This window comes from Rutidosis leptorrhynchoides, chromosome 2 (genome assembly GCF_046630445.1).
Source record: "Rutidosis leptorrhynchoides isolate AG116_Rl617_1_P2 chromosome 2, CSIRO_AGI_Rlap_v1, whole genome shotgun sequence".
Taxonomy (NCBI): domain Eukaryota; kingdom Viridiplantae; phylum Streptophyta; class Magnoliopsida; order Asterales; family Asteraceae; genus Rutidosis; species Rutidosis leptorrhynchoides.
In genome coordinates, this window is record NC_092334.1 from 44,547,055 (window position 1) to 44,619,143 (window position 72,089).

At 34.2% G+C, this 72,089-nt stretch overlaps 2 protein-coding genes across 2 annotated transcripts; one reads left to right on the forward strand and one right to left on the reverse strand.

Annotated features, from left to right (window-relative positions):
* The first annotated feature begins 18,226 nt into the window (after positions 1 to 18,226).
* Positions 18,227 to 19,677, forward strand: LOC139890798 (pentatricopeptide repeat-containing protein At1g09190). The gene has a single exon (XM_071873713.1). The coding sequence runs from the start codon at positions 18,227 to 18,229 to the stop codon at positions 19,673 to 19,675; it is 1,449 nt and encodes a 482-aa protein (XP_071729814.1). The 3' UTR covers positions 19,676 to 19,677.
* Positions 19,678 to 20,843: 1,166 nt separating this feature from the next.
* LOC139890799 (small COPII coat GTPase SAR1A-like) lies at positions 20,844 to 24,022 on the reverse strand. The gene is made up of 3 exons (XM_071873714.1): positions 23,735 to 24,022; positions 23,493 to 23,624; positions 20,844 to 21,416 (listed from the first exon to the last, which is right to left on the reverse strand). Exons 1-3 carry the CDS (start codon positions 23,861 to 23,863, stop codon positions 21,096 to 21,098), a joined length of 582 nt encoding a protein of 193 aa, XP_071729815.1. The 5' UTR covers positions 23,864 to 24,022; the 3' UTR covers positions 20,844 to 21,095.
* Positions 24,023 to 72,089: the final 48,067 nt, after the last annotated feature.

Below are 72,089 nucleotides of genomic sequence, written 5' to 3' on the forward strand. Positions count from 1 at the left end.
AGCTTAGTACGAAAAGATTCATGATGGTTTTAAAATTTATATATATAAGATATACATATAAATTCTTTAGATGAATTGAGTTATTACTTCATAACTCATTGATACAATATACTCGTTGTTGACTCATAATGATGTCCACGGTGCTTTCTTGAACTGACGGAGCTTGTGATGTTAGAGGTGCTGCTGATTCTGACGATGTTGACAGCACTGACTGTGCTGGTGAGGCTAAGGGTACTGTTGATGCTGTTGGTAAAACAAAGTCTAGCTTGTATCTTACACCATTCGTATAAGGGTTTCTACTCTATCTGATTTAGGGTTAAGGCTAGAATAGATAATCTCTAAACTTTAGAAATTACATAATCCCCATAGAATGTTTCTCCGATGAAGTTATGAATCTATACTTCATCGTTTGTCGTTGCTGGTACTTCTTGGTACCTATGGTGCGTATGATGTTGATATCCGAGGTACAGATTGTGATGTTGAGGCGTGTGATGCGGATGTGGTTGTTGGTGGTGGTAATGATCCTGTTGGTGTGGATGATGGTGGTACCGGTTATGCTGCGGGTGCTGCTGCTGGTGTTCGTAACCCTTGTACCATATTCTCCAAAGCCACTACTCGAGCACGAAGCACGTTGACTTCTTCTATTATAGCGGGATGATGGGTGGTTTGGATGATAGGATAAATAATATTTATAATATGGGATAGTATATAATCATGATGAGATACTCTGGAAATGAGAGAGAAAATAGTATTACGAATAGGTTCGCCGGTAAGTGCTTCAGGTTCTTCGCCAAGAGGTGAATGTGGTGGATGGAAGGGATCGCCTTCTTCTTGTATCTAATGATTAAGTAGGCTATGAACCCATCCCCAATTCATCCAGAATAGGTGATGGCTGATTGGTTGATCCATTCTGGTTACACTTTCTTTAGAGTTCAGGTGAATATCCATATCAGAATAGCTGTCGGAATTTAAGAAATTTGAACTAGATACGGGATCCATCTTGTATAATTAGAGAGATGATTTTTGATATGAAATAGATTATAGAATTTAGATTGGTACTCTTCAATACATAATTTACATATGTATATATAATACCAAAATCCCGTAAATTGCGGAGAAATTTTCGGAAGATGGCAGTCAAAGTTTACTATAATAGATATGCCAAGATATGAATTTTGTCTATACACTATCTATGCAATCAATGCAATAAGACGCGTTTAGACTTAAGATGATAGACATGTAATTTCTGACAAGAAATGATAAGCAAAACTTTTGATATGCAGACACAGTCGAAGTCCAGACTTACTAATGCATCCTAACAACTATCAGTTAGACACACTTATGCAAGACCTAGTTCACTAGGACCAACGCTCTGATACCAACTGTGACGATCGCTCCAAATCCATATGGATGAACACGTCATTCATTGATTTCATTGCGAGGTATTTGACTTCTATATGATACGTTTTGTAAACATTGCATTCTTTTCAATAGGTACACAATAAATGAATATCAATTTCTAAGGTTTTCAACGTTTGATGATTTCTACATATAGACAATCGCCATAAATATTGACAATGAAGTCAAAATAAGATACACGGTGATGATTTTGTGAATGCAAAGTTTTCTTGAATAAAGCATGTATGACTCCATGCACATAGCTTGTATCACATATAAGCAAACAGTGGAAGACTTCTAGAAACCTGAGAATAAACATGCTTAAAAGTGTCAACACAAAGGTTGGTGAGTTCATAGTTTTAATGTTGTGCATAATCTGTATATAAAGGTGAATCACAAGTTTTCAGTTGTTTCATCTAGAAACGTTTATCAAAATATTCTACGAAATTGAGCACCCTGGTAACTAAACTTAATGTATATATAATTTATACCCTTTGTATAATCATCTTAATAATACACGCAAACCAACGTGTATGCTTCTCAAATAGCATACGTCCGTTAAAAGGCTAGTGCTCTAGCTCGGACGGGGTTATCAAGCCCTATGGATCCATATACTACTACTCGCGCCCACCAGTTCTTATAACCGGCAGTTACTAGTTACCAAAGCTAAGGGATTTTCGGTTCAAACTCGGTGTAGAATTTAGTATGTACTTGTATCCATTGCATTTAAAATAAAGTGCATGAATTCTCAGCCTAAAAATATATATTTCAAAAGCAATTAAAAAGGGAGCAAATGAAACTCACCTTAGCAGCACATAAGGTCATTCATCAAAAAGTGACCGTAACTCGGAATGCAAGATTAACCGTAGATCTCAACCTAGAGAACATATGTTGGTCAATACATGTCTAATAAACTAGGTTGGGTTATTGTGTATCACAATCCTAATGCTCGAGATCGACATACAAAAGTTATCAAAAGTCATTTCAAAAAGTCAATTTTGACAATTGTTCAACAAAACGAGACGTGCCCTATATAAGGATTCATTTACTTGGCTAGTAGTATTTTATCAATCTCATAAACAGGTTGTTTAAATATTAATTGCAGATTCAAAAGCAATTCCAATTAACACCAATTATAATTCAGTTGACCATATCTTTTGATTCGTTCATCGAAATTACGCGATTTCTAAATGAAAAGTTATTGATTTTTCGCCAGCTTTCCGAAAACATGTATATCATATACCTTTTACCAGTAATATATGTATTTAATTCGTGATTCATTATAAACTGTTTAACGACTAAATTTAGCATACAAGCATGTATAAATATATACTCGAGCACTAGACATGTATACACTATTAATATATAAAAGATAAGATATGAATGCTCACGTATCAATATTGAGATTCAATATGCAGGAAAGTACGTAGACGCAACAGAGATGATAAATACTAGGTTTAACTTGCGAACAATACCCATGAACATTACCCATAACCTCCATAGCTATAACCCATAATTTTCTTAGTTCTATCCCGTTTGAAGCTTGTTTTGAAAGTGACACGCTCATGACCTCATCGTAATATTTTATGTATAATATTACTAAAAATATTAAGATTAATAATAATAATAATAATCTTAATAATATAATAATAATAATAATAATAATAATAATAATTATTATTATTATTATTATTATTATGATTATTATTATTATAATAATTATAATTATAATAAATATGTGTACAAAAACTCGAGCAGAAACCTGGTATTTATAGCCATAATTCTTGATTCTGATGCCCATGCGAGTGCATGGGATTTTAGTGCAAATCTCATGCACTCGCATGAGCTCATGCACTCGCATGGGTTTTATGCCTATTTCCCATGCGATCACATGGCCGTCAGATCCAGCTCACATATTTTTTGTTTTCTTGTTTGTCGACATAATTAAATATAATATATATAATTTAAATAATTAATTATATATTATATTAAATTCATGTGCATAGTTGACTGGTAATTTTCGTTCCAGTGACTCGTACGTTGTCACTCGACTTATGTCCCGGTTTCGGTTTCTCGAACGCATTTTCGTACGCTTAGAAAACTCGCAATTTACATTTTGTGACTCGTACCTTTGTCAAAATATAGTCTTAAATTATCAATAAACTATATCATTCAAAGTGTATCTTAAACTTTCGAGTGTTTTGGTCATTTACTTCTATAAATCATTGTCTCGCTATTTGTTGATATATATATAATAACAAATCGTTTTATGACCAACTTAATATATATTTTCAACATTCATAAACACGTTTTAAATATACGTCGCAAGTTATTCATACAATTAATATTCTAACTTATCATATATGTTCAAATAAATATTTAAACCAATAAGTTTAATGTACGGTATTAAACAATTAATACATTGTTACGTTTTCAAGTTATAGTATATATATATGTATCTATATACATATAATTGTTCGCGAATTGTCGAGAACAACCGAAAGGTATTTGAATAGTTCAAAAATTTTGAGATTCTGTTTTACAGACTTTGCTTATCGTGTCGGAAATGTTAATCATACAAAGATTAAGTTTAAATTTGGTCAGAAATTTCCGGATCATCACAACAGTTTATCGATCAATATCAAAGGAAATGTTACATCGTCCAAACTGAATACGATGCAGGAAGCCATGACAATGGCACACCAACTCATGGACCAGATCACAGAGAGTTCGATTAAGGCACAAATTACTGAAGTTGAGACAACTGAAGGAAAGAGGAAATGGGAAGACTATAAGGGCAAAAGTACTCAACTGAAGAAACAAGAAACTTTTAAAGGTAAACAAGATGGGGCAACTGCTAGTCCAAACTATAAGGGACCCCATCCGTTTTGCAAAAGATGTTACGCACATCATGCAGGTTATTGCCAAGTGGTCTGTAATAAGTGCAACAAGAAAGGACAGGTGGCGAAAGATTGTTATGCCACCGTTTCTGAAGTAAAGACAAAACCGACCGATGTCAAGAAATGTTTTCGATGCGAGAAGTCTGGTCACTTTATAAATCAATGCCCTGATAAGGAGAAGAACAAAGAACCCGCACGTGGAAGGGCATTTAATGTTAGTACCAGTGAAGCACGTAAGGATCCTAATCTTGTCACGGGTACGTTTACCCTTAATAATCAACTAGCTTCTATTATGTTTGATACGGGTGCTAATAGAAGTTATATGTGTAAAGACTTTAGTTCTAAACTAAAATGTGCATCATTGCCTCTAGACGATAAATATACTATTGAATTAGCTAATGGTAAACTGATAAAAGCCGATAAAATTTGACATGGTTGCGAAATAAATCTCGCTGGTGAAACCTTCAAAATCAATTTGATACCCGTAGAATTAGGAAGTTTTGATGTAATCGTTGGCATGGACTGGATGTCCAAAACAAGAGCGGAAGTTGTTTGTGCTGAGAAAGCAATCCGCATCCCTCGTAAGGATAAAACATCATTAATGATTTATGGGGAGAAGAGCAATTCAAAGCTAAACTTTATCAGCTGTATGAAGGCCCAGAAACTTATAAGAAAAGGTTGTTATGCTATTCTGACACACGTAAAGAAGATCGATACTGAAGAAAGAAGCATTGATGACATGCCGGTTGTAAGAGAATATCCCAGAGTATTTCCAGAAGAATTACCGGGGCTACCTCCACACAGATGTGTAGAATTCCAGATTGATCTCATACCAAGAGCTGCTCCTGTAGCCCGATCTCCATATAGACTTGCACCTTCAGAAATGCAAGAATTACAAGAAAAGTTGCAAGAATTATCGGACCGTGGATTTATTCGTCCCAGTTTTTCACCTTGGGGTGCTCCTATTCTGTTCGTCAAGAAGAAGGATGGATCTATGAGAATGTGCATAGATTACCGAGAATTAAACAAATTAACGATCAAGAATCGGTACCCATTACCGAGGATTGATGATTTGTTTGATCAATTGCAAGGATCAAGTGTTTATTCCAAGATTGATCTACGCTCCGGATATCATCAGCTGAGAGTGAAGGAAGAAGATGTTCCTAAAACCGCGTTCAGAACCCGTTACAGTCACTATGAGTTTCTAGTCATGCCTTTTGGATTCAACTAATGCTCCAGCAGTATTCATGGATCTAATGAATCGCATTTGTAGACCGTATTTAGACAAATTTGTCATTGTTTTTATCGACGACATATTGATTTACTCGAAGAACAAGGAAAAATATGAGCAACACTTAAGACTGGTACTAGAGATACTCAAGAAAGAAAAATTGTACGCAAAATTTTCGAAGTGTGATTTCTGGTTACAAGAAGTACAATTTTTGGGCCATGTTGTCAGTAAACAGGGAATTAAAGTTGACCCTGCCAAGATCGAAGCCATTAGTAAATGGGAAACACCGAAGACTCCAACATAAATCCGCCAATTCTTATGTCTTGCTGGTTACTACCGAAGATTCATTCAAGATTTATCTAGAATCACCAAACCCTTAACTGCATTGACTCAAAAGGGAAAGAAGTATGATTGGTCCACGGAACAGGAATCCTCATTCCAGTTATTAAAGAAGAAGTTAACGTCTGCACCCATTTTGTCATTACCAGAAGGAAATGATGATTTCGTGATCTATTGTGACGCTTCGCGCCAAGGTTTAGGATGTGTATTAATGCAATGCACAAAAGTTATCGCATATGCCTCACGACAACTAAAAATTCATGAAAAGAACTATACGACGCACGATTTGGAACTTGGAGCAGTAGTTTTTGCACTCAAAATATGGAGACACTATCTATATGGCACCAAATGTACAGTGTACATTAACCATAAGAGTCTTCAGCATATTTTTGATCAAAAACAACTCAATATGAGACAATGTCGCTGGGTAGAGTTGTTAAACGATTACGATTTTGAAATCCGTTACCACCCCGGAAAGGCTAATGTTGTAGCTGATGCCCTAAGTCGAAAAGAAAGAGTAAAACCTATTAGGGTCTGAGCTTTGAATATTACAATTCGTACTGATCTCACAAAGCAAATTCAAGCAGCACAGTTAGAAGCTTTAAAAGAAGAAAACGAAAAAGGCGAAATGAGCAAAGGGTTAGAAAAACAACTTAAAGTAAAAGCCGATGGAACCCTGTATTTTGCTGGTAGGATATGGGAACCAAGACATGGTAACCTAAGGCAACTAGTACTAGATGAAGCACATAAAACGAGGTACTCAATTCATCCAGGAAACGGGAAAATGTACCACGATCTCAAGAAGTTCTATTGGTGGCCTAATATGAAGACAGAAATTGCTACTTATGTTAGCAAATGTTTGACGTGTGCAAAGGTCAAAGCTGAGCATCAAAAGCCGTCAGGATTACTGCAACAACCAGAAATTCTGCAGTGGAAATGGGAAAGAAAAATCATGGATTTCATTACGAAATTTCCAAGTACTGCAAGTAGTCATGATACTATTTGGGTGATAGTTGATCGTCTAACTAAATCAGCTCACTTTCTACCAATAAATGAGACAGACAGTATGGAGATATTAGCACGCCTATATTTGAAGGAAGTAGTTTCCAGACATGGTGTACCTATCTCTATCATATCTGATCGCGACACCCGATTCACATCACGTTTTTGGCAGTCATTACAAAAAGCATTGGGAACTCGATTAGATATGAGCACCGCTTATCACCCACAGATAGATGGTCAAAGTGAAAGAACAATACAAACATTGGAAGACATGTTACGGGCATGCGTGATTGACTTTGGAACAAGTTGGGATCGACACTTACCATTGGCAGAATTTTCATACAATAACAGCTATCATACGAGCATCAACGCAGCGCCATTTGAAGCACTTTACGGTAGAAAGTGCAGATCTCCTATCTATTGGAGTGAAGTAGGAGAAAGACAACTTACTGGACCAGAAATTATTCATGAAACCACCGAAAAGATCATTCAAATACAACAGTGATTGAAAATGGCGATGAGTCGTCAAAAGAGTTATGCTGATGTAAGAAGAAAACTGCTAGAATTTCAAGTGGGCGTCAAAGTCATGTTGAAAGTGTCACCCTAGAAAGGCGTTGTACGATTCGGTAAATGAGGAAAGCTAAGTCCTAGGTACGTAGGACCCTTTGAAATCACCGAAAGAATTGGAGCAGTTGCTTATCGATTAAAGCTACCGCAAGAACTTAGTAGTGTTCACGACATATTTCACGTGTCAAATTTGAAGAAATGTTTAGCTGAAGAGGATGTCGTAATTCCTCTTGACGAAATACGAATCAATGATAAACTCCATTTTGTCGAAGAACCTGTTGAAATCATAGACCGTGAGGTCAAACAACTAAAACAAAGTAAAATACCGATAGTTAGGGTTCGTTGGAACGCTAGACGAGGAGCCGAGTTTACTTGGGAACGTGAGGATCAAATGAAGCAAAAGTATCCACATTTGTTCACTGATATCGCTCATGAAACAGGTACTACTCAAAATTTCGGGACGAAATTTTCTTTAACGGGGAGGTACGGTAATGACCTGGAAAATTTCGACTTATTTAAACCAATTCTCTATATGATTTAATATTTAATATTATGTAAATATACATATATATATATATATATATATATATATATATATATATATATATATATATATATATATATATATATATATATATATTATAAGATGTACAAGTAAAACACTAATTGCTACTGTAAAAACGACTTTGCTACAGTAAAACACTATTTGCTACAGTAAAAAACCGTATTTTGCTACAGTACTACAGTGAAAATGACTATTTGCTACAGTAAACACTATTTGCTACAGTAAACACTATTTGCTACAGTACACTATTTGATGTCGACGAACTAGAAAACAAGCAGAAATGAGCTATTCAGCCTAGCCATGCGATCGCATGGCAAAAGCACTGAAAACCCATGCGATCGCATGGGGACCAAAAACACTATTTGCTACAGTAAATATTATGTCGACGAACTAGCAAACAAAACGCCATGCGATCGCATGGCAAAAGCACTGAAAACCCATGCGATCGCATGGGGACCAAAATCAGGAAACATGCCTATAAAAGGCAGTTTACTCGACGAAGTATTTACTTAATTTTTTTTCTTCTCTCAAAATTTATATTTATATTATAATTATAATTTTAAATTTAAGTTTAATAATAATAAGCTATATACGAGGGTGTTTTTAATTCGGGTTTCAAACCGTTTTAAAATAAGGAAATATTGGGTATTATTCTTGAATCCAAGGCCAACCATACAGTCGTCTACCATCATTACGTCTACGCAATTTGCCTACAATATTGAGTCTCAATATTGAACCGTGAGTTTATAGTCTCCCTTTTTAAATACTTTAAATATTTTTGGGCTGAGAATACATGCAATTTATTTTAAACGCAATAAGACACAAGTACATACTAAATTCTACACTGAGTTAAACCGAAAATCCCTTAGCTTTGGTAACTAGTAGCTGCCAGTACATAGGATATGGATTGGTGGACACGAATAATTGTATATGGATCCATAGGGCTTGACATCCCCGTCCGAGCTAGAGCGCTAGCCTTTTAACGGACGTATGTTATTTGAGTTTATGACACGTTGGTTTGCGTGTATTAAAACGAATGGGGTAATTATCCTTATAGCGTTAAGTTTAGTTACCAGGGTGCTCTGTTACGTAGAATCTATTGATAAACTTTTGATGAAATCTTGTGGTCTATCTTTATATATGTTTATGACTCGAGCAATTAAACCTATAACTCACCAACATTCGTGTTGACTTTTTAGCATGTTTTATTCTCAGGTCCTTAGACTGCTTCCGCTGTGATGTGCTTGTTGCCTGCATGGAGTCTCTCATGTTTTGTACAAAGTTTATTGCATTCAAAATAAAACTGCGTTGTGTAATAAATAATTGGACTGTGATGTCAACCTGTAAATTAAAGACTTATGTATTTTGGGGTCTTGCTTATACTTAAGCACTCGCCAACATGTTTATAACTTTCTATGTTTTGAAAGTCACTTATTTTAATGAATGCAATATTTTATCAAAACGTATCATATAGAGGTCAAAACCTCACTGTGGAATCAATGATTAACGTGCCGCGTCAATAGCGATTTTGACGGGTCGTTACAGATGTAGCTGTTCTAACAAAAGTTCTGTACTCAGGAAGAATGATATTAAAAAAATGTTGGATACGAGACGCTTCGTCTGGCACCCATTGTTGTACAAACCTGAGTTTATCCATAAACTTCTCTACTACCTCATCGATCATCATTTGAGGTGTCATCTTCATTTCAAGAAACTCAGTCTTGATTCGGTTCATATCAAACGGATTACAATACTGTTCACACACCTTCCCATAAAACTGCTCCCATGTAATCATACTCACTTGCTCTTTCAGTATACTGGATATCAAAGAATCCCACCAAATCATAGCCCTACCTTTCAACAGTCTACTAGCATATGTTACCTTCAGCTCGGGTTCACACTGACACGCTTCAAATACCCTTTCAACTTCTCGCAACCAATTGAGAGTTACAGTCGGATCAGTACTTCCAGAGAACTCGGAGGGTTTGCAATCACGAAAATTTTTATAAGTACACCTTTTGGATAGTTGCATGTAAGGTTGTTGGAACATTTGCATTTGGTATGGATTCATCATCATGGGATTTTGGTAAGTAAAGGTGTTTTGTGGTGGCATATAATATTGGTTAGGTATTTGATTCTGAAACTGGTTCTGGGGCACATTAGGTATCGTTTGGGATTGCGCGGTTGGGAATCCAGGTGGTGTATCATCATTTCCAGAATGCCTAGCCAATTCAAGCTCATTAATTTTGTCCTCAACCTCTTTTAGCTTGCTTTCTAACTGAAGAATTTAACTACTCTGATCATCATCCGATTCAACACCCTCTTCTGGTGCTCTGAATGTTCCAGGGTTGGAGGGGCCAGTTGCGTTTCTATCAGCCATACCTGTGCTACAAAACATCTCACACAAAAGCTTAGTGGATAACAGTTAGTTCAATCACAACTAACACACGTATATCCTATTTTCCACTTAGCCCCCACTCCCACAGACATGTTTGACTTGCCTCAGGGTTTGGGAACAAAATACGCGCACGTATTTGCTGCCAAACCATGCTCTGATACCAACTTGTAACACCGGTAATTTTTTTTTTTTAAACACAGCGGAAGACTTTATTAACAAACACACTATAAGTCGCGTCATTACATTAATCTGAGTAATTAAGTTTAAGTTTACACAACGGTGTTACATTATTACAAAACATAATTTAAACAAAAGTCCACATCAGAATAGGGTTGTCAAACATGTCTTCTGCATAAGCACCCATCCCGACTAGCAGTACCTAAACCTGCAAGGGGTAATTATGTGGGGGATTAGCGCACCGCTAAGTGAATGGAATCTATCTAACAGATATAGCTTAAGTCACACACAAGCTATATACTAACAACAACACATGCTAACTACCAACTAGCATACAATAAGACAATACGAGGATCGGCGGCTTGTACGAGCACATGACTCCTAGCTGATCGGACTTGAGTCTACCGATAGTCCCTGCTACTCAATTCACAGTATAGTTATCCAGATGCAGGGGATGCATCGTTCACACTATAATCCACAATCAGTAGCCTATGGACCCAACCTCCTCTAGGCACGGTTGACCTCATACGGACTCTAACTTCTCCTAGGCACGGTCTTGAGTCCCCAGTCTCCCTAAGCCCGACTGGTGCCATTCACACAGTGTACACATAAATCACATACAACATCGGGCATACTATATTATTCTAACATGGCAATTTATACACTATGCATGGTAAAAGAGTCAACCACAGTAGCATGATATGCTACTTAAACTCTATCCGGAGATAGACCCACTCACCAATTACCAGCAACTGCTCAGTTATTATTTCTGAGTTTCCTCCTTGTCCTTATAACCTGAGAACAACACAAACAAAGTTAATATACATATCCAATAAATAATATAATCATTTCATACGATTAACTAGGTCATAACACCATATATTCATAATTTTATGAGTCTACATCATGACTCCACTCAATAATGCCATACAGGTGCGTGCAAAACACGACATACACACTAAAACTCCTTTTCCGGCCCAAAAACAGTTTGATCTAGTTTCTTAAAAGTTCACCATTGAAAAGTATTCTTTATTACGATTCTAACGATAGTTTATTCATCAAAAACGGAGTTACGTTTTGAAAGTTACGCCCGTTTCAATTTCATAAAAGGTACTGTAGCAAAATAGCGGCACTGTAGCAACTCGGTACCGTAGCAAATAGTGGCACTGTAGCAACACGGTACTGTAGCAAATAGTGACACTGTAGCAACTTGGTACTGTAGCAAATAGTGACACTGTAGCAACTCGGTACTGTAGCAAATAGTGACACTGTAGCAACTCGGTACTGTAGCAAAATACTGTAGCAACTGGTTTCGAATAACTTCGCTGATTTCGAACATTTTTTGCCCAAAACTCAATTTTTGAGCGATTTTGATCAAATTTTAAGCACATGTAAGTTACTAAACATATATACAACCTATTTCTAACATCAATTAAGCATAACAAACACAAAACATGAAGATTCAAGCTCAAAAATGCCTAAAACCCATTTTACACCTCAAACCCAATATCTAGGAATTAAGCCACGAATCTAAGCAAACAAACCTGGATTAATGATCACGAAGATGATATGAATCAATCCTTAAAGCCTCTTGATTCAATTTCTAGCTTAGATCAATTAGGGTTTGAGATGAGATGAAGTTTGGTACGTACTTGTTTGAGAAAAGTCTAAAAATGAGAAGATAGAAGCAGTTTGCACTCTTAGGTGGGTATTAAAACCCATACCCCACAACACACGGGTATTTACCAGTTATCTTATCTGATAACCTTTCGTATCTCCTTAGGCGGTCCTAACGGAGTCTAAATTAAATAAACCAACCTGTTCTGGGACCCTTGTCACAAACTGGTCACAACACAATTATAATAAAACACTAATAAAATAATTAAAATAAAAGCACTTAAGACTAAGCACAAATCCTACGGGTAAAATAGGAAACTTACAACTAGCCCGGGTTTCAGTCTGTTACAACTTTTGAGGTGTTTGAGCCCGATGCAGGGTGGTTTTGATGAAATGACTGCAAAATACAGTTCGATGTTCTTTGTGTTAGTTTTGAATGCGAACTTTAATTTTTCTCAACTTATTTTTGATGGAATGTTGTTGAACGTGAAAAGGAAAGTTCATCTGGTGTTTTCGAGATTCCTGCAGATAATGTTGGAAAAGCAAGTTCAAGGTTTAGTGAAAATTCCCCAGGATATGCTGGAACAAAATCATTGGAATAATCAATTGTTTAATAGGTTTATGCAGAATAGGATTGGTTCTGTTGAAATCTCTGAAAAGAGGCTGATTGGTCATCTGGCCAATGAAAACTATGTGTGCCCAGAGGGTTTGAGCTGTGGTCATGAAAACAGCACTTCGGGTGATGAGACTGATATTACTATAGCTGGAGAAGAAAAGGTGAATCAGCCACCACCGAAGCAAACAGGTTCTCAGTTAGTTGATGAGGATGATGTGACTGCTCTTGATGACAGTCAAGTTAATTTGATAAAGAGGAAGTTAATTGAAGCTCTAAAGGTGTCTACCAAATAGAGACAGAAGCGCTTGAGGATTTTGGTCAAAGATGGAAGTTCGTCTTCAATTACAAAGTCTCAACCGAAGGTCACCCCAACTACTCAACCTATTGCTGATGTTGGTGGTTCTACTCAACTTCCACCCACTCAAAAACAACAAACACCACCTACTCAACAAGTTCAATCTTCTCTGCGACCTGAGGGTGTTACTGGTGACTTGACTGGTATAGTTAATCGACAACTTATTCAGTTGACATCGGATTTTGCAAAATTCCAAAAGGCTGCTGAGGAGGATTGACAAAGAAGGGAAACAGAAATGTCTGCTTTGAGAGAATTGGTTGATAGACAGCAGATAAGAATAGATGAACTTGAGAAGAATGTGGGGAGTCAAGATGGAGAGATTTTGGCTCTACAAACTCAGAATCAAGATTTGACTGAGAGGTTAAATGAGTGGGAAAAGAAAATTGTGATTGAAGAAGAGGAGGAAGGGCCAGATCCTTTTGGTACTCTAGATAATGAGGAGGATAGAGCACTTGAGGTTGCAAAAGGTTACACGGAGGATAACCCACTGTACGTAACTCCACTTCAAGTTATAACTGTATCTGAGTTTTTAGCTATGCAGGATCGACTTAATCACTCTGCTGTTTATGATGATTTAGAAGAAGGGGATATCCCTCCGGATCTAACCGAGACTGAACAGGAATTGATGGAGCGTCTAGAGCGAGAAGCTAAGAAATCTGTTGACGCTGCATCAAAAGCCTCGACTTCAGGGGCTCATAAGTTTGATGAGGATTTAAGTGATTTTGATGCTGTTGATGAGAGTGATAACAGTTTTGATGAGGTAATAATTGAGGATGAGCCGACAGAGCCATATCCACGTTATGAAGGGTTCGCTGATGATAATCTTCCAACTTTTGCTGATTATTTTCAAATGAACGATGAGCTTTTGAATAGAAAATGCGAAGAGAAAGAACAAGAAAGTGTGTTGCCGGGAGGGATTTTGCCGGTGAAGATTAATAAAGAAAATGTATAAGTACTGGAAGAAGAATGGAAGATTTCAATGCAAATTCGTAAGTATGTGATGAAACCTGAGGTAGAGCCTCAATTTTTGAAGTTCATTGAGAATTGCGAGAGTTTGCGTGCTAAAGGAAAGATAATTGCTTGGGCCTACATCAAAGAGTTCGATATTTACGCGATAAAGAAAGAATCTGGAGTGGATTACATCAGATATTCACACGAGTTCACTTCGTTACCATATTTTGAATTCATGCAGGTTGCTAGGCTTAAGAAGTTGTATCAGGATTATGCTGGTACTCTTGACCTTTTGGTTCGTATGATAAGGAGATCATTTCGGTCACCTAACTTCGTTGGTTTTCGACCACAATTTACAAAGATCTCCTACAGGACGAACAAGAAAACGGGCATAAGAAGGAAGATAGTCAAGTATCGACTGGTGAAGTATATACGAAAGGTTCCTTTGAGGAAAATGCCGCAGTACTTCAGCCCTCGTTTTTTGTTGGTGGTATTATGATGAACGCTCGGAGGAAGCGGTTATTGTGTTAGATAAGGATGGAGGAGATGTCAATGATAGTATCAGGGTCCTCGATCCAATTTGGTTGACAAATTGCTGTGAAGAGGATATGTTTACCCTATACTACAACAAGATGCTCTATCGCCCAGAAAATCGTGTACAGGCTGAACAGTATTGCAGGGTTATGAAACTCTGTTACTTGAAGAATTGGGTGACTGATCCTTTTACTAATTGATAGTTGACTTTTTGTAATACGGCTAGGTCTTAGGGGGAGTTTGTTGGTGCATGAATCCCCAGCCGTGGTTTACGTTATCGATTTAATACATTCAACTATGTAATAACGTTATTGTATGTCTATTGAATACATTAGTGTTTGTGTGTGCTTAATTATATAATATTCAATATGTTAATCTGCATACACAGTCGATCGAGTGTGTTCACACACTCGACCGACTGTGTGACTCAGTCGATCGACTGAGTGACTCAGTCGACCGACTGTGTCTGGTATGCAGTATATATACGGGTTAAAGCCTCTTTTGTGAGGTTACACATTCCATTAACCCTAGTCGACTAGTTTTCGTCTCCATTGATCCCTAACACCGATTACCACCAAAATTAATCGTTTAGGCTTCGTTCTAATCTAGATTCATCTCTAGGTTTGACCGATACGAACCCAATACGACCCAAATCTCGGTTTAAGTCGTCTCTGGTGTTTTTTGCCTCTAGATACGATCCAAGCGACCTAAGATCCGTCCAATAATCGTCTACACTTTCGCTATTTATCCGTACTTTCTCCCTTCCTTTCATTCTCATTTGTTTTCTCTTTCTCCATCTTCCCTGTTTTGGGCATTTTTATTGAGATCTAGCTTTAGTTTCTCTTTCTAACGACGATTATCATAGGGCGATTACATATGTACTCACTAGGTAGTTATATGTTCGTTGGTTCTTTAGCTTTCTTTATGTTCACAAGTGATGTCTTCTTTTTTGTTTTTCGATCGTATAAGTTTTTCCTTGGTCGTCTACTTCCTTCCATAAGAAGGAAAGGCTTTCATTCACCTTGCTTTGAGAGCTAATTAGTCCCTTTTCTGTCTGGTCCTGAAGATCACATGGCCACATGCAACGAGTATGGCGGCTTCCATATACTTTGTGGTCGTTTTGTCATGTGTAGGGGCGAAGCTAGAAATTACACTTGAGGGTGACATAATTTTTACATGTCAATAACACTATACACACACACGCGCGCGCGCGCGCACACACACACACACACACACATATATATATATATATATATATATATATATATATATATAAATTCAAATTTTAGATTATCTTATGTTATGTTTTTATAATTTTTTTAAAGACCGATATTTATTATATACAAATATAATGTACAGTTTTGTTTACAAGCTATACATTTGCTCAAGGACTTAAATAAAGAAGTGGAGAAAGTCTTTCTCCTTTCTAACAACTCACTTGCAACTTAGACATCAAAACAGAGTTTAATCTGTTTTTCTTAATTAACTTGATATTTCATCATCCACGACTAAAAATTCATCTGTTAAACACAATTAGAAGTCAAGTATACAGACAGTTGAGGGTGGCAAAGCATCCCTTGGCCACCCTACTAGCTCCGCCCCTGGTCATGTGAGTGGCTTATTAGAGGACATCAACAACTTCTAATTTAGTTGAACAAGTATTGTCACATATTTAAATGTTTCGAGACTCAAATTAAAATTTGAGATAGGATTACAAAAATTTTGTACACATAGGTACTTAATTATTTTTGGTAAACAACATAAATAGAAATAAACATATGTATATCAGAGTCTCAGATTCTTTAAATGTACCCTAGAATTTATTAGGAGTATTATGATTACAACAACATTTTGTACACGTTGCAGGTTCTTGGTAGATGTACACTTTCGTTAGGACACCATATGATATTGAATTACCAAAAACATACATCGTAATGTAAGAACGACGCACGATGACATGATGTACGTATCATAATTGAGAATTCCTTTTAAAAAACTTGTACATAAAAATTATTTTCTCATGTCCCAACGTTGCATTATGTAAGAGCTTTATATAAAGTTATTAACATAACTTTTTCGTTTTCATATCAGAGTAATGGACTTAATTAAATACTTCTGTGCGATATCGATAAACACAAAGTTTCGTTGAATAATATCAATTAAGTCCAGATTTTATTGAGTTTATGAACGCGAGCTACTACCTCTCTTCAGTATTGTACCTAAACGACATAATAACTTAAACAAATCGTTTTAATATCTTTTATATAGTTTTGATAAAGACGAGTTTTCAAGGACGTGAAAGTCTGAAATATTACTTATGTAAATACAACTTTTGATTACGTCAATTTTGATCGATTTACCGACTTTTGACCGATTGTAATCGACTTTTAAACTTTTGACCGGCGTTAACCAGACTTTTTTCGCATTCGACCCGACTATTTACCGTTGACCAACTTATTAGAAGAAGTGACGGCGTCGAGACGGGCTAGTCATCAAAACACAGCAACCGGCGTCGCAACGAACGTCATTTACAACGCTCCATCAAAATAAATAAGTTTCGGAGTAATAAGTAATCTAGTTGTAAATGACTTTTTTTTCCAACAAAAACTTTAGTTGTTGGTATAAAAAGCAAAAAAGGCAATAGTACAAACTGGAACTATGATTTTCTTGAATTAAGTTTGTGGAAATAAATTACACTTTTTATATTAGCAAGGGGCGATTTAAAAAAGTAAACTAAACTTTCTAAATTAATTTGGACTTTTAACGTATCTCATTCACTAATCTCCACCTCATGTAACTTTATTAAAGAGAATCCAGAACTTTATACTTTTTACTCGCAATATAAAAGACATTTATTTATAATCCAAGTGAAATATAATTCAAGGGGCAATGGTTATTTTTCTGAGCTGAAAGTTCAACTCAAAGTGTAAAAATTTACCTTGAAATTTTTTTGGACTATCGGGGGCAATTGACCCCTCTTCACCCTCTTAAATCCGAACTTGCATATTATGTCATACGAATTTGATTGGGTTACAAAATTATTTTGATGTTGACGATTTAAAAACAAAATAAAAAATTATGGTGACTCAAGATGTATAATCTCTTTAATTAATTTTAAATTTAGCAACGACAGCCCTTAGGGCTATCGTTAAGATGCATAAAAAGCTTGTACGTGACGGTTACATTTGACTTTAAATCGGCGGTTATTGAATTATACAAGCTTTTTTATGAATCTTAACGACAACTTTAAGAGTTGTCGTTAGCATTTCCATAAATAAATTTAATTATTTTTTCAGTTGATTTTACTAGTTGATTTATGTTCTTTCATTGTCCATATAAACCAACTTGGATCTTATCAGCGAGATTTTGGGTTTCTAGTAATGGGCCATATGCTCTTTTAAACTGGGCTTCAAATTAAGCCCATTAAGTAAATCTGGCGCCATTTTAAATTGTTAAAAACCAGCTGCATCAACGGTAAACCATCCGATTTTTAAAAATAATTCATCTATCAACTGTCAACTGTCAACTGTTTACGACATAAAAGAAAAATTAATTTAAAAAATGAGTAGCAGATGCATGAGTATGAAACAGATTGAACGCAGAATCCTTCACAATCTTCATGGCCACCATACACGAATGAATCTCACTCAAATCCACGCTCAAATAATCCGTCATAACCTTCATCAATCCAATCACATTCTTTCTCACTTCATTTCTGTTTGTGGGTCCCTTCATAAATTCAAATATGCTCATCTCATTTTTCTACAAACCCAATATCCAAATATACTTCTCTACAATTCAATCATCAAAGCTTACTCTTTATCACCTCATTCTCAAACCTCACTTCAATTGTTTCACGCCATGAAAAATAACAGAATTTGGCCTGATGAGTTTACTTTTGTGCCTGTGCTTAAGTGTTGTTCGAATGTTTGTGATGTCAAGTTTGGGAAAACGGTTCATGGCGAGATTGTTTCACTTGGGTTTTGTTGTTTTAGTGGTGTTAGAATTGGGTTAGTTGAATTGTATGTGAATTGTGGGAAGATGGATGATGCGCAGAAGGTGTTTGATGAAATGCCTAAACGAGATGTGATTGTTTGGAATTTAATGATTCGTGGGTTTTGTAAGATAGGGAAAGTGGACCTGGGATTTGGTCTTTTTAAGGATATGAGAGAAAGAAGTGTTGTTACATGGAATACAATGTTATCATGTTTGTCAAAAAGTGGGAGAGATGATGAAGCATTGAGCCTTTTTCGTGAGATGTTGGATGATGGGTGTGAAGCCGATGAAGCGACGATTGTTACTATGTTGCCTGTTTGTGCGCGTTTGGGAGAAGATATTATCGGGGAACGGATTCATACATATGCTAAATCGAGCGGACTTTATAAAAAACATGTTTCCGTAGGCAATTCACTCGTCGATTTCTACTGCAAGCGTGGACTTCTAGATGCCGCTTTTATGGTGTTTGACGATATGCAGTTAAAAAATGTTGTTTCTTGGAATGTAATGATTTCAGGTTTGGCTTTCAATGGCAATGGCGAAAAGGGGTTAGCTTTGTTTGATAAGATGATCAAGAGCAGATTAAAACCTAATGAGTCCACTTTTGTTGGGGTGTTAACATGTTGTGTACATTCAGGATCCATACAAAGAGGCAAAGATTTATTTTCTTCAATGGTTTTAGATCATAACATTGAGCCAAAGCTCGAGCATTATGGATGTGTGGTTGATCTTCTTGGGCGTGGTGGATTGATTAAAGAAGCGTACGATATAGTAAAATCTATGCCAATGAAGCCAAATGCTGCATTATGGGGTGCATTACTAAGCTCTTGTCGTAATTATGGTGATATGGAGATTGCAGAAGTAGTGGTTAAGGAGCTTATAGTTCTGGAGCCATGGAATTCGGGGAATTATGTGTTGTTGTCGAATATATATGCAGAAAGAGGGAAATGGGATGAAGTTGAGAAGGTTAGAGTGATGATGATGGAGAGTAACATTAAGAAGGCATCAGGACAAAGCATGATTAGTTAATTTAACCAAAGAAGTTGTGATGGGCATAGTCGAAACGGGAGATGATCGCAATGGGTGGTAAAGTCCCCCTCGGGTGATCCCAATCGCTGTTCAAAAAAAAAAAAAAAAAAAAAAAAACAAAAAAACTATGTAGTCATTTTGGCGAAATGTTAATTGTAAATATGAGGTCATTGTAATGTTTAACTTATGAATTATGTGAAAATGCAGTGTATTGATCCCCGTATAAACGAGCGGTCACATCCCCTTGGAGCATTTGTTACAATGGTGTAGGTGAGTTTGTGGTGTGGGTTTTTTTTTTTTTTTTTTTTTACACTTTTTTAGTGACTAGAGAGTATGAGTTTTTAATATGAAGTTATGATAATGTGGGTTAAAAGCTAGAATGGTGAGATTTAATATTTATTTTTTATGTTATATTAATATTTTCTATATTATATACATGTAAAAAAAAACTTAAAAATAGAAAATGTAACATGCATAAGACTTGATAAAAGACAGTTAATTAATACCTTTAAAAAAACATAATTAAATCAAAAAAACATAAAAAATATATAATTTTTTGTGTGAAAATTGTTGAATATATTAAATAAATATATATAGGAAAATAATATTGGGTTAAATTTTTCTTTTTTTATATCAAGTCAAACTCAAACGGTCAATTTTTTGGAACCAATCCTCACTCGCTACATGTAGCCAACGCCGGCAATTCTCTCCACGGGATAGCAACCCACGCCCTTGTCCACGAGCAAAACCACTCCTTGTTACCCCATTTGGGGGCGTGGGATTCGGTCCAACTCAGCAGCCACGACGTGAGTTTGGAACTCTAACGTATGGTCTTAATGATACGTTCAAACATCACTATTTTGTTTCGTTACTGACTTAATATTTTGAGATCCAATCACCATGGAAAGTTCTGGAGATGGTGATTATCAGTAATCATGATTCATGAGATACCAACTCTTTCATCCATGGATGAATATTTTCTCTTCATCATGTTCTAAACAAGTAGTATCTGCTTGTGCTTCCAGAATTTCTTAGTTGCTTTTAGCAAGTTACAAACTAATCTTCAAGTACATATATCAAACAAAAATGATCCAATTAACTAGAGCAAAATCTCCATAGTAATAAAATCTCGGAAATACGAAAACTTGGGACATTTCACAGAGTCTAATTGAGCAATGCTAAAGATACATAAATTCAAGTCTAACCCATTCACCATTTGACACAAAAGTAAAAATAAAAAAATTACAGCGACAAGAAAAATATATATAAACAGTATTGGAATTCAAACACTCAATTCTTCAACTCAAATCCAGACATTAAAACTGAATCTCTAACCTTTAAGACAAATTCCAAACATTCAAATCAAATTTCTTACTTTTCTACTCAGAAAGTTTGGTTCTTTTTTCTCATCTGTCGTCTCCTACTTGATGTACTGAGAGACCCACTTGAAGCCATCACCATAACCCATTTTGCGGACAATGCTACACATGAACACCTCCAAAGGACGGACACCTGAATTTTCCAAATTAACCTTACCCTTGCCAGTAGTTAGACCAGTAAGTCCCATGTGGTAACGCAACTCATCTTCTGACGCAGCATAAGGAATGTCAATTTTGTTGCCCAGTATCAAAAAAGGTACAGTAGCCAATGACTCATCTGACAGCAGGGCGTCTAGTTCTTTTTTTGACTCTGCAAATCGTTCTTTGTCATATGCATCCACAAGGTACACCACAGCATCGACCTTCAAACCACAAAAAATAATTCGAGTGTAACGTCAATTTGTCAATGAACTTTAGTGTATGAGATTTATGAAGTAAGCAAACACAAGCATAAAAACATATACAAACATATAACCAACAACTACACCCAACCTTTTGTATATATGCATGCAAAATATAGATATATACACAAGCACAAACACATATACATACATAGTGTGTATATATGCATCCACAAGGTACACCACAGCATCGACCTTCAAACCACAAAAAATAATTCGAGTGTAACGTCAATTTGTCAATGAACTTTAGTGTATGAGATTTATGAAGTAAGCAAACACAAGCACAAAAACATATACAAACATATAACCAACAACTACACCCAACCTTTTGTATATATGCATGCAAAATATAGATATATACACAAGCACAAACACATATACATACATAGTGTGTATAAAAGAATTTACTTCAATTTCAGAGAAACTTTTAGAGTCCTATAAACTTAAATGTTATATTATAGATTTATGCCAAGTGATATTATGCAACTATACACACTTAAATGTGAGTTGTGGCAAAACGGAAGCCATTTGATGCTACCAGTGTGAATAAATCTCATCACAAGTACAAAACCTAGTTTGGTAAAGTTAAAAAACACGCAAAACCCTAACGGCGATATTGTATCGTATCCTTGAACATTAAACCTAAACACAAATGAAATCTTATCTAAAACTACAACAATTCCTTCGTATAAATTATAGAGTTGCTGTTAAATTATACAATTGCTGTAAAAGAAAATCCATCAATTAAATACAGAATGGCTAAAAAAGTAAGCACATTTTCATTACCACATTTTGGCAAATTAATTGATCGCCAAAAACCAACAACAGATTATGATACAATAAACCATCACAAGGTAGCCCAGTGTTGGGGCCCTGAGTTCCTTGCAAGAGGTCTCAGGTTCGAATCTTGTCTATTGTGGTGGCAAGGGAAGAGTTGGAAACAGCAACGTTAGTACATCACAGTATGGGGTCGGATTACTCGCGCCCAAACATGAAAAACTTTTACCTTTTACTTTTTAAATTATGATGCAATAACCTAAAAGTACTCAAAACACATAACACCACAAGCAAATAAAACAACAACAACAACAACAACAACAATACCCAATCCCACACTTGTAGGGTATGGGGGAGGTGAGACGTAGACAATCCTACCTCTACCCTAGGACAAAGAGAAGTCATTTCACCACCCCGAGTGAAACACTCACAAGGGTAGGGAAAGTCCTCCCTCTCTATGTTCGACGGATAAAGAGATTGCTTGCAACGGACCTCCGGCCAAAAAAAAAAAAAAAAAAAAAAAAAAAAAAAAAAAAAAAAAAAAAAAAATGCCAACGCCATGAAAATGGTGGAACGAATTTCCATGGGTTTTAAAATGTTGCCTGGAATTCGATTTAGGCTCTAAGCGACAGTCAAGTCGCCAATAATTAGACGCTTGCTGATGGCTCCCGAAACAGCGCCGTAAAAAAGAAAAAAGAAAAACGTACCTTAGAGTGTACTGCGGAGCACAGGACGAATAAAAATAAAACTGAACGCAAAAGGAAAAAAACAGTAGATATCCCATATAACCTAAACATCTTTCAACTTTTGTATACTAGAAGAATAATACACAACACAACTAGCAAATCAGGCATCTCTTTCTACCAAACATTAAAAGGTTTTGCCATCTAAAACCAATATCACTGAAAATAAATTTTGCATTTTTTAGTATAAGTCAAAAAAGGATCATAACAAACAAAGTTCCCTAATTGAGGAAAGATAACCCAATCCCTAGGTAATAAGCAACAAACTTTTCTTCTCCAAACATCAATTTTTATTTCCCAATCAGGTAATTTTCCCAATATATTACCTTTCTCCTGAAATTTAATACTAAGTTCCATTAAATTGATCTTTTTTTTGTTAAACATAAGTTTAGTTGCCCATATTCCAATTTATAAGAATTATATTACCTTCTACTAAAGTGACCCTGTTTATTAGTAGTAATTAAAATGATAAAATCCAATTCAACAACACAAAATAATATAAAAAAAAACAGCATACCTTTGCATAATAATCCTTCCAAACTCTACGAGCAATCTGATGACCTCCTAAATCAAAAGCTTTAAACTTTATCTGCCCAATACTCAGTTCTTCTGAAGTAGGATACTGCGTTGGCTGATGCTGCACCAATCTCTAAACCAACACAATAACAACTTTTAAAATTTTCAATTACATAAATAAATATTTTAATATAATATAATAAATTTAGAATAATAATGATAATCAAAATCAATTAAACTAACCTCATCTTTCAACATATGAAGCAAAGTAGTTTTACCGGCATTATCAAGCCCTAAAAACAAGATCTTAGCCTCTTTTTGCCATAAACCTAACGATGCCAATACTCCGTAAAACCAATCCAATAAAAACATGATTGATTACAGTAACAACAACAAAATAACAAAAACTCGATTTTTACTATCTTAACAGGTTTCTGATCAATTCATTCGATTTAACGAAAACGAATATATGGTGGATTTTAGAATGGAAGGATTTAGCGTACTGTGATTATATAGTAAACCCTTGAACAAGAAAAGTAGAATTATTGATGTGTATTTTGGGCGTTTTTGGGTATTATATATATGTGTGTGTAGGGGAGGGCGTGCGATATGATGTGGTGAAATATCAGCCGTTGGATGGATTATGATTTAAGACCGGTTGATCATAAAGAGGAAGTGTGATTTGTGACCAATAAGATTCGAGAGAAATATAATTATTGAGTCATCAAGTGAATCTCCGTTAGAATGATTTTTATTAAGATGAGATGTACTTCAAGAGAAGTAATTTTTTTTTTCTTTCTTTTTTCTTGACAAAATAACTAAAACTCGTAAAAAAAAAAAGGAAAACGGTGACTATTTGAACGAAAACTATTTATAAACGTGTTTTTAAGATTACCATTAAAAAGTGCAATTTGACTGTAACTAGGCAGAGTCAGAATTTGACACTCATTAACTCAAAATGTCAACGTTTTGTGTCAAATTTCAGTAGGGACAACGTCTTTTGTATTTTAACATTTTATTATTTAAATTTAATACATTATCTAATAAACATAAATGTAATATTCATAAAATAAAAAAGTACATTTGGAATATAAAAAAACAGAAACAGTTGATTTGGATGGTAGTTGAGAGGGTAATAGTTGAGAGGGTTTTCGAAATGGTTTGGGTTGGGTGGTGGTTGATTTAGATCCGACATATTTTTTTGTTTTATAAGAATTGATGAAGATTGAAGAAGAAAAGAATGAGAAAGAGGAGTATGAATGGAAGGAGTATAAATAATATAAATAAATAAATTTCGGAGTAAATAGAAATTCAAACGGTCATATAGCTTTAACGGGAAACATCCAATCAGAACACGCCACATGGCATTTGACGTTTTTTTTCCTCTGTCGACTGACGCCCCTGAGACGATTGATGTGATGTCGCGTTACAGGTGTCAGAGGGCGTGAGCGAGTCTGACGGGACTCCTCCGACTGAGACGACCCGACCCAATCCATAGGGACGAATACAATAACATATGATAACATTGCGAGGTACATGACCTCTATATGATACATTTTACAAACGTTGCATTTATTCTTAAAAGGCAAACTATCATTACATCAATATTTGACATTTTCGTCTAACATTTCATAATATCCAAATGACCTAATCTGTCATTTACTTATTAATATTCTCTATTGAACTCCAATGACTCGAATGCAACGTCTTTGTATCATGGCTTAAAAGGTCCCAAGTAGTATCCTTAACATGAGCTAATGCACAGCGGAAGACTTAATTCATACCTGAGAATAACATGCTTTAAAACGTCAACATAAAGTTGGTGAGATATATAGGTTTGATGCTAGCAGCGTTATAACAATGGAACACAAGATTTCATATATAAACATTTTAATAAAAATATTCTAAGTGGTTGAGCATTTGGTAACCATACTTAACATTTAATCACGTCGCATATTCCCTTTATTATGAAATCTTACTACACCGTACCAAGTGTAGTCACGAAATGAAGTACTGTGCAACCGTTGAATACTGGTCGTCCAGTCCGGTTGGGGTTGTCAGGACCGATAGATCTATCAACAGGATTCGCGTTTACAATACCGCTGTAAATAACAGTTACCAAGCTACAGGGAAGTATGCCAGTGGTACAACTCAACGTAGAATATATTTTTCAGTTACTTGTGTCCATAACGTAAAACATAAAATACATGTATTCTCATCCCGAAATATTTAGAGTTTAAAAGTGGGACTATATACTCACTTTTGTCTTGAAGATATGTAATTTCGACTTGGTCTCCGATTGATATCACGAACCTATCCATATATAATATATCAATACTTTTTCTTTTTAAAACAATCGTCACATATATATATACTTATAATACTTTTAATACTTTTAATAATTCCTTAGTCCGTAGTTAGCAGTCCGATGTTAGTAATTCAATTTTAATGGTTCATTTTTAGGTGTTTAATAAACCCCCAATGAAATCAATAAAACCCCCATCGTATATGTATTGGTCGAGATTAATCTTGACCCACGGTACCGGTGTTGTCAAATGACGTGTTGCGTACATAAAGTACCGGTGTTGTCAAATGACGTGTTGCGTACAATCATGGGATCTTATGATTAATCTTCTCGTATTGTTTACGGGTGATCCTGAACCATATAAAATTAAATTATGAGTACATATATATAAAATATCATGTTATTTTAGAAAGATGTGATTTATTTAATTTTTCTCCAATTATTTTCGTGGCTAAACTAGTCTTGGATATCCGATTTTGTTTTGGTCATAGTTTCTTCGTTACAACTCCGTTTTCGTTGGTTCAACTTGCCACTTCCTTGGTTCGAGTCCCTCTTTAAGAATATGAACTGTAAATACCTTAGTTTGTATTCGAAATCATAGGTCATAGGTCAAATTTTGGTGAAACTTATGAAGTTAATCATTTTTGTTACAAAAACATCATTTAATGACCATTTTTCTAAAAATACTTATACTATGAATTAAATCATGAAATTTTTATGTGTTAACATATTCATAAGAAATATCATTTTTCCAGAATATAAACCTCCAATTCAAAGTTCAAGATGGTTTTTAATTATCCAACCCAAAACAGCCCCCGGTTGCACTCCGACGTCATAAAAACAGTTTTTTAAGGTATTCTTTGAAAAACCAAGTTATACCTTGTTAAATTAGCATATATTTAAGTTATATTACAGGTCTTGAAGTATTTTAAAAGTTAAGTTAGAAGGATCTTGATGTCGTACGAGGTGTATACAAAATAGCTTATATTTTACTAGGAAAAACTATTAAATACGATACAATTTTACACAAGATATTTATTTATTTATAGAATGGATATACTTAAACCTTGCTACAACACTTATAGGCAGTGTACCTAATCGTACAGTAGTGTAGTTTTTAGTAAGTCCGGTTCGTTCCACAGGGAAATCTTTAAACAAAGCTCAACGCTATATTAGTTTACTTTTATAAAAATACAAACATATATATAAGTAATATTATTATTATAAAGGGGGGTTTTTACCGTTTAATGACCGGTTTGTCGATTTTAAGACTTTAGTCGCAGTTAAAACCTAATGTAAAATATAAAATAAATACAAGACTTAAATTAAAGCGTAAAGTAAATAACAATAATGAAATTGCGAATAATAAAAGTGCGATAAAATAAAATTGCGATAATTAAAAAGTACGATAATTAAAAGTGCGATTAAATAACAATAAATAAAAGTGCGATAATTAGAAGTGCAATTAAATATAAAATAAAGGAAATTAAATATGAAATAAAAGAATTATGCTTATTTAAACTTCCGTAATCATGATGTTCGACGTGTTGATTTTAGTTTTATGCCCATGGGTTAATTGTCCTTTGTCCTGGATTATTCAATATATCCATCTGGTTTTTGTCCATAACAGTCCATCAGTCATAAATATAAAGTGCGAGTGTCCTCGTCAAATTATTATTATACCCGAAGTTAAATATTCCAACTAATTGGGGATTCGAATTGTAACAAGGTTTTAATACTTTGTTTAATGAATACACCAGGTTATCGACTGCGTGTAAACCAAGGTTTTACTACTTTGTTAACAATTACACCAATTACCCTTGAATGTAATTTCACCCCTGTTTTAATTATTCTAGTGGCTATAAATCCATTCCCGTGTCCGGTTAAATGAACGATTATTCGTACATATAAATACCCCGCCCATCGTGTCCGATCGAGTGTATATGGTAATTTATAGGGACGCCCAATTGTAAATCTTTATATTAACATTAACAAACTTTCATTTAGTTAAACAAATATAAAGCCTATTAATAGCCCATAGTCTAATTTCTACAAGTGTCGTTCTTTTGTCCAAACCCCAATTATGGTACAAAGCCCAATTACCCAATTTTAGTAATTAGCCCAACATCATGATTACTTCGTTTTAAATAAGCATAATAATAACTTAGCTACGAGACATTAATATAAAAAGGTTGAACATAACTTACAATGATTAAAAATAGCGTAGCGTTACACGGACAGAATTTCGACTTACACCCTTACAACATTCGCTAACATACCCTTATTATTAGGATTTAAAATTAAAATTAAAATTAAAATATAAATTATATATATATATTACGTATATATTGAGAGAGAGATTGATATTAGGTGTTTAAAACTCGGAAGAAAACTGGCTTTATATAGGACCTGACCAGCATTTTCACTCCATGCGACTCGCATGGATTTTGTGCTTCTGGCCATGCGAGTCGCATGGCCACCCTGGATCCAGCCAAATTGCTTTGTTTTCTTCTTGCCGACGTAATATAATAATAATATATAATATATAATATATAATTATATATAATTATATATATATTATATTATATTCTTGTGCATAGTAGACTAGATATTTTTGGTCCGTTGCGTCGGGCGTTTCTTCTAGGCTCAGGTCCCGGTTCCGGATTTTCGGACGTCCTCGCGTATTATTTTAAATCGCGTACTTTGCGTCTTTGTAACTTGTACTCTTGTTATTTTGAGACGTTCCTCATCAATATTTTGAACCTTTTTGATTGTCTTTTGTACTTTTGAGCTTTTTGGTCGTTTGCGTCTTCAATTCGTCGAATCTGTCTTTTGTCTTCACCTTTTATTATTTAAACGAATATCACTTGTAAATAGAACAATTGCAACTAAAAGCTTGTCTTTCTTGAGGAATAATGCTATGAAATATATGTTCGTTTTTAGCATTATCAAATATTCCCACACTTGAGCGTTGCTTGTCCTCAAGCAATATTGTCTTGAAATACTAGAATCACTTCTTTATTCTTCACACTTTGTACATCAGTGATTTCTATACGGCGGTATAAACAATGGAAGTAACGATATGGTTTACAGTCCCACATGACTATAAAAATTTAGATCCATTAAGGAAATTGGATCTTTATGAAAACATTTGATCTTTTGAAATCTAGTTTTTACCCTAGATAAGTTTTCCGGAATAACCCTTTACCGGTGTTTGCAAAATATTTTTGTGGGTTTGGTGGGTTTTAGATTTGAAAATTTTAGCTCAAAACTTGCTGTTTTGTGTCACCCACTTGCTAACCTTGTATTTGGAAAGCAACACGTCCAGTTTACTTGTTCCGTATATTACCTTTCGGCAAACTACCGTCCGGTTGTAAAGGAAAGCGTTGAACAAGCAACTGTTAAGGCAATGTCCCGTGACATGCTTTTGATTATGGTCTATAACGTGTCGGACGCAATTACTATCCTTGGTAGGAGCAATAGTAAAGCTCACCCTTATAATTTTTCGGTCTGGCACAAGGTCCTGTCTTTGACCACTATGCAACCACCGTTCTTACGGTTGACACCCGATTTAGTTCAGGTGACCTAATGAATTCCAGGTGAATTCCTAGGATTTTACGTTCAATGGTAATGAACGCATTGAAAATAGGGTTTTCAGAAAACAAATCGGTTTGTAATTTTGATCAAAATATTTTCTCGTTTAAGTTCGAGTTTAGATATCATCGAATTCCATGAGTTTGTAATTCTCAATCTTTAAGGTCAATCTCTAGGATTGAGTAATATCAGTCTTAAATGCTGATTTTTAATCTTTAAGGAGATTATCCTTTCTGGGGATCTGATTCATTAGTCTTATCAAGCTAATTTGCACGGTGCCCCCCATTGTACGAGATAAATCCTTCTCATGGTTAGGATAAATCTGACCACATGGCGACCCTGTTTAATGCTGAGGTCCGTGGATTTCCTGCTGATTTTAGTGATGACTTTTCTAGATTTTTTGTCAACCTACAGCTGGTCTGGACGACAACTTCATGACCTAAATCAAGAAGCGCGTTTCTTTTTCGGAAGACTTTACTTCCTTTTAATGATGGAATTGATTCATCGTGTAGATCCATCTCTTCTTTTCTTTCATCGGGTAAAACAGTTTAGTTTAGTCCAAAGCAAAAGTATTTTCAGTTATTTGTTACAGATATATGTGACATATGTTTAAAATAACTTGGTAAATTTTCCCACACTTGGCTTTTTATTTTTCTTTTTATCGTCCTCTATTCCATTTTAAATGAATTTTAACATTTTAGTTTGTTTCTCAATTTATGTCCTTTCCGAGGTAACAATAATTTCGGTGTTAAAACCTAGTTTTATCGTTCATAAATATGTATAAACATGATTTTGAATTCATTTAATTGAAAATTTTGAAAAATTTTACTAGAATTGGGTAGTCAGTATATAAGACTAGGGCTGTTCTTTTTTATCAGAGAGCACTAGATTCTAATACAACTACTGCTTTACTAGTATTTTTAATGGTAACCAAGTGTTTAATATAAAAATTTTTAAAATCCGAAAGAATTTAACCCCTTCCCACACTTAAGATCTTGCAATGCCCTCATTTGCAAGAAATCAGTAACAATTTAAATTATTGAGGGTGATTAGTGTGAAAATGATTAAATTTTTACCAAAGTTTCCAAATATATTGGCGTTTGTTTGCTGAATGATAAATGGTGCACGTCATTTGTTCATTCCGTCTTGTTGTTATTTCACATATATTTTGCATCTTGTCGTCAAAATTACTTGCTTTTGCTGAACTTAATGCCAGTCTTTGAAAACGCGTTGTTTTATCCTGTTTTGTGCATAACATAAAATACATACAATACAAATATAATCATACATGTAATTTGAAATGGAACTTTGGCATCCCACTTTCAAATTATAAGAAAAATATTAGTACACAATAATAATAGAAATATCAAACATTACATAAATGTAATTAAAATGTTAAGTGTTTAAAATAATAAAAATATAAATTACCAACTTATCTCTACTGATCAGGAGGTGGGTTAGGAGGAAAATTAGGATATGGATCCCAATTCATGTTCGCGTCCGGGTTCCATGGCTGTTGATAGGTGAACTGGTATGCTGCGTCATAATCATATAAATCATAGGGTGGTCTCATTTCTGGCTGATGTGCAGGATAGTATGCGGGTCGGGTCGGATAATACATCTCGCCAGGCTGCAACTGGCTTATAATTTGGCGCTGATGATAATCCCATCGGCCATGCTCTCGTTGCCGGGAATGCTCGTAGTCATTCCTACGTTGCCATGCCTCGTACTGCATATGCCTATCATAGTTCGTCATGTATTCATCCTCCATACGAACGCCTAAATCAAGAGCAGTCTCCCGAACAACTCCTATAATGTTGTTCGCCTCTTCCATTTCGTCATCCGAACCTATCTCTACCTGTCGCTGAGGTCCCTCGTATCGATATACCCGACCACGTCTCATCAATAATACCCTTGCACCGTGATAAAGGTTTGAACTTATACTTTCACCTTCGTCCTCTATTTCGTTCATTGGACCTCCTTGGTGCTTATCCACACCTAAATACTCTCCAATGAGAGTAATGAAAATACCACCACCTATAATACTCCCCGATTTCATCCCCGAAACTACATTAGCGAGATAATAACCAACACAATAGGGAATGTTAACGAAACTCCTCGGGTCTCTAATACACTTGAGGTAGAACAAATCGTTTACGGTCAATTTCTCCTTATTCTTACCCCTTTGTGTAATTGTGTTTGCTAAGAATCTATGAATCACCCGGAGTTCAGCTCTGTCTATATCTAAGTATGTATGATTTCTACTGGCGTGAAATTCATTAAAGTGGGACATACGCCTCCAGACGGCGTTAATATCAAATTCCCTATCTATCCTTTCTCCTTGGGCAATCAGGCTATTACAGTCGGGGCTCAAAAGTTCAGCAGGGGTGTAAATCTGTAAGGCCCTGGCTAAATCTATCATGGACATTCTGTACATGCGTCCACCTAACAGAAATCTAATAAAGCTTCTATCATCTATCCTCCTAACATCACTGTTTAACTTAATAGTACTAAGTAATTCTATACACCATTCCCTATATATGGTTCTACGAATGGAAAATAGGCGCATCCAATCGTTAAACTGAGAATTACCATACCTTTGCACCAATAATTCCCGAATCGGTTCGGCAAGGTCAACTGTTTCCAAAGGTACCCAGTCAATTGCCCTTGGCATTTCAACAACCTTAAAGTAGAGAATGTGCATGTTCTTTTGATAATCTGGATACTCTATCCAACATCGATCAAATCTCAGATTTGGGTGTAACTGATCTTCATTAATGTCTAAGCTCAGAATCATTTGATGTGGAGCGAATTGACGAAACTGATTCATGAATAATTGATCTTGATCGTGATATGGAATATGTTGATCCTCATGTTGTTCTTCTTCTTGTTGCATATGTTGTTCTTGTTCATAAAACATTTCTGGTTCGGGCTCTGGTTGTCTGGACGATGATGCACCGTCCGTATCTGTATTTCTCTGCAAAACACATTAAACACAAAATTTGTGCATCCAAATATGCATTAGTGTTAGCAAAATAATAACTTGAAACAATTATGATGACATGTTCAATTCATAACACATTTTATACACATTTTCTTAACAATAACAATTCTACACTTTTACATACGAAAATGTGTACAATGTTTTATCACATTTAAACTCTTAAACATGTCAACAATAATCATTATAGCAATTAAACACTTGTTACATGGCATTCAAATCAAACTAGTGCTCATTTTCATATTTTTGTCAAGTCTACACTTTGTCAAATAAGCATATACGAAAAATGTACATCAATTTCATAAGCATTTATCTCAAATAACATGCCAAAATAATCACTACTAGCAATGAAACAAGTTTCAAATGGCCTTTATATCAATTTAACCTAGTTCATGAATTTTTAGACTTAAAAAGTCTACTTTAATTCTCAAAATCATGTTTAGGCTCAAAGTTTGGATCAATTAACTACCTAAACATGTTACACTACTTAATTTAGCAACAATTCATGACAAAAATCGGCCATAACCTGTTTATATCAAAAAGCCCCAAATTGCTCAAGAACACAAACCCTAGATTCTTAAAAATTTGAAGTTTTTAGCTTCAATTCATGTTAAATAGCTTCTATCTAGGATATACATGCATAATATAACAACAATTTAGCTCTAATTACACCTAAATTTAACAAAATCAAAATATAAAATTTTTAGCTCAAGAACACAAAAATTCGAATTTAAAGAGATTAGGGGTGAAATCTTTACCTTTCTCCTGAAGGAGTTGAGACTACTGAATCTAGGCATGATTGTTGTGAAGTCTTGCAAGAAATTTGGTGAAAAATGGCGGATTTTTGAGAGGATTTGAGAGTAAGTTCGTGTATGTGTGTGTATTTGTGAGAGACAGAAGCAGCGACTGAATAAATTGATCCTGTCCAGTTTTTTGTAGCCATGCGAGTCGCATGGTTTCCTGCCCATTCCCATGCGACTCGCATGGGGGTATTTTCCAGGTATTTTTATTTTTTTTTATTTTTTTTTATTTTTTTTTTAAAAAGTTATACTTTTAAAACATAAAATTTAATAAAATTTAAAAATTTTGTTTCTTTTTAAGACGAGGTCGTTTCGGGAAGATGCCCTAGTCCGTCCCTCGACAAAATTTTAAAATTTTGTCATTTTCAAGCGATTGTTTTAAAAGCTTGGCTTTTTGGATTTTTTAATGTTTTTGGCATACTCTAATTCAATAAGATTAAAAATAATGATAATAAAAGTTCTCGTCCCTCCTTCGGGTAAAGCAATTTCGGTTCAAAGACCTAGTCTTCAACTTACGACGAATTTTAAAAATCATATTCTTAACTTAATGAGATAAAGTAAATTTTTGTTTTTAAATTCACACAACTTAAATATAAAATTCAAAATTAATATTAAAAATTCACACCAAACTTAAAATTTGAAATGCATAAAATTAAAAATTAATATTTTAAAAATTAAAAATTCATACCAAACTTAATTTAAAAATTCATATTATAAATTCACACCAAACTTATATTAATTTTTCAAATATTTACAATTTTAAATATATTGTTTTTACAATATTAATTTAAGATTTAAATATTAATTTTAAAAATATGGTAAAAATCAAATTAAAAATCTTTTTGTCTTTTTATCCCACTTTAATCAATCAAATATTATCAAAAATATGCGCCCCTCTTTTCGGTAAAGTAATTTCGGTTCCAAGACCTAATTTAACTCATGACGAATTTTTGAAATATTTTGGGTTGATTGTTTAAAGATATTTATACCTTAAGAATAAACGTTAAATTTCGCGGTGATGTAATAAATTTTTGAATGATATCAATAATTTCGGTCGCCAAACCTAATTTTATTCAATACCAATTTAATACTTTTTAGCGAACAAATTAGCGTTTATTATCAAAAGGTTAAAAATAAAAATAAAAATAAAAACTGTACAGACATACCTGTGGAATAGATTTCTTAGTTATATGATCTATTCCATTCATAAGATAGTCGGTTTAATTGATTTTCCATGGCTGCATAGGCGTAACCTCGAGCATTCAGTGTCTTTTCTTCTAAACATATGAACGGTCCGTCTCTGCATAAAGTAACAAATTCGGTATTTGAATAGGTTTGATTATTGGAACATTTACCTCCATGTGACCATTTTCCGCATTTGTGACATCGTTCTAGGTGTCGTGCTCTTCTTTTCCCTGCGGATTTTGATTTTCCTTTACCAAATTGTAACTTATTATCTTCGCATCTGGATTCTTTTCTAACTACGTCCATTCTTTCTCTGATTACTGATACTAATTCACTCGGTAGTATGTCATTATTTCTTTTAGTGATCAAAGCGTGTAGCATTAGACCATGGTTTAGTTCACAGGCAGTCTTCATTTCGTAAAAACCTAAAAAAAATAAAAATTCAGAATGGGGGGAGAAGACTAGTTCTTTAGGGTCTGCTAGGGAAAGACCATACGTGTTCCATTTTCGAGAACTACATGAAAACAGACAATCTAACTCTAACAGAAATACATATTATCCTTTAAAGACTTGATTCTCCCCACACTTAGTTAGCTGTGGTGTCGAAATTGTGATTAACTTCGTTGTCGACTTCCATCGGACCATGTATGTAATGTTTAACTCTGTGACCATTAACTTTAAATTCAATCCCATTTGAATTTATCAATTCTATCGTTCCGTATGGGAAAACTCTTTTGACTATGAATGGTCCAGACCATCTTGATTTCAATTTTCCAGGAAATAGCTTGAATCGCGAATTGAAAAGAAGAACTCTGTCTCCTTCTTTAAATTCTTTTGAACTTTTGATTCTTTTATCATGCCATTTCTTCGTTCTTTCTTTATAGATTAACGAATTTTCGTATGCTTCATGTCTTAATTCTTCTAATTCGTTTAGTTGACTTAATCGTAGACGTCCGGCTTCATGTAAATCAAGATTACATGTCTTCAAAGCCCAAAATGCTTTGTGTTCAATTTCTACTGGAAGATGACATGCTTTTCCATAAACAAGTCTAAAAGGTGTGGTTCCAATTGGAGTTTTGTAGGCTGTTCTAAAAGCCCAGAGTGCATCCTCCAATTTAATGGACCATTCCTTCGAATTTGATCCTACGGTTTTCTCTAGAATACGTTTTAAGCTCGGTTGGTATTTTCAACTTGTCCACTTGTTTGTGGATGATATGCTGTGGAGATTTTATGAGTTACTCCATATCTTTTAAGAACTTTCTCAAGTTGATTATTACAGAAATGAGTACCCCGATCACTTATTAAAGCTTTCGGTGTTCCAAACCTTGCAAAAAGACGTTTTAAGAAATTGACTACAACTCGTGCATCGTTAGTTGGGAGAGCTTGTGCTTCCGCCTATTTAGATACATAATCAATGGCTACGAGTATATATAGATTATTATGAGATTTTGGAAATGGACCCATAAAGTCAATACCCCAAATGTCAAATACTTCACATACTTGGATGACATTTTGTGGCATTTCATCACGTTGACTTATTTTTCCGGCCCTTTGACAAGCATCACAGGATTTGCAAAGAAGGTGTGCGTCTTTGTAAATTGTAGGCCAATAGAATCCAGCTTCATAAACTTTTCTTGCTGTTAGTTGAGGCCCATAATGCCCTCCTGTTGGTCCTGTGTGACAATGGTTTAATATTTTACTGGCTTCATCTCCGAATACACATCGGCGTATTATTCCATCGGGACAACTTTTAAACAGATGTGGATCTTCCCAGAAATAGTGTTTTATATCACTGAAGAATTTCTTTCGTCTTTGGTACGATAATCCTTTTTCAAGGAATCCACAAACTAAGTAGTTTGCATAGTCTGCAAACCATGGGATTTCTTTATAATCTATCTTCAATAGATATTCATCAGGAAAGTTGTCTTGTATGGCCGATTCATTCAGAACTTCTAATTCGGGATTTTCAAGACGAGAAAGATGATCAGCGGCTAGATTTTCTGCTCCTCTTTTATCTCTGATTTCAATATCAAACTCTTGTAAGAGTAAGATCCAACGGATTAGTCTTGGTTTAGCATCTTGTTTTGAAAATAGGTATCTAAGAGCAGAAGGGTCGGTATAGACCACCGTTTTTGCTAGAACGAGATATGATCGAAATTTGTCAAAAGCAAAGACAATAGCAAGGAGTTCTTTTTCAGTAGTTGTATAGTTTGTTTGTGCTCCTTGTAATGTCTTACTAGCATAATATATAGGTTGAAATCGTTTTTCAATCCTTTGTCCTAAAACGGTTCCCATTGCAAAATCACTTGCATCGCACATTAGTTCAAATGGTAGATTCCAATTTGGTGTTATCATGATCGGCGCATTAGTGAGTTTCTCTTTAAGAATATTAAAAGATTTGATACACTCATCTGAAAAGATGAATGGCGCATCCTTTTCTAGGAGTTTATTCATAGGAGTGGCAATTTTAGAAAAATCTTTTATGAAACGTCGGTAAAAACCGGCATGCCCTAGAAAACTCCTAACTCCTCTAACATTGGTGGGATGTGGAAGTTTAGCAATTACATCTACTTTAGCTCTATCCACTTCAATTCCTTCTTTTGAAATTTTATGTCCAAGAACGATGCCTTCTTTAACCATGAAATGGCATTTCTCCCAATTAAGTACTAGATTTGATTTTTCGCATCTAATTAGCATTCGTTCTAGATTAACTAGACATGATTTAAATGTATCACCGAAGACTGAAAAGTCATCCATGAATACTTCCATGCATTCTTCTATCATATCATGAAAAATCGCCATCATACACCTTTGAAAGGTTGCAGGGGCGTTGCAAAGTCCAAATGGCATGCGTTTGTAAGCAAACGTACCATAAGGGCACGTGAATGTGGTTTTCTCTTGGTCCTCGGGTGCTATTGGAATTTGAAAATATCCGGAAAATCCATCTAGAAAACAATAGTAACTATTTCCGGCTAATCTTTCCAACATTTGATCTATGAAAGGTAAGGGAAAGTGATCTTTTCTGGTGGCGTCATTTAATTTTCTATAATCAATACATACACGCCATCCTGTTACAGTCCTAGTAGGAATAAGCTCATTTTTCTCATTTGTAATGACAGTCATACCACCCTTCTTAGGTACGCATTGAACTGGGCTTACCCATGGACTATCAGAGATTGGATATATCAAACCTGCATCTAGCAGTTTAATAATCTCTTTCTTAACTACATCTTGCATATTAGGATTTAGTCTTCGTTGGCGTTGCACATACGTTTTATGACCTTCTTCCATAAGGATTTTATGTGTGCAATACGAAGGACTTATTCCTTTAATATCATGAATCTTCCATGCAATGGCTGGTTTATGAGCTTTCAACACAGAAATGAGTTGTGATTTCTCATTTTCAGTAAGAGAAGACGATATTATTACAGGTAATTCAGATTCACCATGTAAATAAGCGTATTCCAAATGGTTTGGAAGTGGCTTTAACTCTAATTTCGGAGGTTCTTCTATCGATGATTTATATCGATATTTGTCTTCTTCTTTTAGCATTTGAATTTCTTCTGTTGTTGGTTCATATCCATTAGCTATAAGTGTAGCTAACATTTCAGCTTCATCAATTGGTTCATTACCTTCTCCTAAAGAACATTCTCCTGTTCCTTGTAATTCTGGAAATTCTTCTAATAATTCTGTATGTGCATCTATAGTTTGAATATAATAACATGTATCATCTGCAGATTGTGGCTGTTGCATTGCTCTATCAACTGAAAAGGTAACACTCTCATCCTCTATACTTAGGGTCAGTTTCTTACCGAACACGTCTATCATTGCTTTAGCCGTGTTTAAGAATGGTCTTCCTAATATGAGAGGAACTTGAGAATCTTCTTCCATGTCCAACACAACAAAATCTACTGGAAATACTAAAGTACCAACTTTAACTAGCATGTTCTCCATTATCCCTCTAGGATATTTTATTGATCTATCGGCTAGTTGTATGCTTATTCTGGTTGGTTTCAATTCTCCAAGGTCTAGTTTAGCGTATAGTGAATACGGCATTAGATTTATACTAGCACCTAAGTCTGCCAATGCTTCTATTGAACTAAGACTACCCAGAAAACATGGAATTGTGAAACTTCCTGGATCAGATAGTTTTTCTGGTATCTTATTCAACAGCACTGCTGAACAATTAGCATTCATAGTAACAGCCGAGAGTTCTTCCATTTTCTTTCTATTCGTGATTAGATCTTTCAAGAATTTAGCATATCTTGGCATTCCTGAAATCACATCAATGAAAGGAAGATTTACATTTATCTGTTTAAACATATCCAAGAATTTGGATTGCTCGGCTTCAAGTTTTTCCTTCTTCATTTTACTCGGATAAGGAAGTGGTGGTTGGTATGGTTTAACATAAGGTTTATCCTTAACTGTGTTATTTTCATTAACCTTTTCAACTACCGGTTCTTTTTCCTTATCTTGATCAGGTTGTGGTTCTTGTGGAGTAGGAATAGTTTCATCAGAAGTTACAGGTATTTCAGGTGGTTTAAGTGTTGTACCACTTCTTGTGGTAATAGCTTTAGCTGTTTCATTCCGGGGGTTAGCATTTGTATCACTAGGTAGACTTCCCGGTTTTCTTTCACCTATTAACCTTGCTAGGTTACTTACTTCTTGTTCCAGATTTTGAATAGAAGCTTGTTGATTTCTAAATGCTTGAGCATTTTGTTCATTGGTTTGTTTTTGAGATGTGAAAAACTGCGTTTGAGTTTCAACTAGCTTCGTCATCATATCTTCTAAATTCGGATTTTTATCATCGGTTTGTTGTGGTGGTTTGTTTTGAAAATTAGGTCTTTGCTGATTGTAAGTATTATTGGATACTTGTTGATTACTAGGACCTTGTTGGTTGTTGTATGGAATATTTCGGTTATAATTCTGGTTTTGATTGTAAATCGGTCTTGGCGGTTGATAATTATTCTGATAATTATTTCCAGGCCTTTGGTTTATGTATGAAATATTCTCTCTTTGTTCCATTGTTAATTCAATACTGAGACAATCTTTTGTCAAATGTGGTCCTCCACACTGCTCACAACTAATTCGTATTGAGTGAATATCTTTAGTCATCTTTTCCATTCGTCTCTCCACAACATCTATTTTTGCGGAAATGGAATCTAAGTCATGGCTAGAATCGGCTCTAGCTGCTTTAGATGATCTAATGATGTCTTTTTCTTGGTGCCACTCATGTGAGTGGGAAGCAGTGTTATCAATAATTTTGTAAGCATCAGTTTCGGTTTTCTTCATAATAGAACCACCAGCTGCTATATCTATGTCTTTTCTTGTAGTGATGTCGCATCCTCGGTAGAATATTTGTACTATTTGACAGGTGTCTAAACCATGTTGCGGACATCCTCTTAACAACTTTCCATATCTTGTCCACGCCTCATATAGAGTTTCATTTGGCTTTTGTGTGAACGTAACAATTTCTGCTTGAAGTCTTACGGCTTTAGATGCAGGAAAAAATTGTTTAAGAAATTTGTCAACTAAAACATCCCATGTATCGATCGCCCCTTCAGGTAACGATTCCAACCAATCTTTGGCTTCTCCCTTTAAAGTCCAGGGAAATAACATGAGATATATCTGTTCATCCTCCACTTCTCGGATTTTAAATAGTGTGCAGATCCTATTAAAGGTACGTAGATGTTCATTTGGATCTTCCTTCGGCGCACCACTAAATTGGCATTGATTAGTCACCATGTGTAGAATTTGTCCTTTGATTTCATAATCTGGCGCATTAATGTCTGGATGAGTAATTGCGTGACCTTGGCCAGTGCGTTTAGCTCTCATTCGGTCTTCCATACTTAAAGGTTCCAGATTCTCCATAATTGAATTTGTTGAATCGGTATCACTAGATGATTCTGATTTAATGGTTCGTTCCTCAACAATCTCTGTTTGAATGATTGGTGGTTCCGGAGGAAAGTTTAGTGGTTCAGGATTTATGAACCGTTCCTGAATATTTTCTGGATTCTCAATTGTGAGGTTGGGTTCAAAAAATGGATTATCGAAAATTTGAACTGAAGTACTTGGTCGACTAGATGACGATTCTAAAGAAAAATCAACGGCGGTTATATTTGTTAAACGATGTCTTGATCGAGTTACAGGTGGTGAACGTCTTGCTCGGTGCATTCACTGAATATCCTATTAGTTTTTAAAAAGGAAAGAAAAATTATAATAAGTTATCCAATCAATAGACTTTTCTGATTTTGCCCACGTTTCGAATAGCCAAAAGATGCAGCAGAGGGGCAGGATTCGTTTGGTCTCAATATAATTGAGGACTGTTTGGCTCCAATAACCCGGTCCACGTACAAATCCAACTATTACTACGAACCAGAAAATTTTGATGTCTATTAATTTAACCACTTAAAATAAATTTTCGTAATTTTAAGAAATTTAGATAAGAAGTAGAATAAAAATCTATGTCCTAAAAACTAGAATAGCGAGAAATAAGAGAGAAAAAGAGTTCGTCGCAAAAGGTCAAAAAAGAAAAAAAATGGTTGAAAAATAAAAGGTGACGGAAAATTAAAAGAAACTTATAAAAACTTAAAAATACTTGACTAACCTAACCTTATTACTACAACTAACTTAAAATTATAATCGCAAATTGAAATTACTAATTGGAATGATAATTGATACATAGTAAAAGGTGTCTAAAAATATTAAAGCTTACAGGAGAAACTAAATCCCAAATGGAAATAACTTAAAAAGAAACTAAAACTTAAAAAGGCGTCGCAAAATTCTAAAGCACCTAAATCTTAGTCTAAAGAAAAAGCACTTAAGGAATTCTACGGCAAAGCCTAAAAATCTAGGAGTAAAAATCACTATAGCAAAAACTAAGTTTAAAATTAAATATGAGTTAAAAATACAAAAGTTATGCTACAACGATTAAAAAGGGACAAAATATAAAAATATACAAAAAGTTGTAAAAAGTATAATTTTTATAAAAATATTATTTTTATATTTTATAATAAAAGTATTAAGTTTATAATAAATAAAACTAGTTTAAAAGTAATATAAATAAAATAAACTAAAAACTTAATTATAATAATAATAATAAGATTAGGGTTTAATTAATAATAATAAATTAATATCCGTAATAAATGCGTTTTTAGGGTTCGGTTGTGGTCTTGTCAGACCCCTCATGCGAGTCGCATGGAATAAGGGGGTGGGTCATGCGAGTCGCATGGACACCCTGAACTGGTTCAATTGGACTGGTTCAAATGACAGGTCACGTAATTATTTAATATTTATTTTTAATTTCTGTTTTATATATAATATAAGATATAAATATATAATTTAAATAAAAACTTAATAAAATACTAAAATAAAATACAAATACTTTAATATTTTGTAAATAATAAAGAAAAACTTAAAATACACTTTAAAATATGTTTTTTTTTTCTCGATTTTAAAAGTTTTTTTTTTTTTTTTTTATATTTTTAAACAAAAATATAAATTTTACAAAAACTAATTATAACTTAAAAATTAAAAATATTGCGTTTCGCTTCGGCGAGTCCCCGGCAGCGGCGCCAAAAATACTTGATGTCGTACGAGGTGTATACAAAATAGCTTATATTTTGCTAGGAAAAACTATTAAATACGATACAATTTTACACAAGATATTTATTTATTTATAGAATGGATATACTTAAACCTTGCTACAACACTTATAGGCAGTGTACCTAATCGTACAGTAGTGTAGTTTTTAGTAAGTCCGGTTCGTTCCACAGGGAAATCTTTAAACAAAGCTCAACGCTATATTAGTTTACTTTTATAAAAATACAAACATATATATAAGTAATATTATTATTATAAAGGGGGGTTTTTACCGTTTAATGACCGGTTTGTCGATTTTAAGACTTTAGTCGCAGTTAAAACCTAATGTAAAATATAAAATAAATACAAGACTTAAATTAAAGCGTAAAGTAAATAACAATAATGAAATTGCGAATAATAAAAGTGCGATAAAATAAAATTGCGATAATTAAAAAGTACGATAATTAAAAGTGCGATTAAATAACAATAAATAAAAGTGCGATAATTAGAAGTGCAATTAAATATAAAATAAAGGAAATTAAATATGAAATAAAAGAATTATGCTTATTTAAACTTCCGTAATCATGATGTTCGACGTGTTGATTTTAGTTTTATGCCCATGGGTTAATTGTCCTTTGTCCTGGATTATTCAATATGTCCATCTGGTTTTTGTCCATAACAGTCCATCAGTCATAAATATAAAGTGCGAGTGTCCTCGTCAAATTATTATTATACCCGAAGTTAAATATTCCAACTAATTGGGGATTCGAATTGTAACAAGGTTTTAATACTTTGTTTAATGAATACACCAGGTTATCGACTGCGTGTAAACCAAGGTTTTACTACTTTGTTAACAATTACACCAATTACCCTTGAATGTAATTTCACCCCTGTTTTAATTATTCTAGTGGCTATAAATCCATTCCCGTGTCCGGTTAAATGAACGATTATTCGTACATATAAATACCCCGCCCATCGTGTCCGATCGAGTGTATATGGTAATTTATAGGGACGCCCAATTGTAAATCTTTATATTAACATTAACAAACTTTCATTTAATTAAACAAATATAAAGCCTATTAATAGCCCATAGTCTAATTTCTACAAGTGTCGTTCTTTTGTCCAAACCCCAATTATGGTACAAAGCCCAATTACCCAATTTTAGTAATTAGCCCAACATCATGATTACTTCATTTTAAATAAGCATAATAATAACTTAGCTACGAGACATTAATATAAAAAGGTTGAACATAACTTACAATGATTAAAAATAGCGTAGCGTTACACGGACAGAATTTCGACTTACACCCTTACAACATTCGCTAACATACCCTTATTATTAGGATTTAAAATTAAAATTAAAATTAAAATATAAATTATATATATATATATTACGTATATATTGAGAGAGAGATTGATATTAGGTGTTTAAAACTCGGAAGAAAACTGGCTTTATATAGGACCTGACCAGCATTTTCACTCCATGCGACTCGCATGGATTTTGTGCTTCTGGCCATGCGAGTCGCATGGCCACCCTGGATCCAGCCAAATTGCTTTGTTTTCTTCTTGCCGACGTAATATAATAATAATATATAATATATAATATATAATTATATATAATTATATATATATTATATTATATTCTTGTGCATAGTAGACTAGATATTTTTGGTCCGTTGCGTCGGGCGTTTCTTCTAGGCTCAGGTCCCGGTTCCGGATTTTCAGACGTCCTCGCGTATTATTTTAAATCGCGTACTTTGCGTCTTTGTAACTTGTACTCTTGTTATTTTGAGACGTTCCTCATCAATATTTTGAACCTTTTTGATTGTCTTTTGTACTTTTGAGCTTTTTGGTCGTTTGCGTCTTCAATTCGTCGAATCTGTCTTTTGTCTTCACCTTTTATTATTTAAACGAATATTACTTATAAATAGAACAATTGCAACTAAAAGCTTGTCTTTCTTGAGGAATAATGCTATGAAATATATGTTCGTTTTTAGCATTATCAAATATTCCCACACTTGAGCGTTGCTTGTCCTCAAGCAATATTGTCTTAAAATACTAGAATCACTTCTTTATTCTTCACACTTTGTACATCAGTGATTTCTATACGGCGGTATAAACAATGGAAGTAACGATATGGTTTACAGTCCCACATGACTATAAAAATTTAGATCCATTAAGGAAATTGGATCTTTATGAAAACATTTGATCTTTTGAAATCTAGTTTTTACCCTAGATAAGTTTTCCGGAATAACCCTTTACCGGTGTTTGCAAAATATTTTTGTGGGTTTGGTGGGTTTTAGATTTGAAAATTTTAGCTCAAAACTTGCTGTTTTGTGTCACCCACTTGCTAACCTTGTATTTGGAAAGCAACACGTCCAGTTTACTTGTTCCGTATATTACCTTTCGGCAAACTACCGTCCGGTTGTAAAGGAAAGCGTTGAACAAGCAACTGTTAAGGCAATGTCCCGTGACATGCTTTTGATTATGGTCTATAACGTGTCGGACGCAATTACTATCCTTGGTAGGAGCAATAGTAAAGCTCACCCTTATAATTTTTCGGTCTGGCACAAGGTCCTGTCTTTGACCACTATGCAACCACCGTTCTTACGGTTGACACCCGATTTAGTTCAGGTGACCTAATGAATTCCAGGTGAATTCCTAGGATTTTACGTTCAATGGTAATGAACGCATTGAAAATAGGGTTTTCAGAAAACAAATCGGTTTGTAATTTTGATCAAAATATTTTCTCGTTTAAGTTCGAGTTTAGATATCATCGAATTCCATGAGTTTGTAATTCTCAATCTTTAAGGTCAATCTCTAGGATTGAGTAATATCAGTCTTAAATGCTGATTTTTAATCTTTAAGGAGATTATCCTTTCTGGGGATCTGATTCATTAGTCTTATCAAGCTAATTTGCACGGTGCCCCCCATTGTACGAGATAAATCCTTCTCATGGTTAGGATAAATCTGACCACATGGCGACCCTGTTTAATGCTGAGGTCCGTGGATTTCCTGCTGATTTTAGTGATGACTTTTCTAGATTTTTTGTCAACCTACAGCTGGTCTGGACGACAACTTCATGACCTAAATCAAGAAGCGCGTTTCTTTTTCGGAAGACTTTACTTCCTTTTAATGATGGAATTGATTCATCGTGTAGATCCATCTCTTCTTTTCTTTCATTACGTAAAACAGTTTAGTTTAGTCCAAAGCAAAAGTATTTTCAGTTATTTGTTACAGATATATGTGACATATGTTTAAAATAACTTGGTAAATTTTCCCACACTTGGCTTTTTATTTTTCTTTTTATTGTCCTCTATTCCATTTTAAATGAATTTTAACATTTTAGTTTGTTTCTCAATTTATGTCCTTTCCGAGGTAACAATAATTTCGGTGTTAAAACCTAGTTTTATCGTTCATAAATATGTATAAACATGATTTTGAATTCATTTAATTGAAAATTTTGAAAAATTTTACTAGAATTGGGTAGTCAGTATATAAGACTAGGGCTGTTCTTTTTTATCAGAGAGCACTAGATTCTAATACAACTACTGCTTTACTAGTATTTTTAATGGTAACCAAGTGTTTAATATAAAAATTTTTAAAATCCGAAAGAATTTAACCCCTTCCCACACTTAAGATCTTGCAATGCCCTCATTTGCAAGAAATCAGTAACAATTTAAATTATTGAGGGTGATTAGTGTGAAAATGATTAAATTTTTACCAAAGTTTCCAAATATATTGGCGTTTGTTTGCTGAATGATAAATGGTGCACGTCATTTGTTCATTCCGTCTTGTTGTTATTTCACATATATTTTGCATCTTGTCATCAAAATTACTTGCTTTTGCTGAACTTAATGACAGTCTTTGAAAACGCGTTGTTTTATCCTGTTTTGTGCATAACATAAAATACATACAATACAAATATAATCATACATGTAATTTGAAATGGAACTTTGGCATCCCACTTTCAAATTATAAGAAAAATATTAGTACACAATAATAATAGAAATATCAAACATTACATAAATGTAATTAAAATGTTAAGTGTTTAAAATAATAAAAATATAAATTACCAACTTATCTCTACTGATCAGGAGGTGGGTTAGGAGGAAAATTAGGATATGGATCCCAATTCATGTTCGCGTCCGGGTTCCATGGCTGTTGATAGGTGAACTGGTATGCTGCGTCATAATCATATAAATCATAGGGTGGTCTCATTTCTGGCTGATGTGCAGGATAGTATGCGGGTTGGGTCGGATAATACATCTCGCCAGGCTGCAACTGGCTTATAATTTGGCGCTGATGATAATCCCATCGGCCATGCTCTCGTTGCCGGGAATGCTCGTAGTCATTCCTACGTTGCCATGCCTCGTACTGCATATGCCTATCATAGTTCGTCATGTATTCATCCTCCATACGAACGCCTAAATCAAGAGCAGTCTCCCGAACAACTCCTATAATGTTGTTCGCCTCTTCCATTTCGTCATCCGAACCTCTCTCTACCTGTCGCTGAGGTCCCTCGTATCGATATACCCGACCACGTCTCATCAATAATACCCTTGCACCGTGATAAAGGTTTGAACTTATAGTTTCACCTTCGTCCTCTATTTCGTTCATTGGACCCCCTTGGTGCTTATCCACACCTAAATACTCTCCAATGAGAGTAATGAAAATACCACCACCTATAATACTCCCCGATTTCATCCCCGAAACTACATTAGCGAGATAATAACCAACACAATAGGGAATGTTAACGAAACTCCTCGGGTCTCTAATACACTTGAGGTAGAACAAATCGTTTACGGTCAATTTCTCCTTATTCTTACCCCTTTGTGTAATTGTGTTTGCTAAGAATCTATGAATCACCCGGAGTTCAACTCTGTCTATATCTAAGTATGTATGATTTCTACTGGCGTGAAATTCATTAAAGTGGGACATACGCCTCCAGACGGCGTTAATATCAAATTCCCTATCTATCCTTTCTCCTTGGGCAATCAGGCTATTACAGTCGGGGCTCAAAAGTTCAGCAGGGGTGTAAATCTGTAAGGCCCTGGCTAAATCTATCATGGACATTCTGTACATGCGTCCACCTAACAGAAATCTAATAAAGCTTCTATCATCTATCCTCCTAACATCACTGTTTAACTTAATAGTACTAAGTAATTCTATACACCATTCCCTATATATGGTTCTACGAATGGAAAATAGGCGCATCCAATCGTTAAACTGAGAATTACCATACCTTTGCACCAATAATTCCCGAATCGGTTCGGCAAGGTCAACTGTTTCCAAAGGTACCCAGTCAATTGCCCTTGGCATTTCAACAACCTTAAAGTAGAGAATGTGCATGTTCTTTTGATAATCTGGATACTCTATCCAACATCGATCAAATCTCAGATTTGGGTGTAACTGATCTTCATTAATGTCTAAGCTCAGAATCATTTGATGTGGAGCGAATTGACGAAACTGATTCATGAATAATTGATCTTGATCGTGATATGGAATATGTTGATCCTCATGTTGTTCTTCTTCTTGTTGCATATGTTGTTCTTGTTCATAAAACATTTCTGGTTCGGGCTCTGGTTGTCTGGACGATGATGCACCGTCCGTATCTGTATTTCTCTGCAAAACACATTAAACACAAAATTTGTGCATCCAAATATGCATTAGTGTTAGCAAAATAATAACTTGAAACAATTATGATGACATGTTCAATTCATAACACATTTTATACACATTTTCTTAACAATAACAATTCTACACTTTTACATACGAAAATGTGTACAATGTTTTATCACATTTAAACTCTTAAACATGTCAACAATAATCATTATAGCAATTAAACACTTGTTACATGGCATTCAAATCAAACTAGTGCTCATTTTCATATTTTTGTCAAGTCTACACTTTGTCAAATAAGCATATACGAAAAATGTACATCAATTTCATAAGCATTTATCTCAAATAACATGCCAAAATAATCACTACTAGCAATGAAACAAGTTTCAAATGGCCTTTATATCAATTTAACCTAGTTCATGAATTTTTAGACTTAAAAAGTCTACTTTAATTCTCAAAATCATGTTTAGGCTCAAAGTTTGGATCAATTAACTACCTAAACATGTTACACTACTTAATTTAGCAACAATTCATGACAAAAATCGGCCATAACCTGTTTATATCAAAAAGCCCCAAATTGCTCAAGAACACAAACCCTAGATTCTTAAAAATTTGAAGTTTTTAGCTTCAATTCATGTTAAATAGCTTCTATCTAGGATATACATGCATAATATAACAACAATTTAGCTCTAATTACACCTAAATTTAACAAAATCAAAATATAAAATTTTTAGCTCAAGAACACAAAAATTCGAATTTAAAGAGATTAGGGGTGAAATCTTTACCTTTCTCCTGAAGGGGTTGAGACTACTGAATCTAGGCATGATTGTTGTGAAGTCTTGCAAGAAATTTGGTGAAAAATGGCGGATTTTTGAGAGGATTTGAGAGTAAGTTCGTGTATGTGTGTGTATTTGTGAGAGACAGAAGCAGCGACTGAATAAATTGATCCTGTCCAGTTTTTTGTAGCCATGCGAGTCGCATGGTTTCCTGCCCATTCCCATGCGACTCGCATGGGGGTATTTTCCAGGTATTTTTATTTTTTTATTTATTTATTTTTTTTTTTTTTTTAAAAAGTTATACTTTTAAAACATAAAATTTAATAAAATTTAAAAATTTTGTTTCTTTTTAAGACGAGGTCGTTTCGGGAAGATGCCCTAGTCCGTCCCTCGACAAAATTTTAAAATTTTGTCATTTTCAAGCGATTGTTTTAAAAGCTTGGCTTTTTGGATTTTTTAATGTTTTTGGCATACTCTAATTCAATAAGATTAAAAATAATGATAATAAAAGTTCTCGTCCCTCCTTCGGGTAAAGCAATTTCGGTTCAAAGACCTAGTCTTCAACTTACGACGAATTTTAAAAATCATATTCTTAACTTAATGAGATAAAGTAAATTTTTGTTTTTAAATTCACACAACTTAAATATAAAATTCAAAATTAATATTAAAAATTCACACCAAACTTAAAATTTGAAATGCATAAAATTAAAAATTAATATTTTAAAAATTAAAAATTCATACCAAACTTAATTTAAAAATTCATATTATAAATTCACACCAAACTTATATTAATTTTTCAAATATTTACAATTTTAAATATATTGTTTTTACAATATTAATTTAAGATTTAAATATTAATTTTAAAAATATGGTAAAAATCAAATTAAAAATCTTTTTGTCTTTTTATCCCACTTTAATCAATCAAATATTATCAAAAATATGCGCCCCTCTTTTCGGTAAAGTAATTTCGGTTCCAAGACCTAATTTAACTCATGACGAATTTTTGAAATATTTTGGGTTGATTGTTTAAAGATATTTATACCTTAAGAATAAACGTTAAATTTCGCAGTGATGTAATAAATTTTTGAATGATATCAATAATTTCGGTCGCCAAACCTAATTTTATTCAATACCAATTTAATACTTTTTAGCGAACAAATTAGCGTTTATTATCAAAAGGTTAAAAATAAAAATAAAAATAAAAACTGTACAGACATACCTGTGGAATAGATTTCTTAGTTATATGATCTATTCCATTCATAAGATAGTCGGTTTAATTGATTTTCCATGGCTGCATAGGCGTAACCTCGAGCATTCAGTGTCTTTTCTTCTAAACATATGAACGGTCCTGATGTCGAACGAGGTGTATATAAAATAGCTTATATTTTACTAGGAAATACTATTAAATACGATACAATTTTACACAAGATATTTATTTATTTATAGAATGGATATACTTAAACCTTGCTACAACACTTATAGGCAGTGTACCTAATCGTACAGTAGTGTAGTTTTTAGTAAGTCCGGTTCGTTCCACAGGGAAATCTTTAAACAAAGCTCAACGCTATATTAGTTTACTTTTATAAAAATACAAATATATATATAAGTAATATTATTATTATAAAGGGGGGTTTTTACCGTTTAATGACCGGTTTGTCGATTTTAAAACTTTAGTCGCAGTTAAAACCTAATGTAAAATATTAAATAAATACAAGACTTTAAATTAAAGCGTAAAGTAAATAACGATAATGAAATTGCGAATAATAAAAATGCGATAAAATTAAATTGCGATAATTAAAAAGTACGATAATTAAAAGTGCGATAAAATAAAATAACAATAAATAAAAGTGCGATAATTAGAAGTGCAATTAAATATAAAATAAAGGAAATTAAATATGAAATAAAAGAATTATGCTTATTTAAACTTCCGTAATCATGATGTTTGACGTGTTGATTTTAGTTTTATGCCCTTGGGTTAATTGTCCTTTGTCCTGGATTATTCAATATGTCCGTCTGGTTTTTGTCCATAACAGTCCATCAGTCATAAATATAAATTGCAAGTGTCCTTGTCAAATTATTATTATACCCGAAGATAAATATTCCAACTAATTGGGGATTCGAATTGTAACAAGGTTTTAATACTTTGTTTAATGAATACACCAGGTTATCGACTGCGTGTAAACCAAGGTTTTACTACTTTGTTAACAATTACACCAATTACCCTTGAATGTAATTTCACCCCTGTTTTAATTATTCTAGTGGCTATTAATCCATTCCCGTGTCCGGTTAAATGAACGATTATTCGTACATATAAATACCCCGCCCATCGTGTCCGATCGAGTGTATATGGTAATTTATAGGGACGCCCAATTGTAAATCTTTATATTAACATTAACAAACTTTCATTTAGTTAAACAAATATAAAGCCCATTAATAGCCCATAGCCTAGTTTCCACAAGTGTCGTTCTTTTATCCAAACCCCAATTATGGTACAAAGCCCAATTACCCAATTTTAGTAATTAGCCCAACATCATGATTACTTCGTTTTAAATAAGCATAATAATAACTTAGCTACGAGACATTAATATAAAAAGGTTGAACATAACTTACAATGATTAAAAATAGCGTAGCGTTACACGGGCAGAATTTCGACTTACACCCTTACAACATTCGCTAACATACCCTTATTATTAGAATTATAATTAAAATTAAAATATAAATTATAAATATAAATATATATTACTTCGTATGAATGAGAAGAAAAAATGATGTTTATTTTGATCAGAATTCGGGTTGATTTATAGCCAGACTTGAAATTTGGGGCTCCGCGACTCGCGGCCAAATACCCTTAAAACTCCGCGAGTCGCGGAGAGGTATTTACAGTTTACACCCTTGGAGTTTCCTGCTGCCGACGGTTTTAAATATATATATATATAATATATATATAATTAATATAATTAATTATATATTATATTATATTTATATATATAGTTAACTTGTAATTTTTAGTCCGTTGCGTCGAGCGTTAAGAATTGACTCTGGTCCCGGTTCCGGATTTTCGAACGTCCTCGCGTACAATTTAATATCTTGTACTTTGCGTTTTGAATCTTGTACTCTTGTGATTTTGAGACGTTTCTTATCAATAATTGGAACCTTTTTGATTGTCTTTTGTTCTTTTGAGCTTTTTGGTCGTTTGCGTCTTCAAATCGTCGAATCTGTCTTTTGTCTTCACCTTTTATTATTTAAACGAATATCACTTGTAAATAGAACAATTGCAACTAAAAGCTTGTCTTTCTTGAGGAATAATGCTATGAAATATATGTTCGTTTTTAGCATTATCAAATATTCCCACACTTGAGCGTTGCTTGTCCTCAAGCAATATTGTCTTGAAATACTAGAATCACTTCTTTATTCTTCACACTTTGTACATCAGTGATTTCTATACGGCGGTATAAACAATGGTAGTAACGATATGGTTTACAGTCCCACATGACTATAAAAATTTAGATCCATTAAGGAAATTGGATCTTTATGAAAACATTTGATCTTTTGAAAATTAAATCTAGTTTTTTTTTTACCCTAGATAAGTTTTCCGGAATAACCCTTTACCGGTGTTTGCAAAATATTTTTGTGGGTTTGGTGGGTTTCAGATTTGAAAATTTTAGCTCAAAACTTGCGGTTTTGTGTCACCCACTTGCTAACCTTGTATTTGGAAAGCAACACGTCCAGTTTACTTGTTCCGTATATTACCTTTCGGTAAACTACCGTCCGGTTGTAAAGGAAAGCGTTGAACAAGCAACTGTTAAGGCAATGTCCCGTGACATGCTTTTGATTATGGTCTATAACGTGTCGGACGCAATTACTATCCTTGGTAGGAGCAATAGTAAAGCTCACCCTTATAATTTTTCGGTCTGGCACAAGGTCCTGTCTTTGACCATGCTATGCAACCACCGTTCTTACGGTTGACACTCGATTTGGTTCAGGTGACCTAATGAATTCCAGGTGAATTCCTAGGATTTTACATTCAATGGTAATGAACGCATTGAAAATAGGGTTTTCAGAAAACAAATCGGTTTATAATTTTGATCAAAATATTTTCTCGTTTAAGCTCGAGTTTAGATATCATTTAATTCCATGAGTTTGTAATTCTCAATCTTTAAGGTCAATCTCTAGGATTGAGTAATATCAGTCTTAAAAGCTGATTTTTAATCTTTAAGGAGATTATCCTTTCTGGGGATCTGATTCATTAGTCTTATCCAGCTAATTTGCATGGTGCCCCCCCATTGTACGAGATAAATCCTTCTCATGGTTAGGATAAATCTGACCACTTGGCGACCCTGTTTAATGCTGAGGTCCGTGGATTTCCTGCTGATTTTAGAGATGACTTTTCTAGATTTTTCGTCAACCTACAGCTGGTCTGGACGACAACTTCATGACCTAAATCAAGAAGCGCGTGTCTTTTTCGGAAGACTTTACTTCCTTTTAGTGATGGAATTGATTCATCGTGTAGATCCATCACTTCTTTTCTTTCATCGGGTAAAACAGTTTAGTTTAGTCCAAAGCAAAAGTATTTTTAGTTATTTGTTACAGATATATGTGACATATGTTTAAAATAACTTGGTAAATTTTCCCACACTTGGCTTTTTATTTTTCTTTTTATCGTCCTCTATTCCATTTTAAATGAATTTTAACATTTTAGTTTGTTTCTCAATTTATGTCCTTTCCGAAGTAACAATAATTTCGGTGTTAAAACCTAGTTTTATCGTTCATAAATATGTATAAACATGATTTTGAATTCATTTATTTGAAAATTTTGAAAAATTTTACTAGAATTGGGTAGTCAGTATATAAGACTAGGGCTGTTCTTTTTTATCAGAGAGCACTAGATTCTAATACAACTACTGCTTTACTAGTATTTTTAATGGTAACCAAGTGTATAAAGTAAAAGTTTTAAAATCCGAAAGAATTTAACCCCTTCCCACACTTAAGATCTTGCAATGCCCTCATTTGCAAGAAATCAGTAACAATTTAAATTATTGAGGGTGATTTGTGTGAAAATGATTAAATTTTTACCAAAGTTTCCAAATATATTGGCGTTTGTTTGCTGAATGATAAATGGTGCACATCATTTGTTCATTCCGTCTTGTTGTTATTTCACATATATTTTGCATCTTGTCGTCAAAATTAGTTGCTTTTGCTGAACTTAATGCCAGTCTTTGAAAATGCGTTGTTTTACCCTGTTGTGTACATAAGATAAACTGCAAACATATATACATATTTTTGAAGTTTGGTATATTACCCCACATTCAAAAATTATTAAAATCTAAGAATAAAAGTTAGATAATTATAAAAATGATTACAATATTAACAAAAGTATCAAACATATCAATAATTACAAATTACAAAATAAAAATAAAAATAAGTAAACTAAGGATGATATTGGTACCAATAGGGGTTCCACGCATAACCATAAGTGCTATAGAATGCTTCGGCAGGGTCATACGTAGGATATGGTGGCTGCATCTCTATCGACCAAGGAGGGAAGACGGGTTTCGGTGTAGGAATATAGTTTCTACCTATATGTTGGCAATGCGCTATGATCTGGTTCTGATGAACTTGCCAATCTTCAAATGCTCTCTGTCTAGCATTTTCGTATTCCTGAGAAGCTATAAACCTATGCATTTCTTGCATCTCATTCCCCCCTCCTACATTACCTTGTTCCTGGTTTCTCTCTACCTGTGGATGTCTACCATTGTATCGTACCGCGGCGTTATTTCGCCGCTTCAAAACTTTCGCACCATGGTATACATTTAAACCTATAGTGTCGCGGGGTTCCGGCTCTTCTACTAATAATCCCCCCCGACTTATATCCACACCGAGATATTCACCAATCAAAGTAATAAAAATACCACCTCCTATTATGCTATGTGGACGCATCCCTCGAACCATAGCTGATAAATAATAACCCACACAATATGGTATACTTACAGCGCTGTGTGGGTCTCGAATACACATATGGTAAAACAAATCTTGTTCATTTACCTTTTCTTTGTTTTTACCCCTTTGTGTAATCGAATTAGCTAAAAACCTATGTATTACTCTTAATTCGGCTCTATCTATATCCAAATAAGAGTAGTTTCCCCCTTTAAAACGGTGATGGCTTGTCATTTGACTCCACACACCGTGTGTATCAAAATTTTCATCTATTTTCCTACCGTTTAGTATCAATCCTCTACAATCGGCAGACGCTAATTCCTCAGGCGTATATATACGTAAAGCCTGAGCCATGTCCAGTAAAGACATGTGGCGCATCGAACCGCCTAACAAAAATCTAATAAAAGAACGATCGGTTAAACTAGCTACCCGATCATTCAACTCTATACTACATAACAACTCTTCACACCATACTTTATATACAGGTCTGCGTATGGTGAATAAACATATCCAGTCATTAAAAGAAGAATTACCATACCTTTGTACCAGTAATTCCCTAATTGGCCCGGCCAATTCTACAGCTTTCAAGGGTCCCCATTCTATGACCCTCGGTACCTCAACAACCTTGGAATGAAGAGTATGCAAACCCCGTTGATATTTTGGATAATCTATCCAAAGTCTGTCAAATCGCAGGTTCGGGTGCAACTGTTCCAAGTGCATATCTGAAAAGGTCATGACTGGATGAGGTACATCCTGCTTGTAGTAGTTATCTACCTCCTGTTGTTCCAAGTTCTCAGCAGGAGCATGGCGGGCTTGGGATGAAGATTCACCCCTTTCATTCTGCAAAACACATCAAACACAAATTTTGTGCATCCAAATATGCATTAGTGTCAGCAAAATCATCAATCAAAATAATCACAATGACATTATCAATTTATATCAAACTTAAGCTCATTTTCACATTTTTATCAAATCTACACTTTTTCAAATAAGCATATACGAAAATTTTTGCCAAGTTCATAAGCATTCAACTCAAATAACATGTCAAAATAATCATTACTAGCAATCAAACAAGTCTCAAATGGCATTATCTTTCAAAAATCAAGTTCATGAATTTTGGACTTTAAAAAGTCCACTTTTAATTCTCAAAATCATGTTTAGGCTCAAAGTTTTGATCATTTAACTACCTAGACATGTTACACTACTCAATTTAGTAATAATTCATGACAAAAATCGGCCATAACCTGTTTATATCAAAAAGCCCCAAATTGCTCAAGAACACAAACCCTAGATTATTCAAAATTTGAAGTTTAAGGCTTCTAATCATGTTAAACAGCATCAATCTAGGTTATACAAGCATAATACATAAACAATTTCAGTCTAATTACACTAAAAAGCATCAAAATCAAATTGGGGAAAAATAGCTCAAGAACACTAAAATTCGAATTAAATGGTGTTTAGGTGTAGAAATTTACCGTTTTTCTTGAGTAGTTCTTAGATATCATCCTTCTCAACATGATTTTAGCAAAAAATTTGGTGATTAACGGTTAAAAATTGAGATTTTTGGGGGTGATTTTCGCAGTATTTCGGGGTCTTTTTTCGCAGTATTTGGGTGTTTATGTGTGTGGGTGAGTGAACTGATCGTGCAGCTGGTTATATTTTTTTTTTTGTAATTTTGTCCCTCCGCGAGTCGCGGAGGTTTTGTACTGAAAACTCCGCGAGTCGCGGAGTTTACCCTTTTTTTTTTTTTTTTTTTTTTTTTTTATAATTATATAAAAACCTTATACTTTTAAAACATAAAATTTAATAAAATTTAAAAATTTTGTTTCTTTTTAAGACGAGGTCGTTTCGGGACGATGCCCTAGTCCGTCCCTCGACAAAATTTTAAAATTTGTCTTTTTGTAGCGATTATTTTAAAAGCTTAGATTTTTGGGTTTTCTAATGTTTTTGGCATACTTTAAATCAATAAGATTAAAAATAATGATAATAAAAGTTCTCGTCCCTCCCTCGGGTAAAGCAATTTCGGTTCAAAGACCTAGTCTTCAACTTACGACGAATTTTAAAAATCATATTCTTAACTTAATGAGATAAAGTAAATTTTTGTTTTTAAATTCACACAACATAAATATAAAATTCAAAATTAAAATTAAAAATTCACACCAAACTCAAAATTTAAAATGCATAAAATTAAAATTCATATTATAAATTCATACCAAACTTATATTAATTTTTCAAATATTTACAATTTTAAATATATTGTTTTTACAAAGTTTACAATATTAATTTTAAGATTTAAATATTAAGATTAAAAACATGGTAAAAATAAAATTAAAAATCTTTTTGTCTTTTTATCCCACTTTAATCAATCAAATATTATCAAAAATATGCGCCCCTCTTTTCGGTAAAGTAATTTCGGTTCCAAGACCTAATTTAACTCATGACGAATTTTTGAAATATTTTGGTTTGATTGTTTAAAGATATTTATACCTTAAGAATAAACGTTAAATTTCGCAGTGATGTAATAAATTTTTGAACGATATCAATAATTTCGGTCGCCAAACCTAATTTTATTTAATACCAATTTAATACTTTTTAGCGAACAAATTAGCGTTTATTATCAAAAGGTTAAAAATAAAAATAAAAATAAAAACTGTACAGACATACCTGTGAAATAGATTTCTTAGTTATATGATCTATTATATTCATAAGATAGTCGATTTAATTGGTTTTCCATGGCTGCATAGGCGTAACCTCGAGCATTCATTGTCTTTTCTTCTAAACATATGAACGGTCCGTCTCTGCATAAAGTAACAAATTCGGTATTTGAATAGGTTTGATTATTTGAACATTTACCTCCATGTGACCATTTTCCGCATTTGTGACATTTTTCTAGGTGTCGTGCTCTTCTTTTCGCTGCGGATTTTGATTTTCCTTTACCAAATTGTAACTTATTATCTTCGCATCTGGATCCTTTTCTAACTCCGTCCATTCTTTCTCTGATTACTGATACTATTTCACTCGGTAGTATGTCATTATTTCTTTTAGTGATCAAAGCGTGTAGCATTAGACCATGGTTTAGTTCACAGGCAGTCTTCATTTCGTAAAAACCTAAAAAAAATAAAAATTCAGAATGGGGGGAGAAGACTAGTTCTTTAGGGTCTGCTAGGGAAAGACCATACGTGTTCCATTTTCGAGAACTACACGAAAACAGACAATCTAACTCTAACAGAAATACATATTATCCTTTAAAGACTTGATTCTCCCCACACTAAGTTAGCTGTGGTGTCGAAATTGTGAGTAACTTCGTTGTCGACTTCCATCGGACCCTGTATGTAATGTTTAACTCTGTGACCATTAACTTTAAATTCAATCCCATTTGAATTTATTAATTCTATCGTTCCGTATGGGAAAACTCTTTTGACTATGAATGGTCCAGACCATCTTGATTTCAATTTTCCAGGAAATAGCTTGAATCGTGAATTGAAAAGAAGAACTCTGTCTCCTTCTTTAAATTCTTTTGAACTTCTGATTCTTTTATCATGCCATTTCTTCGTTCTTTCTTTATAGATTAACGAATTTTCGTATGCTTCATGTCTTAATTCTTCTAATTCGTTTAGTTGACTTAATCGTAGACGTCCGGCTTCATGTAAATCAAGATTACATGTCTTCAAAGCCCAAAATGCTTTGTGTTCAATTTCTACTGGAAGATGACATGCTTTTCCATAAACAAGTCTAAAAGGTGTGGTTCCAATTGGAGTTTTGTAGGCTGTTCTGAAAGCCCAGAGTGCATCCTCCAATTTAATGGACCATTCCTTTGGATTTGATCCTACGGTTTTCTCAAGAATACGTTTTAAAGCTCGGTTTGTATTTTCAACTTGTCCACTTGTTTGTGGATGATATGCGGTGGAGATTTTATGAGTTACTCCATATCTTTTAAGAACTTTCTCAAGTTGATTATTACAAAAATGAGTACCCCGATCACTTATTAAAGCTTTCGGTGTTCCAAACCTTGCAAAAAGACGTTTTAAAAAGTTTACTACAACTCGTGCATCGTTAGTTGGTAGAGCTTGTGCTTCCGCCCATTTAGATACATAATCAATGGCTACGAGTATATATAGATTATTATGAGATTTTGGAAATGGACCCATAAAGTCAATACCCCAAATGTCAAATACTTCACATACTTGGATGACATTTTGTGGCATTTCATCACGTTGACTTATTTTTCCGTCCCTTTGACATGCATCACAGGATTTGCAAAGAAGGTGTGCGTCTTTGTAAATTGTAGGCCAATAGAATCCAGCTTCATAAACTTTTCTTGCTGTTAGTTGAGGCCCATAATGCCCTCCTGTTGGTCCTGTGTGACAATGGTTTAAAATTTTACTAGCTTCATCTCCAAATACACATCGGCGTATTATTCCATCGGGACAACTTTTAAACAAATGTGGATCTTCCCAGAAATAGTGTTTTATATCACTGAAGAATTTCTTTCGTCTTTGGTACGATAATCCTTTTTCAAGGAATCCACAAACTAAGTAGTTTGCATAGTCTGCAAACCATGGGATTTCTTTATAATCTATCTTCAATAGATATTCATCAGGAAAGTTGTCTTGTATGGCCGATTCATTTAGAACTTCTAATTCGGGATTTTCAAGACGAGAAAGATGATCAGCGGCGAGATTTTCTGCTCCTTTTTTATCTCGGATTTCAATATCAAACTCTTGTAAGAGTAAGATCCAACGGATTAATCTTGGTTTAGCATCTTGTTTTGAAAATAGGTATCTAAGAGCAGAATGGTCGGTATAGACCACCGTTTTTGCTAGAACTAGATATGATCGAAATTTGTCAAAAGCAAAGACAATAGCAAGGAGTTCTTTTTCAGTAGTTGTATAGTTCGTTTGTGCTCCTTGTAATGTCTTACTAGCATAATATATAGGTTGAAATCGTTTTTCAATCCTTTGTCCTAAAACGGCTCCCATTGCAAAATCACTTGCATCGCACATTAGTTCAAATGGTAGATTCCAATTTGGTGTTATCATGATCGGTGCATTAGTGAGTTTTTCTTTAAGAATATTAAAAGATTTTATACATTCATCTGAAAAGATGAATGGCGCATCTTTTTCTAGGAGTTTATTCATAGGAGTGGCAATTTTAGAAAAATCTTTTATGAAACGTCGGTAAAAACCGGCATGCCCTAGAAAACTCCTAACTCCTCTAACATTGGTGGGATGTGGAAGTTTAGCAATTACATCTACTTTAGCTCTATCCACTTCAATTCCTTCTTTTGAAATTTTATGTCCAAGAACGATGCCTTCTTTAACCATGAAATGGCATTTCTCCCAATTAAGTACTAGATTTGATTTTTCGCATCTAATTAGCATTCGTTCCAGATTAACTAGACATGATTTAAATGTATCCCCGAAGACTGAAAAGTCATCCATGAATACTTCCATGCATTCTTCTATCATGTCGTGAAAAATCGCCATCATACACCTTTGAAAGGTTGCAGGGGCGTTACAAAGTCCAAATGGCATGCGTTTGTAAGCAAAAGTACCATAAGGGCACGTGAATGTGGTTTTCTCTTGATCTTCGGGTGCTATTGGAATTTGAAAATATCCGGAAAATCCATCTAGAAAACAATAGTAACTATTTCCGGCTAATCTTTCCAACATTTGATCTATGAAAGGTAAGGGAAAGTGATCTTTTCTGGTGGCGTCATTTAATTTTCTATAATCAATACATACACGCCATCCTGTTACAGTCCTAGTAGGAATAAGCTCATTTTTCTCATTTGTGATGACAGTCATGCCACCCTTCTTAGGTACGCATTGAACTGGGCTTACCCATGGACTATCAGAGATTGGATAAATTAAACCTGCATCTAGCAGTTTAATAATCTCTTTCTTAACTACATCTTGCATATTAGGATTTAGTCTTCGTTGACGTTGCACATACGTTTTATGACCTTCTTCCATAAGGATTTTATGTGTGCAATACGAAGGACTTATTCCTTTAATATCATGAATCTTCCATGCAATGGCTGGTTTATGAGCTTTCAACACAGAAATGAGTTGTGATTTCTCATTTTCAGTAAGAGAAGACGATATTATTACAGGTAATTCAGATTCACCATGTAAATAAGCGTATTCCAAATGGTTTGGAAGTGGCTTTAATTCTAATTTCGGAGGTTCTTCTATCGATGATTTATATCGATATCTGTCTTCTTCTTTTAGCATTTGAATTTCTTCTGTTGTTGGTTCATATCCATTAGCTATAAGTGTAGCTAACATTTCAGCTTCATCAATTGGTTCATTACCTTCTCCTAAAGAACATTCTCCTGTTCCTTGTAATTCTGGAAATTCTTCTAATAATTCTGCATGTGCATCTATAGTTTGAATATAATAACATGTATCATCTGCAGATTGTGGTTGTTGCATTGCTCTATCAACTGAAAAGGTAACACTCTCATCCTCTATACTTAGGGTCAGTTTCTTACCGAACACGTCTATCATTGCTTTAGCCGTGTTTAAGAATGGTCTTCCTAATATGAGAGGAACTTGAGAATCTTCTTCCATGTCCAAAACAACAAAATCTACTGGAAATACTAAAGTACCAGCTTTAACTAGCATGTTCTCCATTATCCCTCTAGGATATTTTATTGATCTATCGGCTAGTTGTATGCTTATTCTGGTTGGTTTCAATTCTCCAAGGTCTAGTTTAGCGTATAGTGAATACGGCATTAGATTTATACTAGCACCTAAATCAGCCAATGCTTCTATTGAACTAAGACTACCCAGAAAACATGGAATTGTGAAACTTCCTGGATCAGATAGTTTTTCTGGTATCTTATTCAACAGCACTGCTGAACAATTAGCATTCATAGTAACAGCCGAGAGTTCTTCCATTTTCTTTCTATTCGTGATTAGATCTTTCAAGAATTTAGCATATCTTGGCATTCCTGAAATCACATCAATGAAAGGAAGATTTACATTTATCTGTTTAAACATATCCAAGAATTTGGATTGCTCGGCTTCAAGTTTTTCCTTCTTCATTTTACTCGGATAAGGAAGTGGTGGTTGGTATGGTTTAACATAAGGTTTATCCTTAACTGTGTTATCTTCATTAACCTTTTCAACTACCGGTTCTTTTTCCTTATCTTGATCAGGTTGTGGTTCTTGTGGAGTAGGAATAGTTTCATCAGAAGTTACAGGTATTTTAGGTGGTTTAAGTGTTGTACCACTTCTTGTGGTAATAGCTTTAGCTGTTTCATTCCGGGGGTTAGCGTTTGTATCGCTCGGTAGACTTCCCGGTTTTCTTTCACCTATTAACCTTGCTAGGTTACTTACTTCTTGTTCCAGATTTTGAATAGAAGCTTGTTGGTTTCTAAATGCTTGAGCATTTTGTTCATTGGTTTGTTTTTGAGATGTGAAAAACTGCGTTTGAGTTTCAACTAGCTTCGTCATCATATCTTCTAAATTCGGCTTTTTATCATCGGTTTGTTGTGGTGGTTTGTTTTGAAAATTCGGTCTTTGCTGATTGTAAGTATTATTGGATACTTGTTGATTGCTTGGACCTTGTTGGTTGTTGTATGGAATATTTCGGTTATAATTCTGGTTTTGATTGTAAATCGGTCTTGGCGGTTGATAATTATTCTGATAATTATTTCCAGGCCTTTGGTTTATGTATGAAATATTCTCTCTTTGTTCCATTGTTAATTCAATACTGAGACAATCTTTTGTCAAATGTGGTCCTCCACACTGCTCACAACTAATTCGTATTGAGTGAATATCTTTAGTCATCTTTTCCATTCGTCTCTCGAAAGCATCTATCTTTGCGGAAATGGAATCTAAGTCATGGCTAGAATCGGCTCTAGCTGCTTTAGATGATCTAATGATGTCTTTTTCTTGGTGCCACTCATGTGAGTGGGAAGCAGTGTTATCAATAATTTTGTAAGCATCAGTTTCGGTTTTCTTCATAATAGAACCACCAGCTGCTATATCTATGTCTTTTCTTGTAGTGATGTCGCATCCTTGGTAGAATATTTGTACTATTTGACAGGTGTCTAAACCATGTTGCGGACATCCTCTTAATAACTTTCCATATCTTGTCCACGCCTCATATAGAGTTTCATTTGGCTTCTGTGTGAACGTAACAATTTCTGCTTGAAGTCTTACGGCTTTAGATGCGGGAAAGAATTGTTTAAGAAATTTATCAATTAAAACGTCCCATGTATCAATCGCCCCTTCAGGTAACGATTCCAACCAATCTTTGGCTTCTCCCTTTAAAGTCCAGGGAAATAACATGAGATATATCTGTTCATCCTCCACTTCTCGGATTTTAAATAGTGTGCAGATTCTATTAAAGGTACGTAGATGTTCATTTGGATCTTCCTTCGGCGCACCACTAAATTGGCATTGATTAGTCACCATGTGTAGAATTTGTCCTTTGATTTCATAATCTGGCGCATTAATGTCTGGATGAGTAATTGCGTGACCTTGACCAGTGCGTTTAGCTCTCATTCGGTCTTCCATACTTAAAGGTTCCAGATTCTCCATAATTGAATTTGTTGAATCGGTATCACTAGATGGTTCTGATTTAATATTTCGTTCCTCAACAATCTCTGTTTGAATGATTGGTGGTTCCGGAGGAAAGTTTAATGGTTCAGGATCTATGAACCGTTCCTGAATATTTTCTGGATTCTCAATTGTGAGGTCGGGTTCAAAAAATGGATTATCGGTATTTTGAACTGAAGTACTTGGTCGACTGGATGACGATTCTAAAGAAAAATCAACGGCGGTTATATTTGTTAAACGATGTCTTGATCGAGTTACAGGTGGTGAACGTACAAAAGGTGGTGAACGTCTTGCTCGGTGCATTCACTGAATATCTTATTAGTTTTAAAAAGGAAAGAAAAATTATAATAAGTTATCCAATTAATAGACTTTTCTGATTTTGCCCACGTTTCGAATAGCCAAAAGATGCAGCAGAGGGGCAGGATTCGTTTGGTCTCAATATAATTGAGGACTGTTTGGCTCCAATAACCCGGTCCACGTACAAATCCAACTATTACTACGAACCAGAAAATTTTGATGTCTATCAATTTAACCACTTAAAATAAATTTTCGTAATTTTAAGAAATTTAGATAAGAAGTAGAAAAATTTTAAGTCCTAAAAACTAGAATGGCGAGAAATAAGAGAGAAAAAGAGTTCGTCGAAAAAGGTTGAAAAAGAAAAAATGGTTGAAAAATAAAAGGTGACGGAAAAATAAAAGGAACTTATCAAAACTTAAAAATACTTAACTAATTTAACCTTATTACTACAACTAACTTAAAATTATAATCGCAAATTGAAATTACTAATTGGAATGATAATTGATACATAGTAAAAGGTGTCTAAAAATATTAAAGCTTACAGGAAAAACTAAGTCCCAAATGGAAATAACTTAAAAAGAAACTAAAACTTAAAAAGGCGTCGCAAAATTCTAAAGCACCTAAATCTTAGTCTAAAGAAAAAGCACTTAAGAAATTCTACGGCAAAGCCTAAAAATCTAGGAGTAAAAATAACTATAGCTAAAACTAAGTTTAAAATTAAATATGAGCTAAAAATACAAAAGTTACGCTACAACGATTAAAAAGGTACAAAATATAAAAATATACAAAAAATTGTAAAAAGTACAATTTTTATAAAAATATTATTTTATATTATTTATTTTACTAAACTATTAATTTTACAATTTAATAAAAACTTAATTAATACTAAATACATAAATATAAAGTAAAAAGTAAAAATAAAACTAAAATTAATAATAATAATAATATTTAGGTTTTAATAATAATAATAATTAAAAATAACCCGTGATTAGGGTTTTTGTCCGTGTGTCAGAGGGTCTCCGCGAGTCGCGGCAAAGAGAGAAGAAAACCCCGCGAGTCGCGGGGTTCAGAATTTGAGCTGACAGGTTTCACTTTTACGCGTTTTTCTTTATTTTTTTTTTTTATTTTGTTTTCTGTTTTTTTTTTAAATAATTAAAAGATATTAAAATTAAAACTTATATTTTTATAAACTAAAATAAAAATAAAGAAACTTATAAAACTTAAATATTTAACAAAATCTTAAAAATGCTTATATTTTTGTTTTTTATATTTTTGAATAATTAAAACGTATTTCTACAAAAGCAAATTTTTAATAAAAGTAACTAAAAATCTTGTTTTTTTTTTTTTTATTAGCGTTGCGCTTCCGGCTTTTAAGATGTTCCCCGGCAGCGGCGCCAAAAATACTTGATGTCGAACGAGGTGTATATAAAATAGCTTATATTTTACTAGGAAATACTATTAAATACGATACAATTTTACACAAGATATTTATTTATTTATAGAATGGATATACTTAAACCTTGCTACAACACTTATAGGCAGTGTACCTAATCGTACAGTAGTGTAGTTTTTAGTAAGTCCGGTTCGTTCCACAGGGAAATCTTTAAACAAAGCTCAACGCTATATTAGTTTACTTTTATAAAAATACAAATATATATATAAGTAATATTATTATTATAAAGGGGGGTTTTTACCGTTTAATGACCGGTTTGTCGATTTTAAAACTTTAGTCGCAGTTAAAACCTAATGTAAAATATTAAATAAATACAAGACTTTAAATTAAAGCGTAAAGTAAATAACGATAATGAAATTGCGAATAATAAAAATGCGATAAAATTAAATTGCGATAATTAAAAAGTACGATAATTAAAAGTGCGATAAAATAAAATAACAATAAATAAAAGTGCGATAATTAGAAGTGCAATTAAATATAAAATAAAGGAAATTAAATATGAAATAAAAGAATTATGCTTATTTAAACTTCCGTAATCATGATGTTTGACGTGTTGATTTTAGTTTTATGCCCTTGGGTTAATTGTCCTTTGTCCTGGATTATTCAATATGTCCGTCTGGTTTTTGTCCATAACAGTCCATCAGTCATAAATATAAATTGCAAGTGTCCTTGTCAAATTATTATTATACCCGAAGATAAATATTCCAACTAATTGGGGATTCGAATTGTAACAAGGTTTTAATACTTTGTTTAATGAATACACCAGGTTATCGACTGCGTGTAAACCAAGGTTTTACTACTTTGTTAACAATTACACCAATTACCCTTGAATGTAATTTCACCCCTGTTTTAATTATTCTAGTGGCTATTAATCCATTCCCGTGTCCGGTTAAATGAACGATTATTCGTACATATAAATACCCCGCCCATCGTGTCCGATCGAGTGTATATGGTAATTTATAGGGACGCCCAATTGTAAATCTTTATATTAACATTAACAAACTTTCATTTAGTTAAACAAATATAAAGCCCATTAATAGCCCATAGCCTAGTTTCCACAAGTGTCGTTCTTTTATCCAAACCCCAATTATGGTACAAAGCCCAATTACCCAATTTTAGTAATTAGCCCAACATCATGATTACTTCGTTTTAAATAAGCATAATAATAACTTAGCTACGAGACATTAATATAAAAAGGTTGAACATAACTTACAATGATTAAAAATAGCGTAGCGTTACACGGGCAGAATTTCGACTTACACCCTTACAACATTCGCTAACATACCCTTATTATTAGAATTATAATTAAAATTAAAATATAAATTATAAATATAAATATATATTACTTCGTATGAATGAGAAGAAAAAATGATGTTTATTTTGATCAGAATTCGGGTTGATTTATAGCCAGACTTGAAATTTGGGGCTCCGCGACTCGCGGCCAAATACCCTTAAAACTCCGCGAGTCGCGGAGAGGTATTTACAGTTTACACCCTTGGAGTTTCCTGCTGCCGACGGTTTTAAATATATATATATAATATATATATAATTAATATAATTAATTATATATTATATTATATTTATATATATAGTTAACTTGTAATTTTTAGTCCGTTGCGTCGAGCGTTAAGAATTGACTCTGGTCCCGGTTCCGGATTTTCGAACGTCCTCGCGTACAATTTAATATCTTGTACTTTGCGTTTTGAATCTTGTACTCTTGTGATTTTGAGACGTTTCTTATCAATAATTGGAACCTTTTTGATTGTCTTTTGTTCTTTTGAGCTTTTTGGTCGTTTGCGTCTTCAAATCGTCGAATCTGTCTTTTGTCTTCACCTTTTATTATTTAAACGAATATCACTTGTAAATAGAACAATTGCAACTAAAAGCTTGTCTTTCTTGAGGAATAATGCTATGAAATATATGTTCGTTTTTAGCATTATCAGGTCCGTCTCTGCATAAAGTAACAAATTCGGTATTTGAATAGGTTTGATTATTGGAACATTTACCTCCATGTGACCATTTTCCGCATTTGTGACATCGTTCTAGGTGTCGTGCTCTTCTTTTCGCTGCGGATTTTGATTTTCCTTTACCAAATTGTAACTTATTATCTTCGCATCTGGATTCTTTTCTAACTCCGTCCATTCTTTCTCTGATTACTGATACTAATTCACTCGGTAGTATGTCATTATTTCTTTTAGTGATCAAAGCGTGTAGCATTAGACCATGGTTTAGTTCACAGGCAGTCTTCATTTCGTAAAAACCTAAAAAAAATAAAAATTCAGAATGGGGGGAGAAGACTAGTTCTTTAGGGTCTGCTAGGGAAAGACCATACGTGTTCCATTTTCGAGAACTACACGAAAACAGACAATCTAACTCTAACAGAAATACATATTATCCTTTAAAGACTTGATTCTCCCCACACTTAGTTAGCTGTGGTGTCAAAATTGTGATTAACTTCGTTGTCGACTTCCATCGGACCATGTATGTAATGTTTAACTCTGTGACCATTAACTTTAAATTCAATCCCATTTGAATTTATCAATTCTATCGTTCCGTATGGGAAAACTCTTTTGACTATGAATGGTCCAGACCATCTTGATTTCAATTTTCCAGGAAATAGCTTGAATCGTGAATTGAAAAGAAGAACTCTGTCTCCTTCTTTAAATTCTTTTGAACTTTTGATTCTTTTATCATGCCATTTCTTCGTTCTTTCTTTATAGATTAACGAATTTTCGTATGCTTCATGTCTTAATTCTTCTAATTCGTTTAGTTGACTTAATCGTAGACGTCCGGCTTCATGTAAATCAAGATTACATGTCTTCAAAGCCCAAAATGCTTTGTGTTCAATTTCTACTGGAAGATGACATGCTTTTCCATAAACAAGTCTAAAAGGTGTGGTTCCAATTGGAGTTTTGTAGGCTGTTCTAAAAGCCCAGAGTGCATCCTCCAATTTAATGGACCATTCCTTCGAATTTGATCCTACGGTTTTCTCTAGAATACGTTTTAAAGCTCGGTTGGTATTTTCAACTTGTCCACTTGTTTGTGGATGATATGCTGTGGAGATTTTATGAGTTACTCCATATCTTTTAAGAACTTTCTCAAGTTGATTATTACAGAAATGAGTACCCCGATCACTTATTAAAGCTTTCGGTGTTCCAAACCTTGCAAAAAGACGTTTTAAGAAATTGACTACAACTCGTGCATCGTTAGTTGGGAGAGCTTGTGCTTCTGCCCATTTAGATACATAATCAATGGCTACGAGTATATATAGATTATTATGAGATTTTGGAAATGGACCCATAAAGTCAATACCCCAAATGTCAAATACTTCACATACTTGGATGACATTTTGTGGCATTTCATCACGTTGACTTATTTTTCCGGCCCTTTGACAAGCATCACAGGATTTGCAAAGAAGGTGTGCGTCTTTGTAAATTGTAGGCCAATAGAATCCAGCTTCATAAACTTTTCTTGCTGTTAGTTGAGGCCCATAATGCCCTCCTGTTGGTCCTGTGTGACAATGGTTTAATATTTTACTGGCTTAATCTCCGAATACACATCGGCGTATTATTCCATCGGGACAACTTTTAAACAGATGTGGATCTTCCCAGAAATAGTGTTTTATATCACTGAAGAATTTCTTTCGTCTTTGGTACGATAATCCTTTTTCAAGGAATCCACAAACTAAGTAGTTTGCATAGTCTGCAAACCATGGGATTTCTTTATAATCTATCTTCAATAGATATTCATCAGGAAAGTTGTCTTGTATGGCCGATTCATTCAGAACTTCTAATTCGGGATTTTCAAGACGAGAAAGATGATCAGCGGCTAGATTTTCTGCTCCTCTTTTATCTCTGATTTCAATATCAAACTCTTGTAAGAGTAAGATCTAACGGATTAGTCTTGGTTTAGCATCTTGTTTTGAAAATAGGTATCTAAGAGCAGAATGGTCGGTATAGACCACCATTTTTGCTAGAACGAGATATGATCGAAATTTGTCAAAAGCAAAGACAATAGCAAGGAGTTCTTTTTCAGTAGTTGTATAGTTTGTTTGTGCTCCTTGTAATGTCTTACTAGCATAATATATAGGTTGAAATCGTTTTTCAATCCTTTGTCCTAAAACGGCTCCCATTGCAAAATCACTTGCATCGCACATTAGTTCAAATGGTAGATTCCAATTTGGTGTTATCATGATCGGCGCATTAGTGAGTTTCTCTTTAAGAATATTAAAAGATTTGATACACTCATCTGAAAAGATGAATGGCGCATCCTTTTCTAGGAGTTTATTCATAGGAGTGGCAATTTTAGAAAAATCTTTTATGAAACGTCGGTAAAAACCGGCATGCCCTAGAAAACTCCTAACTCCTCTAACATTGGTGGGATGTGGAAGTTTAGCAATTACATCTACTTTAGCTCTATCCACTTCAATTCCTTCTTTTGAAATTTTATGTCCAAGAACGATGCCTTCTTTAACCATGAAATGGCATTTCTCCCAATTAAGTACTAGATTTGATTTTTCGCATCTAATTAGCATTCGTTCTAGATTAACTAGACATGATTTAAATGTATCACCGAAGACTGAAAAGTCATCCATGAATACTTCCATGCATTCTTCTATCATATCATGAAAAATCGCCATCATACACCTTTGAAAGGTTGCAGGGGCGTTGCAAAGTCCAAATGGCATGCGTTTGTAAGCAAACGTACCATAAGGGCACGTGAATGTGGTTTTCTCTTGGTCCTCGGGTGCTATTGGAATTTGAAAATATCCGGAAAATCCATCTAGAAAACAATAGTAACTATTTCCGGCTAATCTTTCCAACATTTGATCTATGAAAGGTAAGGGAAAGTGATCTTTTCTGGTGGCGTCATTTAATTTTCTATAATCAATACATACACGCCATCCTGTTACAGTCCTAGTAGGAATAAGCTCATTTTTCTCATTTGTAATGACAGTCATACCACCCTTCTTAGGTACGCATTGAACTGGGCTTACCCATGGACTATCAGAGATTGGATATATCAAACCTGCATCTAGCAGTTTAATAATCTCTTTCTTAACTACATCTTGCATATTAGGATTTAGTCTTCATTGGCGTTGCACATACGTTTTATGACCTTCTTCCATAAGGATTTTATGTGTGCAATACGAAGGACTTATTCCTTTAATATCATGAATCTTCCATGCAATGGCTGGTTTATGAGCTTTCAACACAGAAATGAGTTGTGATTTCTCATTTTCAGTAAGAGAAGACGATATTATTACAGGTAATTCAGATTCACCATGTAAATAAGCGTATTCCAAATGGTTTGGAAGTGGCTTTAACTCTAATTTCGGAGGTTCTTCTATCGATGATTTATATCGATATCTGTCTTCTTCTTTTAGCATTTGAATTTCTTCTGTTGTTGGTTCATATCCATTAGCTATAAGTGTAGCTAACATTTCAGCTTCATCAATTGGTTCATTACCTTCTCCTAAAGAACATTCTCCTGTTCCTTGTAATTCTGGAAATTCTTCTAATAATTCTGTATGTGCATCTATAGTTTGAATATAATAACATGTATCATCTGCAGATTGTGGCTGTTGCATTGCTCTATCAACTGAAAAGGTAACACTCTCATCCTCTATACTTAGGGTCAGTTTCTTACCGAACACGTCTATCATTGCTTTAGCCATGTTTAAGAATGGTCTTCCTAATATGAGAGGAACTTGAGAATCTTCTTCCATGTCCAACACAACAAAATCTACTGGAAATACTAAAGTACCAACTTTAACTAGCATGTTCTCCATTATCCCTCTAGGATATTTTATTGATCTATCGGCTAGTTGTATGCTTATTCTGGTTGGTTTCAATTCTCCAAGGTCTAGTTTAGCGTATAGTGAATACGGCATTAGATTTATACTAGCACCTAAGTCTGCCAATGCTTCTATTGAACTAAGACTACCCAGAAAACATGGAATTGTGAAACTTCCTGGATCAGATAGTTTTTCTGGTATCTTATTCAACAGCACTGCTGAACAATTAGCATTCATAGTAACAGCCGAGAGTTCTTCCATTTTCTTTCTATTCGTGATTAGATCTTTCAAGAATTTAGCATATCTTGGCATTCCTGAAATCACATCAATGAAAGGAAGATTTACATTTATCTGTTTAAACATATCCAAGAATTTGGATTGCTCGGCTTCAAGTTTTTCCTTCTTCATTTTACTCGGATAAGGAAGTGGTGGTTGGTATGGTTTAACATAAGGTTTATCCTTAACTGTGTTATTTTCATTAACCTTTTCAACTACCGGTTCTTTTTCCTTATCTTGATCAGGTTGTGGTTCTTGTGGAGTAGGAATAGTTTCATCAGAAGTTACAGGTATTTCAGGTGGTTTAAGTGTTGTACCACTTCTTGTGGTAATAGCTTTAGCTGTTTCATTCCGGGGGTTAGCATTTGTATCACTAGGTAGACTTCCCGGTTTTCTTTCACCTATTAACCTTGCTAGGTTACTTACTTCTTGTTCCAGATTTTGAATAGAAGCTTGTTGATTTCTAAATGCTTGAGCATTTTGTTCATTGGTTTGTTTTTGAGATGTGAAAAACTGCGTTTGAGTTTCAACTAGCTTCGTCATCATATCTTCTAAATTCGGATTTTTATCATCGGTTTGTTGTGGTGGTTTGTTTTGAAAATTAGGTCTTTGCTGATTGTAAGTATTATTGGATACTTGTTGATTGCTAGGACCTTGTTGGTTGTTGTATGGAATATTTCGGTTATAATTCTGGTTTTGATTGTAAATCGGTCTTGGCGGTTGATAATTATTCTGATAATTATTTCCAGGCCTTTGGTTTATGTATGAAATATTCTCTCTTTGTTCCATTGTTAATTCAATACTGAGACAATCTTTTGTCAAATGTGGTCCTCCACACTGCTCACAACTAATTCGTATTGAGTGAATATCTTTAGTCATCTTTTCCATTCGTCTCTCCACAGCATCTATTTTTGCGGAAATGGAATCTAAGTCATGGCTAGAATCGGCTCTAGCTGCTTTAGATGATCTAATGATGTCTTTTTCTTGGTGCCACTCATGTGAGTGGGAAGCAGTGTTATCAATAATTTTGTAAGCATCAGTTTCGGTTTTCTTCATAATAGAACCACCAGCTGCTATATCTATGTCTTTTCTTGTAGTGATGTCGCATCCTCGGTAGAATATTTGTACTATTTGACAGGTGTCTAAACCATGTTGCGGACATCCTCTTAACAACTTTCCATATCTTGTCCACGCCTCATATAGAGTTTCATTTGGCTTTTGTGTGAACGTAACAATTTCTGCTTAAAGTCTTACGGCTTTAGATGCAGGAAAAAATTGTTTAAGAAATTTGTCAACTAAAACATCCCATGTATCGATCGCCCCTTCAGGTAACGATTCCAACCAATCTTTGGCTTCTCCCTTTAAAGTCCAGGGAAATAACATGAGATATATCTGTTCATCCTC

What these genes read in the sequence shown, in the direction of transcription:
- LOC139890798 (XM_071873713.1), top strand. Translation starts at nt 18,227, where the DNA reads ATGAGTATGAAACAGATTGAACGCAGAATCCTTCACAATCTTCATGGC.
- LOC139890799 (XM_071873714.1), bottom strand. Translation starts at nt 23,863, where the DNA reads ATGTTTTTATTGGATTGGTTTTACGGAGTATTGGCATCGTTAGGTTTA. An exon ending in TTCATATGTTGAAAGATGAG is followed by an intron (nt 23,625 to 23,734) that starts GTTAGTTTAATT and finishes GTGTTGGTTTAG; the next exon opens with AGATTGGTGCAGCATCAGCC. An exon ending in GGAAGGATTATTATGCAAAG is followed by an intron (nt 21,417 to 23,492) that starts GTATGCTGTTTT and finishes TGTGGTTTGAAG; the next exon opens with GTCGATGCTGTGGTGTACCT.